At 44.6% G+C, this 71,427-nt stretch overlaps 2 protein-coding genes and 1 pseudogene across 3 annotated transcripts; all 3 read right to left on the bottom strand.

The window, feature by feature from the left end:
- Nucleotides 1–49,815: 49,815 nt before the first annotated feature.
- LOC147528152 (acrosin-like) lies at nt 49,816–51,988 on the bottom strand (annotated as a pseudogene). Its single transcript, XR_015222370.1, has 4 exons — nt 51,607–51,988; nt 51,002–51,267; nt 50,587–50,732; nt 49,816–50,124 (listed from the first exon to the last, which is right to left on the bottom strand). The product of XR_015222370.1 is annotated as an acrosin-like (transcript).
- Nucleotides 51,989–58,654: 6,666 nt separating this feature from the next.
- Nucleotides 58,655–60,657, bottom strand: LOC147528151 (acrosin-like). The gene is made up of 4 exons (XM_086617689.1): nt 60,446–60,657; nt 59,841–60,106; nt 59,426–59,571; nt 58,655–58,963 (listed from the first exon to the last, which is right to left on the bottom strand). The coding sequence occupies exons 1-4, from the start codon at nt 60,643–60,645 to the stop codon at nt 58,655–58,657; spliced, it is 921 nt and encodes a 306-aa protein (XP_086473815.1). The 5' UTR covers nt 60,646–60,657.
- Nucleotides 60,658–68,591: 7,934 nt separating this feature from the next.
- On the bottom strand, nt 68,592–70,714 carry LOC147528150 (acrosin-like). The gene is made up of 4 exons (XM_086617688.1): nt 70,383–70,714; nt 69,778–70,043; nt 69,363–69,508; nt 68,592–68,900 (listed from the first exon to the last, which is right to left on the bottom strand). The coding sequence occupies exons 1-4, from the start codon at nt 70,580–70,582 to the stop codon at nt 68,592–68,594; spliced, it is 921 nt and encodes a 306-aa protein (XP_086473814.1). The 5' UTR covers nt 70,583–70,714.
- Between the last annotated feature and the right edge of the window lie 713 nt (nt 70,715–71,427).

Genomic DNA, 71,427 nt, shown 5'->3' with positions numbered 1-71,427 from the left:
CGAGTGTTTTGTATAATGAAGTATGTTTCTCAGTTTACCTATATGATACTTCCTGATACATCAAAATGATATATCAGATTGCCTGAAATTAAATCAAAGGATATGTAAGAAGGCAAATATAGGTGGCAGATACAAATTCCCTGATGGAATGAATACCAAAAGGTCATTAGAAATGCTTTTGGCTTGAGACCTGGTAGGTTGGAAACACTTATGATGAATCAGACTAAAGATCTGGGATTTGATGATCAAAGGGCATAAGAAAGCCTTAAAGATACTAGTCAAAGCTTGACAGTGAGTAGAGGTAGAGAAGGAGTGGTTAACTGAGATGTCAAAAATGCCACTGACTTTGAGACAAGGAACATGCTTCAACAGTGCAGGCTGTCCCTCCCAACCCAGAGACTGAGGTCACCAGGCTAACAGCAGCTTAGTAAACCTTGTAGAAAAGATGAAGGTTTAGGAGAAACATACAGGGTTTTTTTTTTTTCTTTTTTTTTTTTTTTCCTTTTCAGTAAATTTCCTCAGCTTGTCTTGTACCTTTTTAGATGATAATCTGGTTTTAGAAAATGTCTGTTAATCACTTTAAACAGCTTGCTGTATACTCTCTCTGAAAAGAGAATTGATTTAGTGCTAAGATCCACGGAGCCTGTTGCACTGTCATGATTGGAGACAAAGGTAGCTTGTACCTGGGAAAGTCTCGGAGTGGTTGTAAGTCTGGATTGGCTCTTGAGAAAGGTGGTCTACCTGCTGCTCTACCTGTCACCTGAGTAGCTCATTGAGACAAAGAAGAATTTTATCCTGTAATAACAAGTCAAGTCATGCATGTCAGCTAGATGAGTGATTACTGAACCACTGCTTTAAAGCTGTAGCTATTCCAGTATTACAGCTTACTGAGAACCAAAGTGTATTCACAGGTCCTTGGGCAAGTTGGTATAAGCCTCACAAGTAGCTGAGGAGAGAGATTGAACATGATGAAGTTGACATGATCTCCAAATGCCTAAGCTATAATGTGCTGACTCATTTTGGGCAATGCTTCCCTTAGAATTGAAAAACATCCTTGTAGTGCTTCACCAGGACAAAAAACAACCTATCATTTATGGAAGTACTTCTGTAGTCCAGCTGAACATTTGCAGGATTTTTTGGGGGGAGGAGGGCAAAACCCACAAGGAATCAGGTTAAATGCACGAAAAACTGCTGTTTCTGTTCTGCGCTTGTGCAACTGTCTTACATTTGAAATGGTGTTGCAGCTATCCTGAAAAGGAGTTCCTGCCATTAGGAAATCATACTGACAATTCATTTTCCTTGCCAAAGTATGCTGAACTTCAAAGAGTAAAAAACACTCCCTTTTACCTGTTTTCCCAGGGGTGGATTGCCTGGGACCACCACAGCTGTGTCAGGGGTTGATCAGAAGAACTGGGAAAAAGATTTTTTAAATTTTAGCATGGTGGATTTTTACACTGGGAGAGGAACTAAAGAAGAGATCGAAAGATTTTGCTTCTCCTGTTGCTGATGGAGGTGTCACTTGTTGCTGTTCTCTTGTACATCCTTATGCCTCATAGCCTAACAGATTGTTCAGGCCAGGGTAGCTGCCTAGATCCGAGGAAGACTCTGCCTGGAACTCTGCGGAGAAGGAGCACGACTGCACGACATACTGGAGTCCTTTCCAGACCTGTTAAAAAAGACTTTTCATACTGAAGGGAGATTGAGCATTCAGCTCTTTTGAACAGTATAAAGCTTGACTAGAGGTGAGCAAGGAACTATGTAATCATTTTCCTCCCAAAAAGAAAACAGTTGTATTTAGTGCAGAATTTCAGGGTTCTGTTTCCTTTTTTAAAAAGACGTAAATTCCTTAGCTCCGCTGTGGAATTGACCTGGGAAAAAATGTTAAGAAACCAGAAGACCTTCATAATATTGGGATGATTCCTCTGAAATCTTTATTGTCTAAAATCAGGACTTGTTCTTTGTCACCCCGTGTGTCGTGATCACCAGATGATCTTCTGATCAGTGTCAGACTGGGCGGCAGATGCAGTTTTGAATGTGTCAGAAAATTTACTTTGAGACTCCACATGTGCAATAGGTGTCTGTAGAATGAAGGTGATCCTACCTCTACAATTTTGCATGTATTTAGATCCTAAAATTGTTAGCGTTGCATTTTCAGATGTCTGCATAGCTGCTGGAATACTGAAACCCTGGCCTGTGTGAGGTCTAAACAAATAAGTGTAAAATAATGACTCATTTTAGTGTGAAGTAATAATAATTTGTAGGCCTTCCTAAAAAAAAAAAAAAAAAAAAAAGGATATTTTTTCTGTGATGGAATTCGAATGTTAAGTTCTTTTGCACAAAATAATCTGCTTTTAAAAATAGTTGACACATAAGGCGGAAGAACTATTATTGTTGTTTCAAATCAGTAAAGTACAAATATTTTTGTACAACATGAAACCAGCTTTTGAGCAGTTTCCCATAGTTTTCTTCTCATTTTTAGAGTGAAAAAGACAAATTTTTAATTAAATAAGAAATTTGGCAGGCAATTCCTTAGTCATTAATTTGATCCGGTGCTTTCTGCTATTTAGATAAAAAATGGCTTTTTACAATTATGAAATTCATTCCTAATAAATGGCCAATACTTATGTAGGTTTAATAGACTCAAGTCTCCAGCGCACAGAAAGCAGTCAAAGGCTTTTGAATTAATTGTGTTCTTCACTGCATTACAATAAGTTCCAGTATGATAACAGATGAACATCCTAACCCTGTGATTTTTATGGTTATCCCAACAGACTTTTTTTCGTAGCCCAGTATAAATCAGCTTAGTTCTGTCACAAATAAAAATACTGTAATATGGGAAAAATAAATATCTTGTAATCTTAAATGTTACATGTCTTTACAAAAATTATTTATGAAATAGAGAGAATAAGCCAATAAAGTTTAATAGTTAACCAGCAGGATTCTGAATGAGGAAAACTGCCTTCCCAAGAAGATTTTAAGAAGCTTTATGCATATAAGGACATATCCATACTACAGCCTGCCCCCTGGGTTTTGCAAGCATTACCTCAGAGCATGAATCTCAGTGTGAACTAATTTGCTCTTTTTTCTATTGTAATACGTAACCAGTTCTTATGGACGTTTGACGAACCCATGGAGAAGAACATGCATATTAGTCTTCTGAACTCCACTCCATGCTTGACACATAAGCTGCTTCTGTTACCTGAAATAGCTCTAATAAATGCAGATCTGCATTTCTACAGCATTCAATACTGTAGTTTCATCCTAAGTAGTCCGAGCTTTACAGAACAGATTTCTTTTTCAATCATGGTGTCTGAGTCTCTCTCTCCTCAAAATTAGCTCAAAATTCTAGGGTAGCCAAAAATTAATCCTGTAGAAATGCAAAAAAACAAGGAATGAGATGTCTCCATTTCTGACTAAGATACATCTAATTCCAAATTTCTCTTCCCTGTGTCAATGTTAACAAGTGCTATTTTTCTTCATCTTCTACCCATTGTAGGATTATGGAAGCAGTTGTTGCAGAGACATTCCATTTAAAAAAATCTGGTGCAAGAAAATTGCAGTCCTAATGTAGAGCAGATTAATGCTTAGGAAAAAACAGTTATGAATTACCTAATGATGCCCTGAGAACTCAACAGTCACATATCTCACCACTATAAGAATCAAGACTTCTCCTCTCTCACTTACTGGGACACATTTATTGACTACATCCTCTCTAAGTATATGCAGTAGTTCTAGACTTTTTAGGAAGCTGGAGCTCAATGGATCCTTGCCCACGCAGTCGACACGATAGACCCATGATCTTCCACAAGTCCAGGAGGCAGATTTTTCCAACACAGGAAGTGCATGAGGATTACATAGGATGATGTATTAGACTGTTCCTCTATGTATGGCTCCTTTCAAGATGGCAAGGCCTTTCTAGAAAATTGAAGAGACAATAGCTTTTCCTTTGTGATAAAAAAAAAAAAAAAAAAAAAAAAGGGTGATAAATGAAGGGATGTTGTTGTGCATAAACCACACTGGAGTTTTCATTCAGAAATTGAACTTGATGCGTGACATAAATACAATAACATTGTCAGTCATGGCTCTCCTGACTACTTGTAGGTATTTACATTTTTATCCTTCTTAAAGTCTTGCAGGGCAAAACACACTTTCATCACCTAGGGTGATATTTTAAATATATGTGACTTTTTTCTGAGTATTGGAAATCAGTTTGTACTGTTTGAATTTTTTTTCCCCCAAGGACAAATACATATGTTTTATGAAACATTGAATGGGTACATTCACTTCATCTAAAAGTTGAAGGTTGTGTATTCATGTTTTGACTTTATGGAGCATCTCAAATAAGTAAAAGACCCCTTCAAACCTTCCAGTTAATGTCTGCCCCCAAGTCTAATTAATCCTTAACATTTCAGATGACTTTACATTAAGGTACTCAGCTGCCCGGGAAGAGAACTTCCTCTTCAGGAAACTACTTCTCTATTTTGCTGATTCTTTAAGAAAGAACCTCTAGTATGTTTCTTCTAGCCTGGGGTGCTCTGGTACATGCATGTTTTCCTCCAGTCTTCAGGCCCAGAGTTGTGTGTTCGTTAAGGGGAGGTGAAAGGAACAACAGTATGAAACAATTTCATTACATAGTTTTGTTTGCTTAACTCTAACAAACATGGTAGTTTTTCAGGGACTGTATATTTAGCTTTTTGCTATTAGTTTAATGTTATGTTCTGTTAAGTAGGATGACAGGTGGAAGGGCAACTGAGCATGAAAAGCTGCAGCAGAGACAGCATAAAATTGACATCAAGTGTCATCCAGGCAATGGCAACGAGTTCCCAAGGCCCAGCAAGGCATAGGTATCATTCATTAACACTCATGAAGTTGCTAACTATGGAAATTAAATCTGGAAAGAAGAACTCAACTGCAATTCAACCTGGAAACCACAACAGCAAGGACAGAGTTGCTTTTCCTAAGTCTTCACCAACAATTGACTGTATCTTTGCATGCTCTCTGCTGCTGTGCAATTTTCTGTTATATTGCCAAGTGGTAAAAATCTTGGGTTAATGTAGAGCTTATCATTCTAGATTATATTCTAATAAAGAATTAACTAAATAATTAAGATAAAGTAAAATTAAGTTAAATAATAAATAAAAATAAATAATTAAAGAAGCAATTCTCTGAGTCTATGATCAAGGTTTAGACAAACCTGTCATAAAGCTCATGTTGACTTGGAGACGTAGTACAATGCTACTGCTAGATTTTAAATCCTGAAATTGCAAGTATTTTAGGTAACAGAAACTACTGTTGCCCTCTAGCTTGTAGAACTTTGAGATTTCTCAAAACCATTTTAGCAATTTTTGCAGACCTAGTGTAACAATAACCTCTGCCAAGTGACAGTGTAAAGAAGTACCCCGTGCCTTTCTTTGAATATTAACATTGATTTTTGTCAGTGCCACTCTTGTGCAGGTTTCAGTAGAGGTTAAGGCACCAGTTTGTAAAGGTGAGGGACTCACCATGCTTTCCATTTTCAACTCCTGATTAATCACTCTAAAAAGTAATAGCTATTGTCTTTTCTTTCTAGCAAGGGGTTTGTCACTTCCGTCCTCCCCAGCGCTCCAGGAATGAGTGCCCTCATTTTCACAAGACTCGATGTCTTAATGTCACATAAAATATTCTGCAGTTCAAAGGGAGGGAATAATTCAGTTCACGATGTGTGAAACATAGGAATAACAACCTGCTCTTTGTCTCACAACAGTATCAGCTATAGAAGAGTTGATAGTACCATAGGATTCTTTTTGAAATGTCTGTATATTAATGCTGAGTAGACCTGACTGGGCAAGCTGGTGTGTTGAGGAAGAAGATTTTAAAAATAATACTAAATTTCTAATTTTCTTAGAATATACATAATTAAACTAAACAAAGTTTCCCATGTATGTAAGCCTCACAGAAGTGGCTTCCCCTTTTTCCCATTTTTACTAGGCATGTGGGAATGGTTGCAGCTGGAGACTTCACAGGGGTTGCTCAGGGAGACTTGGTAGTATTCTGTCTCTTGAGTAAGAAAAGGAGCCAGAGCTACAAGACCTCTGACAGTGATGATACAGGACTGTCAGTTCCTCATTCATTGTCTTCTGTTAGTTGCTCCTGAAAAAAAATGCTTTTTCATGTGAATGACTTCATCAAATAATTTCTTATGCTAACTATGCTGTAATTTCAATGAATATTAAGACTTTCATGTTCTTCCAGGGAAAAGTTGTTCAATTCATGTAGTTTACACTAAATCAAGCTTAAAGTGGTGTATCGATTTAGTAACAACTTACTATTAACCAGCAACCAAGAACTATCAGCAATACAATACATAAACAATGATTCTAGACTCTTACAAAATGTTAATGAACACGCACAGATTTCTCAAAATCCTTCTGTCACTAACACCTGAAAGACCCAGTTTCCCACCCCCCCCCCAACTCACACATATTCCACTTCCTCTTCAATGTGACCAGTTTTAGAGCAAGACCCTCTCAGGACAGCTCTGTACTTTCAATCCAGATGCTGATACTCCCACTCTTATCTTACTGGTAGTCGTTATCTATCCTTTTTGCCAAGGCTGGGTCATGGGATTGACCACCACACAGTTCTTCCTAATACTGTGTCTTCCTGAAGGGATTAATTCATCTCCATTCCCCACCCCCCCCCCTTTTTTTTTTTTCAGACTCTTTTCCTTTAATAACAGGGATATTAGTTATTTTTGCAGTTTTTTGTTGCTGTTCTCCAAATTCTGTCTGTATTTTCCTATCAGTCTATCCTTTTTTCTACTTCTAATCAGTTTTTCCAGACAATTTTCAGAGCAACAGCAGCAGTGCAGTCATGGTGTCAGTCTTTAATGAGATACCTTTAAAAAGAAAAAAAAAGAGTTTTACTCTTTATTATTATACAGACTTCTCTGGCCACCACACGGAAGATGTGAGAGACAGATGATTGAAAGGAAGAGAAAGAGACAGTAAAAGTCTCTGAGGTGCTGACTTTTCACACAGAGCTGTGGGGAAATATAGTGTTCTTGTAGACATATTGATGGATCAACAGAAGCAGTTCAGTGCAGAATTGAGCACTAAAGACAAATTCTATTGATATGTAATTAGCACTAGAATTGCACATGCAGCCTATTAGGTGATTGGACACACCTCTAATGTAAAAATAAAGCTCACATTGCTGTGCAAAGTCTGAAGTGTTTGGAGATTAGCAGTATGTGCTGAAAATTTGATCAGTATTTCCTATACAGCTCAAAGCTGAGATGTTTTTCAAAGCATGAGGTCTCTTCTGGAATAATTGTGGATGCTTTTGTCACTTCCGATGCAAAGAAAGAGACTTCTCAGGATTCATAATCCACTTTCTCCTCTAAAAGCTTTAGAATTTTTAATGTACTTTTAATTGATTCTTATTGAGGGTTAAGGCAAATTAATGAAGTTATATAAGCATTCAATTCATGCAAGGTTATGAAGTAAAGTCATTGTTACTCATCAATATGGTAGTGCAGAAAGATGATGTGACAAAATCGGTGACATTGGAAGGCACCTCTGCTGATTGATTAGTCCAATCCCCCTGCACAAGCAGGGTCAACTAGGGCTGGTTATCCAGGACTTCATCCAGTTGGGGTTTTAACATCTCCAAGAACGGAGACTCTGCAAGATGTTCCAATGTTTGATTGCTTTTACAGTAAAAATGTGTCTTCTTATGTTCAGACAGAATTTAATGGGTTTTGATCCCATCAGGTTTTTATACACATAGATAACATTTCTCTGAGTCTTTTGAAGGAAACTTTTAACGTATTTTTCACAAAATGAAAAGCTGCAGCTACAAATATATATAACTACTTGGAAAAATTTTGATAAAAATTGATTTTTTTTTTCTGACTGGGAAAAAGTTGATTTAACTTGAACTATTTGCTTCTGGTTTTATTGAAATAGACTTGCTTTCACAGAATTCTAAAAGGGAGAGAATTTTTTACCAGTTTAAAAACATTTTACATTCCATAGAATCATTACAAGCTACTACTGTATGATCTTAGTGACACCACTGTGCGGAGTGTCTCCTGATATGTCCTTATATGGGACTTGAAATATTTTATTTTAATTTCATTTGTAAAGAGCTTCCACAGTAAAGTCAATAGATTCTCCCTCCTGTTTTAAAAGTCTTATTTCTTCTCTTTTCAAAGTGTCTTTGCAGATTGTGGATTGTAATGAATAGGTTTGAAATTTTGACACTGATGGGTAAAATGTGTCAAATGGTTCATGTGTTTATACTGCTGACATGACGTGCTATAATTGAAAAATACTAAAATGACAAATAATATTTTGAATGAAGTTTTACATTCTCCAATGAAATCCTTTTAACTGTCATCTTTGTAAAATTAAAGAAGCCAGCTCAGAAACAAAACAAATGTAAAAGTATTGATTTCCTACAAAAAAAAAGGTGAGTTTCAACCTGCTATAGCTTGAATATCAATCAGTAGAGTGGGACTAAATGGTTATGTGTGTCAGTGGTTTTAGAGGTTTTATTATTATTACTATTATTAATGAATTTGTGTTTTCCTTTTTTTTTTAAAAAAACCCCAAAAAACGTGCAAGAGATGCAAATCTATTTCTTACATGTCAGTTACCTCACTGCCATAACTCGTAGGTATATATGAAAGGAATATCTTCCTATAACTCACAGTTGGAAAGAATGAGACCATCATTGGTGCAAGGGGATCTACAGAGGAATGGGAAGGGTACAGGCAGAGCACGACATAGAAGCCTAATTCCTGAGTGTGTAAAGGTGATTAAAACGTGTGGGTTAAGATCTGCTTGGGGTGACTGGTGGATTCACAGTCCTGGAGAACTAGAGCTGCATCACAAGGCAAAGCATGAGGACAGTGTGTATATTGTGGGAAGCTGTAAAGGGATGTGTTCCTTCTGCTATGTGATCTTATGCAAGGCAACTTGATCAGGATGTGGCCTCCCTGAGATGACTTGGGAGGCAATGATGGGTGTGGAGCAAAAAATGCAGCCAGAGAACATTTTTTTTCCTCCTATCTCATCTCTCTAGCCCCATTACAGGAAAATAGTAGAGTCCACAAGAAAGTAAAATGATTTTTTTTTGTAAGGCAGGAGCCAGACCTGCTGTGTCCTGATGAGGACTGTTGGGAGTGCAGAGACCTGCTGAAGTCATGTCTGCAGAGAAATCTGACATGATCATTGCACCCAAGATGAACGTGCTGCCAACCAAGGCAATTCAGCTATGTTCTCTCCACTGATTCTGCACCAGCTGCCCTGGCCCTGCATGGGAGCATGTTTGCTACTCACAGGCAAAGAGGAGCCAGTTGATGTTCTCATGCCTTTTTGTTTATGAAGCTACAGATGTCATGGTCAAAGAAAGACAGTGGTGGTGAGGGCAGATATCTCAGTGCTTTTTAGGAAAACACTCGCTGTTCCAGAAGGTGGATGGCAAAGCTCAAAAAATTGTGTGCCGAGGTCGTCCTTGATGCACACGAATTACATGAGGTGATCAGTGAGAACCTGCAGTATGGTCAGTGATACCTTCCTGATTGTTACACGCCTGGAAATAAATACTGCATAAGGTTTGGGTTAAAGCCGTGCGGCTGGTCATGGTGCGTCTGCACCTTACTACCATCCACAGCCTCATCCATCCAGCTGTCAGAAGCCCCCCCAGATTTGTTTCACAGTCACTTGGCACACACACCTTAGACAAGACACATCACTGTGATCAGCCCAGGGATCTGGTGTGTCTTGCAGGCTAAGCTGCCTGTGGGTAAGGTAGTCAGGATAAGGTTGTGCAGATCCCTGGGCTGATCACAGTGATGTGTCTTTGTGAAACAAATCTGGGGGGGCTTCTGACAGCTGGATGGATGAGGCTGCCTGCTCTTGGATCAAGGTAGGGGCTCAGAAACTGGTGTTCTGTGTATTCTAGGAAATGGCACTTTCTGGCAGAAGGAAGGAAAGACAGCTTTCAGTCTGTGCATAATGTCCCAGTAGCAAGATTTCTGTCAGCATCAGTGGATGGTAGTAAGGTGTATACAGAGCAGATGAAACGTAGTAACCTCAGAAAATTGTTCTTACTAAACAGTTTACTCATGCCTCAACTAACCACGCAAGGTAGGCCTGGAGAGAAGTCAACCGCAATTTCAGAACTAATGTAGTTGGTATTCTCAAGGATGCTCGTTCTCAAAATAGTATGGATTTACCTGAGACTACCTGAGTCTTTTTAAAGCCTGCATTGTCAATGAAAATTGGGAACTCTAGCCTGGATCCAGCTAATTAGAACAATCTCTGCAGTTCTGCCATTACTGCCTTAACTTAGAAAAATCTGCTTTATTTGCTAGTTTATTTTTTATATTTGTACGTGTACTGTAGTGACTGTCTGTACAAGAGATAAAAATGAAGCAACAAAAATATTTTAAAACCAGATGCTTTACTTGAGAACTGCTAGGAATAAACATTTCTCAGCTGGAAGTTTAATTTTTACCTGTTCGTTTATTTATAAAAAGGGAAACAAACTAGAAGCAGTATATCCAAATAAATAACTGTCCAGGATGTAAAAATGTAAAGAACTATTTAAGAAAAATAAGTGATCCGATTAGTTGCTGTAGGATATTCCTCATCATAGAACTGCAGCTCTCCAGGTGACGGAGTAGTTGAAAGAATGTTGTTGGGATTCTTCTTCTTCACATTAAACACATCAGGGGGTAGAGATCTCTCGAGTAGTCCAAGGTGCAAAATTTCCTCAAAAAGCCTGTTTGGTATGCTTTTATGCCTCATGTTTAGACCTGTTGATACAAATGGTGACAGTGTAGAGATCTGTTCAGGGAGAATATGGTTTTCATTACTGAACCTACAACAGACAAATTCTAAAATTCTTTCTCATAAAAATAGTCCTCCACATATAAAACAAATGCACTAAACCCAGCAAATGTTTCTACGTATTTTCTTCAGAAAGTTGAGGAAGTGCTTATGAGCAATGAATATTAGCCAGGATTTGGTTTCAGTTTATCCCTATATAAAAAACATGGTAATAATTTATTGATCCCATTTAGTTGTCATGACAGAAAAAATTACGTCAAGGAAATGGTGGATGTCAAAATAATGAATGAATTAATTTGCTCAAAACTTTTAGTGTTTATTACTGTTACAGTCTGTAGCACATTATTAGTTTCCAAAGAGAAAAAAAGAATTTTAGTATTCTAATGCATTTCCAGGTTTTTTGTTTCTTAGAACAGATTACCTACACACTGTTTTGAGCTTTCATAATTTATTTCCCCACAGATTTTAGGAGGGGAGCCATTTAAAATATTGTAATAATAATAATAATAAAAAAATGAAATGTTCTAAAATTTTAGACTATTTAAAAATACTTATTACAGTTCTGACAATGGACACGCTCTTGATTCACAGATACAGCAAAAGAAAATAAAAGCTACTGAACGTCTTTCATTGCTAAAAGCCTAATTTGACTTCTATAACTAGAATAAGCTGCTAAAAGTTCTTAAACTGCTTCTGCAGTTTTTTGAGCCACATCTATATTATAAAAGGTTAATCTCATGCTGAATGTAGAATTTTACATTCCATAATCAGTGTAAATTTAAGGAATGGATAATCTGATTTTGTTTTTTCTTGCAGGAGGAATCACCTTTAAGACAAAATTCAGATTCATAAGTTTCATACTTATTATTTGTAAGAAAAATAATATATTTTAAATCCACTCTTGTGCCTTTTATGGCCCATAAACTGTGGTTTCTTACTGAGTCCTGGGCTAGATATATATTGGGTTAGATCTAGAGTGGTTTATAGACTCTATTTTGCCTTTCATTCATTGTGCATATTTCAGTCCCAAACTGAAAATTTAGCTAATCCTGTAAAGTAAAAACACTGTTTAACATAAACCCTTTCCTCACCTTTCAGTTTAACCTAAAATAACACCAATAGATGAACTGAGGGACTATGTTACTGTATTTGAGTATTTTAGAACTTTATTTCCTTCATCTTCCAAATAAGCAGGTAAAATGTGTTTAGGACGAGTCGCTGGAGTACCACTGAGCACATATCACCATTGAGCCAGTTACTGTGACATGCTGATCTTTCTTTCCTGCTTGTTTGCTTTTGTCACAAAGCCTTTCACTGAGTGAATAATTCAAATTCTCTGTGATGTCTTGTCATTGTCTGTAGTGAACAAAAGTTTACTTTTTACTAGGTCATCCTGAAGTAAAATCCAGGAAGGAGGAGAAACTATCTCAATAGTACTGTGTCAGCTTGCTGCTCCTTCACTTGCATGGTAGCTACATAATTAAAGATTATCCTGAAAGGATCTCATTGCAAGGGCAGCTTACACATTGAGGACAGTAATTTCATAACTCTTGTTAAGCCTCAGAAAGACTTTATTTCCCTCTTGCAATGAGCACTGATAGCACACAGTACTATTACCAAGCTTGGCACCATTACATGTCAAGAAGAGAAGGACGCAACAAAACCCAAAATGTGCTGTGCCTTCCTGCTGTGATCCCATCAGTTAAACAGTTGGATAGCCACTTCTGTTTCACTGAAGTTCTCACCTTTATATAAACAGCATCTTATGCGGTTTCCTCTTTTATACAGATAACTGCTAAATTTTAAAATATTTTATTCTAAGAAGTTTATTATGTAGGGTTTTCTAGGGAACTTCTGGAAAACTCGAGGTTTAAGGAACATAGTTTAATGAAATACCTAACCATTCTTTCCCTGATAGTATCTTATTTTAAACAGGTAGGTATTTCTGTGAATGAAAGCAACGAAATTGCATGCTTGCTTAAGTAGCTCATTGAGCCAGATTGTAATGAATAAGCAGAGTGATGTTGTTCTGCTTTTGTTTCATGGAGAAGGGAACTGTCATTGCTCTGCTTATCTGTATTTTTATGCCCATGTTTATGATCTGCATTTGCAAATGCATCTCTTGAATCGTAGAATAGAATCATAGAATGGGTTGGAAGGGACCTCAAAGATCATCTCATTCCAACCCCCCTGCCATGGGCAGGGACACCCTCCACTACACCAGGTTGCCCAAAGCCCCATCCAACCTGTCCTTGAACACTTCCAGGGATGGGACAGCCACAGCTTCTCTGGACAACCTGTTCCAGTGCCTCACCACCCTCAATATAAAAAATTTCTTCCTTATATTTAATCTAAATCTCCCCTCTTTCAGTTTGAATCCATTGCCCCGTGTCCTATCACTACACGCCCTTGTAAAAAAATCCTTCTCCAGCTTTCCTGTAGGCCCCCTGTAGGTACTGGCAGGCTGCGATAAGATCACCCCGGAGCCTTCTCTTCTCCAGGCTGAACAGCCTCTACTCTCTTAAAGCTTCATCAGTAATTCTGTAATAAACAACTCTGGACAGAAACTAATCATTTTTTTACACTTGTTAAAGTCTTTATGTATCACTTTTCCGTTTTGAAAAACACATTTTAATTCATGTACATTTTGTGACAAGTCAAAAACTAAAAACAGGTCACAGAAACCTATAAACACATTTTTGGTGGCATAGTTCATGCAGCAATAATTTTAACAGAAAGAATGCCTTCATATAAACCACAATCATATTTTAAATTATTCATAACTAACATCAGGAGATAATTTAGCCGCTTTGAATAAATTGGCCAGCTAGGCACATATATGATGTGACATGGAGAAAATTGTCCAGAAAGATCTATTTTTGATCAAATTAGGAGTTAACATTGATTACTGTATTACAACAATGACCCGAAGAAATGTGAGTGACACTGCCAGGGGCCTTCATTAAAATGATCTATAGTTTCAGAATCCACGACAATAAAGTAGTCTTCCTACAGTATATTCAGAAAAAAAAAATTCCAAGTAAAAATACCTTTTGATGATTTACATTAATTAAACTTTATTAACAGTGCTTTAATGTCGTATGCTCTGGTTTAAATATGCACATTCAATTCTATTTTTATCAACACTACAAAATGTTGTAGTTGTTTTAATTTTCTGTATTATAATTTTAACTTCAGTAGCCTCTCAATTTTTCAATGGCATAGTGCCATCTTGGGGATGCTGCAAGCATCTGAAAAGACACAAGCTAAACAGGCTCTGAAAGACAACCAAAAGATTTTTGCTGCTGTTGGTGTAGGACTCTAAAAATAAATGTGTCTGAAATATATGACTTTCTAAAATACTGAGAGTATCACAGCTAACAACACGTCTAGAAACTACTACGAACTCTTGAACATGGCAGTTAAGCTGATATTCTAAATCTGTGAATTCTAGAGTCTGTGTCAATTGAGAATCTCAGCTTGTCCTTTTAAAAGTACAGTTCTCACTCGCCTGATTGAAGAGAAATACTGACATGGTTCTAAAAGGCGTTGGAAGCTTGAGGAAAAATTTTATGACTTTAGAGGCAGTGTCACAGTTTTGGAGAACCTTTATCCTGGTTTCCAGTAGCTGGTAGATTAATAAAGAGGACTTTCTTCTTCTCCGTGTGTAAAGGAGGAGAAAAAATTCAGCAACATTGTTTTAGTCCTTTTTTTGTCGTTTTTGCCTTGTTTATTAGTAGTTGGCAGAAGCTCAAAGCATAGTTTGAGTTTTCAGGGATCTGTCTTACTGCCTCCTTTATTTCCAAAGCAAAACCAAACCCAAAAATGACACCAACCTGTGTGGTGTGGTTGACGTGGGAGGGAAGGGATGCCATCCAGAGGGACCTTGACAGACTGGAGAGATGGGCCTGTGAGAACTTTATGAAGTTCAACAAGGCCAAGTGCAAGGTCCTGCACGTGGGTCGGGGCAATCCCAAGCACAAGTACAGGCTGGACACAGAATGGATTGAGAGCAGCCCTGAGGAAAAGGACTTGGAGGTGCTGGTTGAGGAGAAGTTCCACATGAGCCAGCAATGTGCGCTGGCAGCCCAGAAAGCCAACCGTGTCCAGGGCTGCATCCAAAGAAGCGTGGCCAGCAGATCGAGGGAGGGGATTCTGTCCCTCTACTGCGTTCAGCTCTGGAGTCCCCAACACAAGAAGGACATGGAGCTGCTGGAGCGGTCCAGAGGAGGCCACAAAGATGGAGGGCTGGAGCACCTCTGCTATGAAGACAGGCTGAGAGAGTTGAGGTTGTTCAGCCTGGAGAAGAGAAGGCTCCAGGGTGATCTTCTAGCAGCCTTCCAGTTCCTAAAGAGGGCCTACAGGAAAGCTGGAGAGGGACTTTTGACAAGGACGTGTAGGGATAGGACAAGGAGCAATGGCTTTAAACTGAAAGAGGGCAGATTTAGATTAGATATAAGGAAGATATTTTTTAAAATGAGGGTGGTGAGGCACTGGAACAGGTTGCCCAGAGAAGTTGTGGCTGCCCCATCCCTGGACTTGTTCAAGGCTAGGTTGGACAAGGCTTTGGGCAACCTGGTGTAGTGGAAGGGGGGATGGAACTAGATGATCTTTAAAGTCTGTTCCAGTCCAAAGCATTCTATGATTTTATGATTCTATGAAATCTGCTGATAGCGTGCAGTAGATGTTATGTTCCTCAAACCATTTCAGGGTTTTGTCCCCTCAGGTACAACCATAAAGAGGAAACATTGCTCCATCATCAAAGGAAAACCTAGATTTTCCTGTACATCTGTTTGTGTAACATTAAGAAGTGTTCTACTGTATAGAGACTTCATGTGTGTCCTAAGAATAGACATTTATCAGTCTGGAGCATGCCATGGAACCATATCCTGCAGCTGAAGAGATGGCCGAGAAGTTCCAGCGGAAATGGTTATTCCTTCTGCTGGTGGGTTTACTGTTGTGTGAAGGGCTGAGATGCGTACAGGAGACAGCTGTTATTTCAGAGATTAGTCCTTTAAGCAGCAGCTTTGGAGAACACCCTCTTTCTCTCTCCAGCTGAATCTGCTTCTTTTTCCTCTTAGTAGCTCAGTAATGCAGAAATTGCTATGATGGCTCTGAGATCGTATCCGGCTGGCGGACGTGGAAAAGGAGAGGTAGGAGGTCTTACACACTGAAAGCTAAAGAGAATAACAGGACCCCAGAGGAGAAGACAGGGTAGTGTTAGGGGAAAACCACTTCTGCTTCATCCTCAATGATCTCCTTATGTCATCTGTGTGCCACAGCCTCATTATTAGCTTTCCTTAGCCTTTCTTGACTCCTGAAGCTTTCTGTGCTGGTACTGTAAAAAATAGCTTTCCTGTCCTAGAAGTTTTTGGAATAGTAAAATTATATAATTTCTTGAGCTGACTCTGGAATGATATTGACTACATGGTTTATATCGACTCCTGTACTGAAATAATCTCATTACTGTGGCACGAGAAAGGGTTACTAGATACTTGATCATGTTGGGAGCTTCTGCAGCAGTAAGGAGAAGATTAAAAAGACTTGTGCTCAGATATGAGAATGGAAAGACCAGAGTGCTAACATTATGAAGCTTTATTATGAAGTTTTGGTTGGAAAGAAATGGATTCCAGTGAAAACGTGTGAGAAGAATGACTGTGATTTAGCTGCTGGTTTATGATGGGTGACTTGAGGGAGGAGTCGCAACAAAACCCATGTGCCGAAATACATAAGCTAGTGAGCAGCAACTGTGTGTTTAGAAAACAGGAGAAGATAATTGCCTTACTGCATGGCCTACATCACAAGTAAGCTACAAGAAAGCTGAATTTATTGAAAAGCTTTGTGTTGATTCATTATCAACACAAGGTTGAGGGTGAGAATACCCACCAGTTATCCAGGCATAATTTGTTCCTTAGAAATTAAACAATGATAAAGTTAAACATTGAAACTCTTACAGAAATTTTGAAATATATATCTTTTTAATCTGCATTATAGTTCTAAAAATTGTGGTCATGCATAAAAAGGGAAACTATGTTTGGGAAGAGGCAGAAGACAGACGTAGAAGAGAAAAAAGAGCAGCAGAATATTGAAGTCTGCCTACAAAACAGCTCAGAACAGCTACACTTGAATCATGTTCTAGCTATATACAATTAGCTAGTAATCATCTACTTGGTTTAAAATTATGACAGATAATTTTCCTTTTATAAATTATGAAAGCAATGCTATTTATAGATAAAGTTATGAAAAACCTTTGTATGTCAGAAACAAAAAACAGGTTTATACTACATGTGACGTAAAAGCATCTATGAAACCCTCATTAAGACTGTCGCAGATAAGTATCCAAATTGCATACATAGCTTAGAAAATGCCACTAAATATATCTGAATAAGTTAGAGATCTGAACAACTTGATGGGTGTTTCAGAATGATATTCTTTTAAGAAACAAAACAAATTAAACTCGCTTTTTATATTGAAGTAAATCTGTTTCATTTGTAATTTATAGAGTTATTCCACCCATGATGCCTCTATTTTCACAGTTCAGGGTATTATTCTGCAATATTAACAAATGTTTAATCATATTAAATTAGAGTTTTTTCTTAACAAAAAAGAGAAATTGTTAGGAGTCTCTCAGTTGCCTTTAATGTATTTTCCATACCTCCTCTTACTCATCTGGTGTGATGAAATTGGGAATGATGAAATGCACCTCTGAATGTTATTTATTTTCAGGAAATGATATTATATTCTGCACAGTACTGTTTTCCAACTGAATATACGTACATAAATATATATGTAATATGTGTGTGGTGGTTGGTTTTGTTTTGGTTTTACGTTTGAGTTTTTTTGTATTAGAGAATTAAAGATTGCAGTGATGGAGTGTTTAAAAGACTAAAAACCCTGGCCAATTTCAAACTTTACGAATCCATGTTAATTAAGCATACACATCATAAATTGTTAGTTCTTACCTGTTATAGATCATTATCACCACACCAAATAATTATCAAGCTCATTCAAAATTACCTGTGAATATACAATACCAGGGAGCTTATAAAGTTTATAAAGGAATATTCAGCTAGAAGTTACCAGGTGACAAAATATTTATATACTGTCACAATTTATGCTGGATTTGTGTGTTTATATCTGTTTCAAGGCAACCAAATATTAGTTTAACTTGCTTGGTGTGCTTCTACTTTATCAGTCCAAGAGACTCTTTCACCTACATCTTCTTGCTGAAAACTATATAGTCTGTGGTTACCTCTAAGTGCTTTGAATTTTTATGCAAGCAGACCATAGGGATTATGACTATAGGTTACTATTTTAATTCAAAGAAGATTCAGAATAAAATCAGTTCTTGATGTTGAAGACTTTTCTAGAGGAGTTTCTGCCATTTAGAAATCATGTGGTGTGACATGAATCATGATCTGATAATGTTTCTGAGATTTGAAAAGGTGACATATTTGAAAAACCCTATATGCAGTAAACTTATGAAAGTGACTTGCCAGAAAACACTCACTGTGGGTGAGAATTTCATGTTTCACTACTAATCTGTACCTCTTGACAATTATCAATGTCTAGTCTTCCTACCTGATGTGATGTATTTTATAAATATTTGTATTGACAAAGCAAATCATGTCTTGTAATAGAGAGAAGGATCTTTGAGAATGGTTGAAGGACAAAAGCCAGTAGTTTTGACATTTCCTCTCTACTGTTATTACTGGCTGATAGCTGGGACATTCCCTGCTCACAGACTTCTTCCCTGCCATGTATTTTGAATCATCCAACAGCTCCTGCAATAGCACAGCCATGCTGCTGATTAATGTGATTGTAGACAGGGCAATGGGACCTCATTTGAATATTTATTAGCTTTTTGTGTAGTCTGGGAAAGTTGGTTATCCTTGAATTAGCTTTTAGAAAAATTCAATGCCCAATGCCAGGAACATGTCAGATTGTGTATGAACTTTAGTTCTAATTAGGGGATTGCATCCTAACAAAAGGCATTTATATTTACTTTTTTTTTTTCCCCACAGAATCAGTGATAGCGTGTTATGTTTAAATCACTGCTTTGTATGAGATTGTGAACAGCTAAGAAACACAGTGAATCATCTATAAATTTTCAAGATCTATTAGATGATTCTAGAACTCATTGATAACTGTAGAGCTTGGTCCACCGCAGTAGTCATCAACCTCATTGATGGTTGCAATTTTAAGTAAAAGTAAAGCAAACAAAACACCCAAACATTAGGAGCACAACTGTGTCCTCATTATTTTCCAGTTTTCTGTTAATTTGTGAATGTTAGTGGAGATTATCTTTTCTTTAGGTCTTCAAATCTTTAACTTTCTCTCTTTGCTTTACCCAAGTGCAAGGTCCTGCACGTGGGTCAGGGCAATCCCAAGCACAAGTACAGGCTGAACAGAGAATGGATTGAGAGCAGCCCTGGGGAGAAGGACTTGGGAGTGCTGGTGGATGAGAAGATCAACATGAGCCGGCACCGTGTGCTGGCAGCCCAGAAAGCCAACCATGTCCTGGGCTGCATCAAAAGCGGGTCATCAAAATGGCCAGCAGGTCAAGGGAGGTGATTCTGCCCCTCTACTCTGCTCTCGTGAGATCCCACCTGCAATACTGCATTCAGCACTGGGGTCCCCAACATAAGAAGGACATGGAGCTGCTGGAGCGGGTCCAGAGGAGGCCACAAAGATGATCTGAGGGCTGGAGCACCTCTGCTATGGAGACAGGCTGGGAGAGTTGGGGCTGTTCAGCCTGGAGAAGAGAAGGCTCCGAGGTGATCTTACAGCAACCTTCTAGTACTTTAAAGGAGGCCTACAGGAAAGCTGGAGAGGGACTTTTGACAAGGGCATGTAGTGCTAGGACAAGGGGCAATGGCTTTAAACTGAAAGAGGGCAGAGGATATAAGGAAGAAATTTGTCACTCTGAGGGTGGTGAGGCACTGGAACAGGTTGCCCAGAGAAGCTGTGGCTGCCCCATCCCTGGAAATGTTCAAGGCCAGGTTGGATGAGGCTTTGGGCAACCTGGTGTAGTGGAGGGTTTCCCTGCCCCTGGCAGGGGGGTTGGAACGAGATGATCTTTGAGCTCCCTTCCAACTGTAACCATTCTATGATTCTATGATTCTACCCTATTTTGAAATAAAATGCAAAGAAAACAGTGAAAGACAAGTCCCTTCCTTCTCAGAGCTGTCTTTCGACCACACACTCCAGAACTAACGCAAATGAAGTTGCTCGTGGCAATTGGTTCGTTAGCTTTTCCGCTACAGTCTTAAAGGCAGCTTGGGATTTTCACTAGGACAGCCTCAGCCCCTTTTGCTTTTCGTCTGTTTGTCACAGTGCAGCCATGGATCTGGAACATAAGCACGGAGCCATGCAGAACCTTTAGTACCTTCTGCCCACAGACCACAGACCAGATTTTGTCACAATGTGCTGTGATATCTGTTGGATTAGTGTGCATGCAGTTATGCCAGGTGAATAGATGAATCTGTGCTGAATTGAAATACTTATTGTATTGACTAAATGCAAGGACACAATAGCGAAAATTAATAAAATAGTAATACTAAATAGTACTAAATACTTGAGTGACAAATAATAACACAGCACAAGCATACTTAACTCACTCCTGACTTTTGTTACTACTATGTACTCTTTGCAGCCCACATCATGGAATCCACACCAAGGAAGACACGCTCCCACTCAGGCAACCCAACAGACAATAGTTTTGACACAAATCACGGATCAAGCGGCTTGTACTGACTACTGTCCAAATGTAGGTGCAACACTTAGTTTATTCTATGCTATGTCTAGTGAAGACAGGGCTCCAAATCTTTGGTGTAACAGGTCTACGGGTGGCTGCTTCTGTGGATTTTTCAGAAGATCTTTCCCAAATTTGTTTTATCATACCGGGTTTATATCATCAGTCTCCTGGTCTGCCTGTTACATGGATCACTCAGTCAAATATTATTTCTGATGTTTTCATTCAAAAAACTGAATGAAAACTCATTTTATTTACTGTTGTTACTTACTTCCTAAAACTAGTTAGGGTGTTAATCTGCTCTCAGTCGTTTACTTTTCATCTAGAATTTGCATCACTAATCTCCAAGCAAAACACTGTATACTTCCTTCCACCAATATCCTTTGGTTCTCTTTTCTTTCAGTGGTAAGGACTACAAATGTAAAGATTACTATATACATATTTGTCTCTTGCAAGGGCATAGCAACAAGAGAAGGTCGAAGGCTCCTCCACAGGTATTTGAAGGGCAAATGTTAGGAAGATTAATACTAATTAACTTTCTTTTGTTTCCAAATGACTGAGATAATTCTTCGTGTGGTCCATTTGTGCAAGTTAATGTTGTTTCGTTGCTTTTATAATTAACAAAAACAAGGACACAGAAGATGCTGTAGCCTGGAAACAGCAATTTTGTCATTCATGCTAATTCATGACTAAAAATATTTTTCTGTTTTTAGAAGGGCACAGTTTAAAAAAAGCGATAAATAGAGTATCTTGCCAGTGAAAATAATTGATTCAATTGCTACTTAAGGAAAATTATATAATAAACACAGAGCTTGAAGTACAATGCACAGTTTGAAACTTGCTCTCACAGATCACTGAAGCTTTTCAAGCTGAAGTTTTCTTTTCTGAAATATGTTAACAGTTAGTCTTCCAGAGGCTCATACACAGCAAAAATGAAACAGTTGCAAGCACAGTCAAAGAGCATAGTTCTTCTAATTATGTCCAGATTTATCTGTGCAGCATTTTGATATGCAATATATACATTTTGGTTTGATATACACCATTATTTTTGCCTTTCCACAACTAAGGTTTGCATCATGTCCTCAGGAATCGTTCGTACTGTTTTGTGATGGAAAAAAGTTATGTTCCCCTATTAGACAGATATTTGAAAACATGATATCTTTTGCCTGCATATAGTTTGAGAAAAAGAATTGAAAGACACTCTGAAAACATTTATTAACTCCCTGAAAAGCAGAATCATGGAATCACAGAATAGTTGAGGTTGGAAGACACCTCTGGAAATCCTCTAGTCCAATCCTCTGCTCAAGCAGAGCCAGCTAGAACGGGTTGCACAGGACCACATCCAGTTGAGTTTTGATACTCTCCAAGGATGGAGACTCCACAAGCTCTCTGGGCAACCTCGTCCTGTAGTTAGTCACCATTACAGTACCAAAAAAAAAAAAAAAATCTTATGTTCAGACAGATATTAATGTCTTTCGGTTTTTGCCTATTGACCTGCTACTGGGCAACATTGACAAGACTCTGGCTTCATTTTCTTTGTTCTCTTACATCAAGTATTTCTACACAAGGATAAGATTCCCCTGAGCCTTCTCTTCTCCAGGCTCCTCCCAGACTCTCCTCATGTGACAGGTCCTCCAGTTCCTTAATTATCTTTGTGGACCCTTCACTGGATTCACACCAGTATGTTCATGTCTCCCTTACTCTGGTGAGCCCAGATATGGAGATAACACTTCAGGTGTGTTCTTACCATTGCTGAGTAGGGAAAGGACCAGTTCACCCAACCAACTGACAACTCTGCCTGATGCAGCCCAGGATGTTGTTGGTCTTTTGGAGCTGTATGGGAACTTTGCTGGCTCACGATCAACATGTCCACCCCCAGGGCTTTTTTTGCAGATCTGCTTTCCAGGCAGCCATCCCCCAGACTGTACTGGTGCATGGTGTTATTCCTCCCCAGATGCAGGACTTTCCAATAGCCTGTTCTCGGGCTACTTGAGAGTTTCACCTGCTTTTCTTACTGATGCAGCGAAAGTTTGAAGAGGTATTTTAGTGACAATATGGTTACTCTATACGTATTTTGGCAGGACAATTTCAGAAGCTATTAAGACATCAGCACATTTGTTATGATGGACAATTTTTGTATTTCCATTTCTTATTTGATGGATATTTTCTGTTGATTGCTCCCATGTCTTTGCAATTTGTCTATAGGAAAGAGGAAATTCATATCAGTTTTCCCAACTGCATTGCATACGGAATTATTTAGAGTGGTACTTGCCAGTTAAATTAGCGCAACTGAAATTTAGCTTTTTTTCACCTCCAGATAATGCACTGTGTAGGCTATTTTACATTTTGATGCAGTATCATTAGAATTTTTAAAAATAGGTTTGATTTTTTTCCAGTCAATGTGAGCAGCAAATCCCATGAACAATTCAAGGACATCCCAATAATTTAAAATTTCTGTGTTACGAGTTAATTATTTAGATAGAATGTGGATATGACCGACTAGCAGTCTCTGCATCAAGACATGATTTTGATTGAATGGGCTACTCTTGGCATTGTTCCAGTATAAATTTTCCCCTTTTCTTTTCTTTTGCCAAAAGTGTAGAAGTAAAACAAAGACCTGGAAAATTTCCAGGTCCTTTGAGACACTGTAATGAATTATACAAAATAAATAATTACCTAGTTTTCTGTAGGAAAAAAATAAGGTGGGGCATAATAGGCAAGAGCAGAAAGGGGAACATGGTCACATAACATCTGTAACTCAGGGACTGAGAAGAGTAAAACTGCACTAATGAATGTATAACATATTGCTTGATGTTTTCCAGGAGCTTTTAAAGCTGCCTTGGAAGGTAAAAGACAGCAATATCCATTTACCAGGGAGCTTGGTCTTTATTTGCAGTAAACTGTGCTTTGAAGATCAGTGGTAGTGGTGGACTTAAGCTCATATTCGTATTTAGGCTCACATTTACAATGTAAAAAATAAAATAAAAAAAATCTGCTGGAACTGAAAAAAGCACCAGACTTATTTGTTGCAATGTAACTGCTTCTTTGACAAAGACAGATACTTGGTGCTTAGTATCAGATGGACATTTGGTAATAAAGACCTATACAACAATTATCTGACCTAAAACCTACTGTTCTCAGAAGTTTTTTAAGGTTTTTTCTCTCTTTGGCCAATAGAGCTCTTTTGCACGTATATTATAGCATCAGACATTTGTTCTTAGGTATTCCAATCATTCCACAAACATCTGATTTTGATTTTGTTTTTTTTAACTGTATGTTTGTAGAACACATCATATGTAGAAGATGTCAACATGTTCCTGCTCTGGTCTTACTACAGTAATTCACTGTCAGAGATTTTTAGCTAGAATATGGATCATAGATTTCTGGAAATTTTCTGATGCTTTTTTTATTAGGAAAAGTGAATTTATTGAAACAAATAAAAATGCTGAAATTCACAGGTTTCAGTCATGTTTTGTTGTTATTACCGTTTGTGTCTTTGTGTGAGAGTGGGTTTTCTGATTTATTGTGGGAATTCTGTCTGAATTTGTAACAGCTTTTCCATACTGGAAATTTCAAGGCAATTGGTAGAGGTGAATTTCTCATTGTGTCTTAATGGACTTCTACATGTGTGTAATGAAATAGAATAGTCAATAGAAAATGAATGGCCTCATCCTTGATTGCTTGCATTTGCTGGTTAATATTCCCTTCTGAGTTGGGACATTTTGAAGTTTTGAAGTAAAGGAAAGGTTTTATTATGTGAAAAGGAAGAAGTTTTGATCCTGAATCTGGTGGAAACAGAGTACATCAAGACTAAGTCAGAGGAAGCATAAGCAAAATAGTAGAAAACCTTAAAAGCACCATTTTCCAGTGTTTCTGCTTATGCACTTGGAGCTACATCAGCACAGCTACACAGACATAATTCATAACTGAAGATTATCCTCAGAAAATCTATTTCACTTTGATTTAAAAGAGATATGCAACTTAAAAATAAAACATAAAAAAATCCTGGCCATTCTTCCACAGGTTACTTTTTTGTTGTTGTTTCGTTGGTGGGGTTTTTTTGTTGTTTTTTTTTTTTTTTTTCTTCAATTACAAGTGCTAGTATCTTGCTAAAGCAAATGCTTGGTTTGGGCTGCCTCTAAACTAGTAGTCAACATGTGTGCCATCTGCTTGTACACACATGAAAAATGGAACTTGCTATGTAGAAAAGTCACATAGTCCATCTCCTAACCAAGCTTTTGTTTGACATGAACAAAACCACGTTCCTGAGAAAGAAGTGAAAACATTAAGGTAATTAAAGTTGAGGTAACATCACTTTGCACAGGTCTCCCATCTAAAGGCAAGAGAAAGGAACAGATGATACCATGGAGTTTCTGCCTATATGGGAGTTTGTACAAATTCTTGGACTAAAAATTATGACAAACCACGTGAACAGAGGAAGAAACATCAAGGAAAACAGTGTATTTTCGAGGGAAGTTTATAAACTGAGCTAAAGTACACAGTAAAGAAAAATAAGTCTGAAATCATGAAAAGTAGAACATGAGAAAAAGGACTGAATCCGTTAAACTGTAGGAGACAGAGCAGAAAAATGTCAACCAGATCAATGATACTCTGTAAGGAAAAGCAACAATAACAACAATTACTTCAGAAAGGTTGAAAAGATTATCAGATTGAGGACAAAATAAAAAGGATCTGACAGGATACTGGCCACATTCTAAAATGAGCATACTGAATATGACAGTAGATCTGAGTAAAGGAAATAAACACATTTTTCTGTGATAACTGGAATAAAACATAATGATAGAGAGATTCCTGCTTCTACTATAGCAGACTGTAAAGACTATTCTGTAGAGTAAATGCTGAGCTAGGAAGAGGGATTAATTGCTACTCAGCTAACATCCTGGCCCAATGTCATTAAATCCAGTGTGACCCCAACAGCTAGAGATCTAGTTTGTTGTCTGCCATGGTCAGTAAGATTTTATAGCATAAAAAGACTCAGTTTTATTCAAAGTATTTTAAGGGATCAACATAGCCTAAAAAGATGGCTGTTTTTTATTGATTCTTACAATTTCCTGCTTTTGTGGATCTTTATTCCATAGGGAATATTGCCCTGGAAAGCAGATAGAACAGATCTCAAATTTGCAAATAAAAATATACTATTATGCATGATTTCCTTCATTTACACACAATCGAAGATGAAACACTTCTACAACGAATGGCAAAAAGTAGAAATCTAGCACATTGCTGGTGATGAGAAACAGACAGTTATGAACATGGTGCCTACAGGAAGAGACTTAAGTAATGGTCTGAAATATACTCGAGTTATTGACAAGATAGTCCGTTGAGATAGTGCTCTATGCATTTATGATGACATGACCATTCTAGGAATTACCAGAAATATGAAAAAATACTGTTTTAATTTAACAATATGTTATATATTTTTTTATTATTTATTTAGTAAGAAATACTTTCAGATTTAAATATTGAAAGCTCATTACATTTCCAAATAGACATTTCAATAGTGATATGAGAAGAAATCCCAGCATTTACATGAAAAACTTAGTATTTTGATAGAACAATTGGTGTGAGTTAATGACTAATGAATAATTAAACATCTCTGAGAATATTTTAACGGTCCATGACTTTGCCGTAGGCTGTTAAACTACAGTTCGGTCTTTAGATAGCAAATGATTTAGAGGTGCTGATATAATATTATTAATGTCTTCAAACTTCTTTTTAAGACACAGATGTTCTTAGGAACTGTTGCTATATAAAACATTCTACAGAAAAATTAACTGTTGTAATTCATTATGTGTATGACATTCTTGAAGTTGGAGAAAAGTGTGCCTTAGCAAACAAAGTTGGAAGTAAATTTTCCGGCTTAATATCGTCTAGATCACAAACTTTTTGAAAGCTTGTCAATGTATACATTTATTACATCATTAGGTTTTTTAACTCTGATTGTTGATATGAAATTATGATTTAAATTCTAATGTCAGGACCAGAAAGAATTCATCTATGAGTAAGCATGCCCAGGCCAATAAAACTCAAAAAACCAAAATCCATGTGGTGGTTTAAACCCAGCTGGTAACTAAGCGCCACACAGCCTCTTGCTTACTCTCTTCATAGTGGGATGCAGGAGAGAATTGGAAGAGTAAAAATGAGAAAACTCGTGGGTTGAAATGAAGACATTTTAATAGATAAAGGAAAATCCACACACCCAAGCAAATTAAAACAAGGAATTCATTCACCACTTCTCATGGGCAGGCAAGTGTTCAGCCATCTTCTGGAAAGCAGGGCTCTGTCATGCTTGATGGTGACTTAGGAAAAAAAATGCTATCACTCCAAAAATCCTCCCTTTCCTTCTTCTTCCTCCCAGCTTTATATGCTGAGTACCATGTCATATGGTATGCAATATCTCTTTGGTCAGTTGGGGTCAGCTGTCCCAGCTGTGTCCCCTCCCAACTCCTTGTGCACCCACAGCCTACTCACTGGTGAGGTGGGGTGAGAAGCAGAAAAGGCCTTGACTCTGTGTAAACACTGCTCAACAGGAACTAAAACATCCCTGTGTTACCAACACTGTCTTCAAGACAAATCCAAAACAGCCTCATACTAGCTAATATGAAGAAAATTAACTCTACCCCAATTAAAACCACCATAATGCAAAACCACTCCCCCAAAATATTAATTTCCTTCTGCCTTATTAGGTAAAGGTCACTGTCATCTGAGTACATACTTTGCTTCTACTCACTAGGCTAAACTTTTTATGGTTCAGTCACGTGTTCCCTCTAAAAGTTTTGTTTTCTGTTCTGTTGCTCTCTGTAACTGTAGTTTGGGTTGGAATCTCTCATCTTTAAGTTTTAAATAAAATGTTGGTTATTGAATATATCTTATATTCTTATTTTAATCCATTTATTCTTGATATGTTTGGGGTTACTTTGTTTTCATAAGTTAAATGTTAAAGGAGTGCTCAGGACCTTTCTAAAAATTGTTGAAAACAGAAGGCTTGGCAACAGTGAGCTGTAAATTCCACTTACTTTCCTTGCGTGTACATTGCAGAGTAGTTCTATAACATCAAGGAAGGAAGTCAAGAAAGGGCACCAAGAGACCTGCATGGTTAAATGGGGAACTGTTGGGCAAACTCAAGTGGAAAAAGAAAGTGTACAGATCATGGAAGGAGGGGCAGGCCACTTGGGAGGAATATAGGTCTGCTGTCAGAGGATGTAGGGAGGCAACTAGGAAAGCTAAGACCTCCTTGGAATTAAACCTTGCAAGAAAGGTCAAGGACAACAGAAAGGGCTTCTTCAAATACATTGCAGATCAAACTAACACTAGAGGCAATGTAGGCCCACTGGTGAATGAGGAGGGTGCCCTGGTGACAGAGGATGAGAAGAAGGCAGAGTTATTGAATGCCTTCTTTGCCTCAGTCTGTACTGCTGGAGGCTATCCTGATGAGCCCCGGAACCCTGAGGCTCTGAGGAAGTCAGGATAGAGGAGGAGTCTACCCTGGTTGATGAGGACTTGGTTAGGGACCAGTTAAGCAACCTGGCCATCCATAAGTCCATGGATCCTGATGGGATGCACTCGTGGGTGCTGAGGGAGCTGGCAGATGTCGTTGCCAGGCCACTCGCCATCATCTTTGTTAAATCGTGGGGAACGGGACAGGTGCCTGAGGACTGGAGGAAAGCAAATGTCACTCTGGTCTTCAAAAAGGGCAAGAAGGAAGACCCAGGTAACTATAGACCGGTCAGCCTCACCTCCATCCCAGGAAAGATAATGGAACAACTTATCCTTGGTGCTGTCTCTAGGCATATCAAGGATAAGAGGGTCATTAGGGGCACTCAACATGGCTGCACTAAGGGGAAGTTGTGCTTGACAAACCTGATAGCCTTTGATGAGGACATCACCCAGTGGGTGGATGATGGTAGAGCAGTGGATGTGGTCTATCTTGACTTCAGTAAAGCATTTGACACAGTCTCCCATGGCATCCTCACAGCGAAACTGAGGAAGTGTGGTCTGGATGATCGGGTGGTGAGGCGTATTGTGAACTGGTTGAAGGACAGAAGCCAGAGAGTAGTGGTCAATGGGACAGAGTCCAGTTGGAGGCCTGTATCCAGTGGAGTCCCTCAAGGGTCGGTACTGGGACCAGTATTGTTCAACATATTCATCAATGACTTGGATGAGGGAATAGAGTGCACGGTCAGCAAGTCTGCTGATGACACTGAACTGGGAGGAGTGGCTGACACACCTGAAGGCTGTGCTGCCATTCAGAGAGACCTGGGCAGGCTGGAGAGTTGGGCGGGGAGAAATTTAATTAAATACAACAAGGGCAAGTGTAGAGTCTCGAACCTGGGTAAGAACAACCCCATGTACCAGTACGAGTTGGGGACTGAACTGTTGGGGAGCAGCACAGGGGAAAGGGACCTGGGGGGCCTGGTGGACAGCAGGATGGCCATGAGCCAGCAATGTGCCCTTGTGGTCAAGAAGGCCAATGGCATCCTGGGGTGTATCAGAAGGGGTGTGGTTAGTAGGTCGAGAGAGGTTCTCCTCCCCCTCTACTCTGCCCTGGCGAGGCCGCATCTGGAATATTGTGTCCAGTTCTGGGCCCCTCAGTTCAAGGACAGGGAACTGCTTGAGAGAGTCCAGTGTAGGGCCACAAAGATGATTAAGGGTGTGGAGCATCTCTCTTATGAGGAAAGGCTGAGGGAGCTGGGTCTCTTTAGCTTGGAGAAGAGGAGACTGAGGGGGGACCTCATTAATGTTTATAAATATGGAAAGAGTGACTGTCATGAGGATGGAGCCAGGCTCTTCTCAGTGGCATCCAATGATAGGACAAGGGGAAATGGATATAAGCTGGAACATTGGAGGTTCCGCTTAAACATGAGGAAGAACTTCTTCCCAGTAAGGGTACCAGAACACTGGAACAGGCTGCCCAGAGAGGTTGTGGAGTCTCCTTCTCTGGAGATGTTCAAAACCCACCTGAATGCATTCTTGTGTGATCTGATCTAGGTGGTCCTGCTCTGGCAGGGGGATGGGACTAGATGATCCTTTGAGGTCCCTTCTAATCCCTAACATTCTGTGATTCTGTGATTCTGTGATCAAACGTTCTTGGGAAAAGCCTCACTTTGCATATCTTCTACAGTATATTTTTACTTCGGAGGAAAGATTAAAATAGATTGTGGTAAATTCTTCTGTTGCCTCTTTAATAAAAGGAAGAGTGGAGAGAAAACAAAAAAAGAAGAAAAAATAAAGGGATGACTTACTTTGTATGCTTGAAAAATAAAGTTCTGAGAGGCTGCCAAAGAAATGAAATGACCAAAATTGAAATCTTGGTTATTCTTTGTCTATTGATTTTTCATCAATGCAACTGCGCTAAGATCGATTATGTAAGAATTTAACTGCGCACTGGCAGGGGAGCTCCTCGGTGTCGAATATTTGCTGCCTAGAGGGCTGAATAATCTATAGCAGTTTTCAAGTGAAGAAATAAAGGGTGTACCTCTGAATGAGCTTCTGAAGTTCTCATGATTTAAGAGTCTGACAAAATGATTGCCTAACTTTTTGTTTAGGACAAGATATGTAGATAAAAAATGAATTCATGCAATTCTGTCAAAACTTGCTAGTCAGCCTGATACTCTAATTGCATAAATAAGAAGATGAACAAAATGGAAGAGTGTTTACATTCCAATGTATATATATCTTAAATGAATACCTGATTTTCTTTGAGGATCCTGTCAAAATAGAGGCACGGCTGTTGTAGCATGATGAGGACAACTACAGGCAAAAAATATTTCCTTCAGTAGGAGCTGAAAGTCATTATTTAGCAGAAAGAATTCAGTGCCTCACTGATTTGTTCCCCTACACTTAATGACATCTTTCTAACTTAAATCACTTCCATGCAATAAATTTACGAATTGAATCCCAATGAGTACAAACTGAGCTAGTGCTGAACTCAAAGATATTTAAGTTTATTCGAATAGAGAATCAGTCTGTGATTCATAAATTTGGTTTATACATGCAAGATGTACCTTCCTTCATAACTAATAACGAGTGTAAATCTTTTCAGTAATTCCTAAGTTTTTCAAAGTTTGCTGATCATTGAAATCACTTCTTAACCAGTACTCAGTCACAACGAGAAGGCAGACTTCTCAAATTGGTAATTGGCAGATGCGAAGTGGGAAAAGTTAAAAGACTTCAAAATCAAATGAAGTTTCACACAGATACTCTGCCTGCTGTGTCTCTCGCTAGTATTTACAGCTATCCATAGAGTCAGTGCACATACTTTAGTAACAGAAAAATGGGAAAGCAGTTTAGCTTGCCCTGAGAAAGAAAATAGAATATAAAAGATAGAGTAACCTGTAATTTTGGTATCATTGGCTCTACAGTCATACATCCATGCCACATGCTACACTTAGTGGAAAAAAACAGGTCAGCTGAAATAAGAATAATCGTACAGAAAATTGCTAGAAGGAGGTAAAATCCAATCTGAATTTCTGTGTGGCTCAAGACTTTAAGAAGAAATTGCACAGCTCGTATCAGGTTTCACACCGAATCAATTAAGAAATCAAAAAGTGAAGAAAATAAAATCCCTACTGAAAGGAAAAAAAGGATCTGCTTGTCTTTTATTTCTTTGCAGGCTTTATGTTATTCTTTAATAAAGACTTGAGGTTCAGAATTTCATATGGTTTCTGAGAGAGGAAAGCTAAACCTCAGGAAGAGAACTCTGAAGTTATAAAATTGTGATAAATTCCACTAGCTCTAAGCAATCTTTCACGAAGGCATAGGGTGACAGACAAAATAATTATGTTTTCTATCTCTGTTCTTAGTTTCCATTGACTTTCAGTGGTGTTATCCAACAGATCCTTTTTAATGAGCTCTAACTTTTGCCTCGGCACTCATAGAAATGCACCTTTGGTATTATTCTAGGCTTTAAACAAACTTTAAAAAAAAAAAAAAATCTGTTTTCCATGATGAACTCAACATTTGTTCAAAAGCCTGTTGCAACCAGAAGTTTTTCTTGCCTCTTTTTGCTAACAGTTTTAGTAGGTTTTAATTAAGCATTTTGGAGAATAGGGACGGCAATAAAAATGAGGATTTAGACTACCAGCTGCAGTTCTGTGGAATCAGCATGTCCTCTAATGCTACAGCAAGGAGAGAGGATTAGGCTAAATTTCAGCTGTAGACTTCCATCTGTATTTGCACATTGTACTTCTAGTTTTGTAAGTTTTGTTTAGTCAAAAAAAAAAAAAGGCTGAATAGCTATTGATTGAAAATAATTTTGATTTACATAAGTAAGAATATCATACCTTAAAAAATGCTAGAATTATTTATGCATGGAAAAACACCAGATCCATGGAATGGATATAATTTTATTATACCGAGTATTTCGAAGATGCAGTTTTTAGTTTCTTTAATGTGACATCTATATAATGTAATTATTACTTCTGTTTATTGGAATGACAGCATTTTCACAAACTGGAGTGTAAATTCACCATGTGTTTCTCCTGCAGGTTACTCGAATACTGATAGATCTGCCATGTTTACATTGAAATGAAGGTGAACAAATCAATTCAGAAAACAATGAACTAGTCCGCTAATTCATGCAAGACCCAAGTGAAATTCAAATCTTTACCAAGTCATTTTCTCTCTCATTTTCTAACAGCGCTTGAATACCTTTGAAATTCCAGGGAATCCACAGAGCAATAAGAGTTAGAGAAGGCATCTCTCTAATCCCACAAGGCCAGATTATTGTTATCCTGCATTAACGACAGTCCTTCAGCGCCAATAGCTATGCTGGAAACTTGTTTGCTATTTAACAAGAGTCAAAGTAGCACAAACGAAGTGTATTTAGTGAGGAATCCTGGGAGGACGGTGATGTCAGATGAATGCATGTATCACTGAAGACATTTTGGAGAGATGTAAGCTCTAAAAAGAAAGTACAGACCACACTGCATTCAACTGATATTGCAGTGATCCCTAGCAACTGAAAATACTAGCACCAGGAGATGTAAGGATCATATTCAAGCACAGTGGCTTGTTGTATACTATGTGTGAAGGGCATATGGTAAAACAATAAAAAAAGAGCCAAAAGAATTTCTTTACTTGGTAAAACTAAAATTTTGACCTCCTGTCATAGCCAGTTCTTGGACTACATTTTTACAATTATGTTTTTGCTGCTGACGTCAAGCTTTTTTCTGTCCTGCAGCTCTAATAAATCACAGGAAATGTAACTTGAAATAATAATAATAGTCGTTTTAAAATTCAGATTTTAATATAATTTATCACAATTATATTTATTACACTAAAATGCAATGTATAAAGAATTATAATTTATTATTTAGTAACTTTTTATTAAGGAAGTGAAGGGAATCATATTCTTTCTAGATATTACTTCAGTGATACAATTATATATTCTTTTTAATATGTTGTTCTGTACCTCTAAAATATTTAAAAGAATAAAAAATGGGTCACCGAACAATCTGATCATGTAGATAAGGTAATGACTTTAGCAAGGCCAAATGAGGGAAGGGTAGAGATTAATTTTGTTTGTGTGTACATAAATGAGTAAATGATCAGGACATCAGCAATTACCGTGTGTGTGGGGGCGTGTATATATATATATATATATATATGTGTGTCGTGGGTTAGGCTGATCCAGCAACTAAACCCCACGCAGCTCTCCCACCCCAGTAAAATGGAGAGGAGAAAAATGTAATAAAAGAGCTGAGGGTCGAGACAGGAACAGAGCAGCACCCACCAACCACGGTCCCGGGCAAAAGAGGCTTTTTTCTTAAAGCAAAACTATTTATTAACAGCTGCCTACAAAGAGAAAAGCAAACAAAAACGGTTACTTGAGAGGATAACAAGAAAACCAGGCCAGGTCTTAAAAACAACACCACTCCTCCCCTTTGCCTTCTCTTCCCGGCTCTACCTCCCCCCCCAGCGGCGCAGGGGGCAGGGAATGGGGGGGTGCAGGTCAGTTCATCCCGTGCTGTTACTGCCGCTTCCCTTAAAGGAGCAGGAGCCCTTACACCATTGTCCCTGGCTCCAGCGGATCCCCTACTCACGGCGAAAGCGTGAATCCTGCCCGCTGGGAGGCAAATCCTTACCCCATCGGATTTGCCCCAGTGCGGGCTTTACCAGCCCTGGGCTTTTAAGGAGCTGTGGCCACTCGCCCTGCCGTGGGCCATCACACAGACTGTAAATGCCTCCGGCGTGGGGCGGCACAGCGACCCGAAACGCGGCTCCGCACGGACTGAGATGCGCAAATGCGCCTCGCGCTGTGCCCGGGAGTCACAGCAGGCTCCGGCTCGGGCATCTCCGTTAACGAAACCCCTCCCCATCGGCGGGGGCATCCCACGGGCTCGAGATGCACCGTGCTCAGGCTCTGGCATCTCTGCTCGACGTGGGTCCTCCACGGGCTGCGAGTGGGTCTCTGCTTGCCCCACCGAGGGCTGTTACAAGGGGCTGCTGGCAAGGGGGGCTCAGCCGCGGCACACGCTGTTCCGTCCCACCTTCACTGACCTCTTATCCCTGTGGCCGTTTCTCTCAGATCTCAGCCCTGTCTGGGTGAACTCGGCCCGATGGGCGCCCCAGGAGCGGGGCTCTCCCCGACTGCCCCAAGCGCCTCTGCCATCCTCGACGGGGCGGGCACCATCACGGAGCGGGCACCGGCCCGGCCCAGGCCGCCGGCCCGGCCGGGAGCGGGGGCCGTGCCCCCCTCCAGTGTCCTTGCCCCTGGGCACAGGCACACACCTTTCCGGTTCCTTTGTCCGACGTCAATAGGGCAATTCGCAGAGGCGCCGATTGGCTCAAGCCCCGAGGGGGACGGGAGTCCGGTGTGATGGGCAGCTTCTGCCACCCGGACCTCCCCCCCCACTTCAAACCATAACAATATGTAAAGGTATATTTTCACTATTCCTTTGTAAAGATTGTGAGTTTACACTGCTGATGTTAGTAGAATTGTCACTTCTCTTTCTGTTGTCTGTTTCAAAGTGCAGTCTTCAAATTGAAGACAGTCTCTTCTTTTGGTTTTGTATAGATTCTGTGATAGACACCAGTGGAAATATCTTGCTGGTTGGCATTACGCTGGAGCTCATCCATCACGAGAGACTTGGCTTCAGTGTGTTTGATATTGTTTATTCATCCATTAAAGAATTATATGCAAACTCAAAATTTAAGAAAGCTTGCATTAGCAATTAATGAAAAAAAATCAATGAGGTTTTAGGTAGATTAAAAGTCTTTTAATGACAAGTCCATGAAATAGCAAACTGGGATTAATCATTAATAAGAGACCTACATTTGTGTTATCAGTTTGTAGTAAAGAGATCTTAATATGTGGTTAAAAGCAAATTGAAACAGTGGATATCATTAAGCTATTAGAGAATATATATCTGTTTTTACAAATGAATACTGAAAAAAATATCCAGAAAACCAACTGAATGCCATAATTATTTAAATTATGCATTTTTCCTTTGTGAAATGTATACAATAAGACTATAATTTGTGTTCTGTTTTGGAATAAGCTGAAATCTTCTGAACCTTTTTGAACACAATGATGTAAAGTTGTTGAAATTTTCTGTTTCAGGAAGAGCTGTGTAAATGGAGCTAAGGGTTCATCTTCAAAATTCAAATGTCTGTCTGATGCAAGAAGGGTTTTTTTAGTCTGAAAACTCTGAATCTCAGAATTACCAAAGGCATATTATCCTACTAAGCAGTACTATCCTGTTTGGTAGTGTCAAGTTCAGTGTTCAAAGAAGGGTATTCAGCTTTACTTAGCCCTGTATTGATTAGACTAGACTAGACCTGACTAGACTTGAATATTTCAGTTGGAAGGGACCTACAACAGTCATCTAGTCCAACTGCCTGACCACTTCAGGGCTGACCAAAAGTTAAAGTATGATATTATTATTATGACATTGTCTAAAGGCCTCTTAAACACTGACAGACATGGGGCATTGACCACCTCTCTGGGAAGCCTGTTCCAATGTTTGACCACCCTCTCAGTGAAGAAGTGCATCCTAATATCAAATCAGAAACTGCCTTTGGGAGCTTTGACCCATTCCCAGGCATTCTGTCACTGGGTCCCAGGGAGAAGAGATCAGAACCTCCCTCTCCATGTCCCCTCCTCAGGAAGCTGTAGAGAGCAATGAGGTCACCCCCTCAGCCTCCTTTTTGCCAAGCTAGACGTGTTCAAAGTCCTTAGCTGCTCCTCCTAGGACATGCCTTCCAGCTCTGTCACCAGCTTGGTTGCCCTCCTCTGGACACATTCAAGTACCTTCACATCCTTCTTAAATCTTAAATCCTTCTTACCTCCAGTAACAGATTTATACTGGGTGAGGCATGCTGAGACTGATTCTCTGTCCCTGCATACAGGAGAGTCCATTACAGTCAAAATCTCCACTCTTTCTTTGGAAGGTGAATATTATAGACACAAGGTATGGAAGAAACAAAGTATGTTCAAACATGAAGCCTAGTCTCACCAAATCTCAGAAACATAAATTTTCACTTTTGTATTATTTTGCAGTTTGAAAAGTATATTTACCAATTATTACACATAAATAAGTTAGGTATACGAAATGCCACAGTATCAAATGCTTTGGATAAATCCAGGTAGATGATGTCAGTTGCTCTTCCCCGATCCATCAATGCTGTAACCTCATCATAGAAGGCCACCAAATTAGTCAGGCAGGATTTGCCCTTAGTGAAGCCATGTTGGCTGTCACCAATCACCTCCTTATATTCCATGTGCCTTAGCATAGTCGCCAGGAGGATCTGCTCCATGATCTTGCCGGGCACAGAGGTGAGACTGACTGGCCTGTAGTTCCCCAGGTCTTCTTTTTTCCCCTTTTTAAAGATGGGGGCTATGTTTCCCCTCTTCCAGTCATTGGGAACTTCAGCAGATTGCCACGACTTCTGAAATACGCCACAATAAGACTAAAGTGTCTATTCAATTTAATTCTGAAGTCAAAACTTCTCCCCAAACAGTTTCATCTGACTTCCCAAAATTAGCGCCATTAAAGTCCAATTCTTCTTTCTTATGCACTTGATATCTAAGTTTAGCTTTTAAAAGTATATTTGAGAAGTCAGACTACCCAATTACCTGATTCACACTTATACGCACACACAAAAGAAAAATAATACTCTTTCTCCTTGGTAGTATGAAGTCAAAAAACCACTTTAAAGTTCTGAAATATACCTTTTCTTCTCCTCTGTGTCAAAAATACAGAGATTGCAGGTGCAAATAAATTCAGGTGTTTTGTACACATTGTATTCAAGGTAGTGTTTATTGGAGCTTAAAAGAGAAATGGCACAGCCCTCACTGATCATTATGAGACTTAATAGAGTTATGTAGGATCTAACCTAAATCTTTCACCTTCTTCACTTTTTGTTACTGTTCAACATCCCATATACCTACAAACTTATTTATTCCACTGTTTTAAAGGACTGATGTGCTTTACCTATGTCATAGTTGTTTCTCTTTAACCAATCTATATCTGAAGCAATTACTTTCAGACTTCTTCTAATAAGAAGACATTTTTATAGTATTTTAAAATGCAGAAGGATAAATACAATATCCAGAAATCACCCAGAGGTTAACTCTTTCAGTGTAGTTTGCCTAAAGCACTTCAGGTTTGTTTGAAGTTAACGTGCAGAAGATCTGCCTCCTACTAAAGCAAGTGCTCTCTTGGCCAAATTACTGCATCATGTTGACCTTGCTTTGGCAAGATTACTCAACATTTCCTTGGGGCTACTCTGGAATATCTATGGTTGAAGTAAATAGGTAAGCTTGGTTTTGTTTCTTACTCAGATTTTGGCCAGGTTCTATAGTATTGTTCTTTGTTGCTCAGCTACTCTGTAGTTGTGTCAAATGCATGCAAAGCCCCTAGTAACTGGCGTTTGAGTTCACAATGGAATGTAGTAGGAAGACTTTTATAATCATAGAATAATAATTTAGTTTTAGAATATTTGAGTGTTGCTTGTTTTGTTCACTGTTACTTATTTCTAACTCAAAGAGTTGTGGTCAATGGCTCAATGTCCAAGTGGAGGCCAGTGACGAGTGGTGTTCCTCAGGAGTCAGTACTCGGGCCAGTGCTATTTAACATCTTTGTCAGCAACATGGACAGTGGGATCAGCAAGTTTGCTGATGACACCAACTGTGTGGTGCTGTGGACATACTGGAGAGAAGGGATGCCTTCCAGAGGGACCTTGATAGGCTTGAGAGATGGGCCTGTGAGAATCTCATGAAGTTCAATAAGGCCAAGTGTAAGGTCCTGCACATGGGTCAGGGCAATCCCAAGTACAAGTGCGGGCTGGGTAGAGAATGGATTGAGAGCAGCTCTGAGGAAAAGGACTGGGGGGTGTTGGTGGATGAGAAGCTCACCATGAGCCGGCACCGTGCGCTGACAGCCCAGAAAGCCAGCTGTGTCCTGGGCTGCATCCAAAGAAGTGTGGCCAGGGAGCTGCTGGAGCAAGTCCAAAGGAGGGCCACCAAGATGATCCAAGGGTTGGAGCACCTCGCTTATGAAGACAAGCTGAGAGAGTTTGGGTTGTTCAGCCTGGAGAAAAGAAAGCTCCAGGGTGATCTTATAGCAGCCTTCCAGTACCTAAAGGGCCTACAAGAAAACTGGAGAGGGACTTTTTACAAGGGCATGTAGTGACAGGACAAGGGGTAGTGGATTTAAACTGAAAGAGGGCAGATTTAGATTAGACATAAGGAAGAAATTTTTTTACACTGAGGGTGGTGAAGCACTCGAACAGGTCGTGCAGAGAAATTGTGGCTGCCCCATCCCTGGAAGTGTTCAAGGCCAGGTTGGATGAGGCTTTGAGAAACCTGGTGTAGTGGAAGGTTTCCCTGCCGATGGCAGGGGGATTGGAACTAGATGATCTTTCAACCCTTCCAACCCAAACCATTCTGTGATTCTATGATTCTATGATTCTATGATTGGTTTTTCCCTCCATAAATGCATATATTTACCTCAAAACTCATAAGGAGGATTTAACACCTTAGCAATATTTTTAGGTAAATAGTCCTTTGAGAGAAATGATGGTGCAAATAATTTTCAGATTTGAATAATGTGAAATATGAAAAGCAAGCCTGCATTTGATGAACTTCTAATGGGAAAAAGTACAGACCTTTTCCACAGCACAGTGAAATGTTACAGCAATAGAGGTGAAACAATCAGCGATCTAAGGAGGAGATAATGTAATAATCCTTGCAGAGTATGTGTTCAGTTCTGTTGCACGAGAGGCTTCAAGTTATCCAGCCAGAAGAGTAAGTTCCAAGGTGATAAGATCTGAGACTGAAAGAATTAACTTGTTGAACAACAACCTGAGTGAGTGCTGGGGGTTGTAGATCAAAATCATCTAGCTCCTTAACAACGTGCTTCATTGAGCCTGCTCTAAGTATGAACTTGTAAGTATGTGAACATATAAGTTCAACTTTAACACAAGGAGAAGTAAAGAAAGCTTTTGTTACAAAGCATAACGATAAACTAATTGTGACATTAATGATATGACCAGAAAAGCTGCTCTGAAGTGTGTTCCTGGATTTTTGGAACTATTCACATGGACTAAGGGTTCTAAAAACTAATGAAAATTCAACAATACTTATTTAGATCACTGCATAAATAGATGAATGCACTTCAGAAACATATTTTCATTTAAAGTTGTCTATCTTTTCTGCTGACATTCCATTTTTGTTCTCGTTTCATGTTTTAGTAAATATTTGACAACACCAAGCAGAACTTTCTGCTCATATCTATGTCATGACCATTGTTGTTCAAAATTGTCTGAATGAAAAACATTTTACTTTTGCCCTCAGAAAATGTACTTTAACATTTTTTTTTCTTTTGTATTCTACTCTTTAAAAAAAAATCTAAGATTGGAGAAAATACTTGAAAAACTGCTTTTCCTATTGTGTCTTTGAAGCCTTAGTTATTATTTGAATACATTTTCCTCTTCAATCTATCTTCCACTTCTCAATGGATCTAATGAATAGAACATCAAAGAACATTTTTATCTCATCATTTCCAAGGTTACTAGTATTTTGATTCATGCAGGTTTGCATGTGTAAACTTTTGTATGTTGTTTATGCCAGAACTGATATGAGCACAGTTCTTTTTCAGAAACAATTTTATTTTTCTCTGAAAAGTTCTGGCCTCTGAACTGCTAGGCATTTTGAAAATACCACTCAAGCTTGAAATGATCTTGCTATATCAAACAGAAATTCACCTTCCTTTTAATATTGTGTGTCTGCTGTCTGCAGACATATGTCTCTTTAATATTTACTATATTTAATAGTCTTAACCTAGACCATCAGGGTGTTTGAGCATGCCCTTATACATCAGAAAAATGTTTTAAAGATCACCATGATATACGCAGTTACTGCTTTTTACTTTCTTTTTAATGTGAAATACTGAATGTTTCGGAGTGATGACTTCCTGTTTGAAGTGACTATTTTGTTTTATTATACTTTGGGGTAGAGTTTCCCATACAAGTCAGGAGAGCTGGAGCATTGCCTGTCCATTTCTGGGAACAGGCAGCAAGCCAAGTGTGTCATTCTTATTGAGTGCACAGATCTGTTACTGGCTGTGGGATATTTTAACCTGTCTGCTTGTTACAAGAGTTTGAGCCTGAAATAAATCATCATGGCCTTGTGCCACTGACAAAAAAGTCTTGACTTGGAGAATTTGAATTAATTTATTTTACTATGAATAAACTTAAAAAGATGACTGCCATTTCTGTCCAGTATACCTTGATGAGAAGTCATGGTAGCTGTACTTTGTTGTAGAAACAGCTAACAGTAAATCTTGATTTGATATTTGTGGCCAGAGAATGATATGAATATCTTTCTTCTTAGACCTTGGTTGTAGGTTGCTTTTTTTATACCTGGGGCCTCTTGCTGCATGGTGAGCTATGAAAAGTGAAAAGTTTTTAATTTTCTCTGTGTTCAGTGCTTTAGAACTAAATTATTATGCACATTAATAAATATGTAATGGAGAGGTATGTTGTAGGAGGCACAACGCTTTAAAAACTCACTCTCAATTTGTTTCAGTTTGCATCTTATGGCCAGACTAGAAGTTAAAATAAGGATAAACTAAGACCGCAATGCAAAAAATTGATTCCATATTCACCTGTCCGGAAGACAGCCTTTTCTGAATTAAAATTTAATTCACAGGATCATAGAATCATAGAAAGGTTAGGGTTGGAAGGGACCTCAAAGATCATGTAGTTCCAACATCCCTGCCACTGGCAGGGACACCTTTCACTAGATCAAGATTCTCAAAGCTTCATCCAACTTGGCCTTGAACACCTCCAGCGATGGGGCATCCAGAACTTCTCTGGGCAACCTGTTCCAGTGTTTCACCATCCTCATTGTAAAAATTTCTTCCTTAGATCTAATCAAAATCTGCCCTCTTTCAATTTAAGGCCATTGCCCCTTGTCCTATCGCTACACACCGTTGTAAAAAGTCCTGCTCCAGCTTTCCTGTAGGCCCCCTTTAAGTACTGGAAGGCTGCTAGGAGATCTTGCGGCAGCCTTCTCCAGGCTGAACAACCCCAACTGTCTCAGCCTGTCTTCCTAGGAGAAGTGCTCCTGTCCTCGGATCATCTTGGTGGCCCTTCTCTGGACTCACTCCAACAGCTCTGTGTCCTTGTGTTGGGACCCCAGAGCTGAACACAGACTGCTGGTGAGGGTCTCACAAGAGCAGAGTAGAGGGGCAGAATCACCTCCCTTCACCTGCTGGTTATGCTTCTTCGGTTGTATCCCAGGACACGGTTGGCTTTCTGGGCTGCCAGCGCACATTGCTGATTCTTCTTGAGCTTCTCATTAGCCAACATCGTCAAGTCCTTCTCCTCAGGGCTGCTCTCAATCCATTCTCCGCCCAGCCTGTACTTGTGCTTGGGATTGCTCCGATCCATGTGAAGGACCCTGCACTTGGCCTTGTTAAACTTCATGAGATTGTCTGTTGCTCTTCCCTTATCCACCAACGCTCTAACCCCATTGTAGAAGGCCACCAAATTTGTCACCAAATTCCTAAAACAGTGAACGTTGGAGACGTATAAAAAAAGGGAGCTTATGTATTCTGTGGTATGACTATTTACCAGCTGCCTAAGCATTTTCAAGTGGTTTTCAAATTTTAGACTTGTGCAGGGTGCCATATCTTAATCTTAATATTCATTTGTATTGACTCTAATGAAAGACTCTACCAAAAGTCAATATGATATAACAACATATCTGGAAATAATAAGAGGCTTTCGTTAATGGTTCTTTAGCCCATTTTCCTTGACAGAAATGTTCAGAATATGCAGAGTGAAAAATTAGAATTTGTGTTTATAGACAGAAAAAATCCAGAAGAAGTAAGTTTAGTACCTAAACAGGTATGCTTACAAAAACATACAGTTCTTTACTCTGGAGAATCTAACTTAAGAGTCATGCAGTGGAGATGCTTAAGAAACTGTTGGGCTCTCCTCCTATGAATCTCCTTGGAAAAATTTCAGTTGTGTCTCTAAACGCCAATATAACTAGCTTTCTTGACAGGTTTAAAAGTTTTGGAGATACGTTGTATGAATAAGTTACACATCTAAAGATTAACTATGTTTTATTTTCCAGATCTCCTTTCAGTACTGTCTCAAAACACCAACTTTAGATTTCTACCACTTGATATGACAGCAACGAAGTTATTTAAAGTGAAATCTGACTCTTCTAATTGAAGGAAATCTCAGTTAAATTTGACCCTTCCTATCAGTTGATGGTTCAATGTCCTCACACAGATTAAAATCACTTTAATATTTCAGTAAATTGTTCACTAAATGAACCATTTTAATATTAGATACATTTAACTTACTTTTTTATTACTTTAATGCATATTTTATGCCCAGCCAGGGTTATACATTATTAATTGTTTGACCCAACACTGTCCACTATATTATTATATACTGGAAGAATTTTGCTTTACTAAATTACTTCCAAGTTTTTATAATGTATGCTATGTGATTAAAATTGTTTTAAGAAAAATGTCAGTGGAAATCTTAATACATTAACAGACGGGAAAGATAACAATTCAGGTCCTGAATATGCATTATTATCAGTGTCTAAATCACGTCAGCCTAAGCAGATCTATCTTCAAGTCTCTTGCTGTAAAAGACCATAATACTTTATGATACAATAGAATGTCAAAATCATAAGGAGATGGTTTGCAAGAATGTAGTCAACATCTCATCTAGTCTTTAGAAATATTCTCACTAAATGCTAGACTCTGTTTTCATAACGTAAACTTTCAATTTTTAAGGTATGCAATATGTTTTTCTGAAAAAAACAAAACAAAACAAACCAAAATAAAATCCCCCCCAAAAAACACCCGTCTGAAGGATGTCTAAACTCCATGGATTTAGGTAGCATTCAACAAACCATTTCTTTGAAAAAAGAGAAAGTTTTGAAAAAATAATAATACTGATTTCAGTATGGGGCACAAATGTTCTGATTTCACTTTGGGATAATACGTCTAGTTTGAATGAGTTCTAAACAGCTAAAAGAAAGTCAGCGAAAAGTTAATAGAAAAATGTTATGAAGCCTTTCACTTCTGGACAAACAGTAATTTAAACAGTTCTGAAATGAATCTTTGGAGGTGTTTTTCTGCCTAAGGCATCTCCTAAAAACCACCTTCAGGTCAACCTAGAGTGAAAAAGAAGCAGGGAAAGAATAGAATGGTAGAACAACAACAACAAAAACATTACTATTCATGTTTTCAACATAATAACAGAATTACAGAATAGTTCAGGTTGGAAGGGGAATCTGGAGATCACCTACGCCAGCCTCCCTGCTCAAAACAGAGTCAACTTGATTCCAAGGTCCAGGACTTTGCCCAGTCAGGGTTTAGATATCTCCAAGAATGGAGACTTCATAATCTCTCTGAGCAATCTGTTTTAGTTGTTAGTTTTCAATCATCTTCACAGCCTTGTCCACCTGAGTTTTGAATATGTCCAAGGATAAATATTCCCCAACCTGTTTCAACAGCCTCTTCCAGTGCTTAACCACCTTCATGTTAAGATATCTTTTTTTCCAAATATCTAGTCCGATCTTACCAGTACATATCTCTGATAATAGTCTGTCTCTCTCTTTCTGTATAACCTCTCTTTTAAGGGTTGAAGGAAGCAGTATAATCTCTTTTTTTAAGCTTGCTTTCTTTTTGTGGCAGCTCTATTCCATATGTCTATTACACAGAAAGGTGCCTATGACACAGGCATATCGTGCTGGAGAAATGAGTAAATCAACTGGATTTTTGTAATAGGCGTGCATTTGGTCACATGTATTGTTGGTGCTGGTGTTCAATAGAGCAATAATGATGGTCTAAGGAATGAGAGAGGCAGAGTGGCTGACATCAACATTTTTAATGAAGTGTGGAAAAAACATTGAAGTTGTTAACACCTTCTTCATAATCAAAGACCATAAGCAAAATCTAACTTTATCTCATTTAAAGAATAAAGATTAATGAAGCAATCAGCTATGACTACCTTGTTGTCTGCTCTTCATTTTGCATGCAAGACTCTATGTTAGAGTAATGGTGAACTGAGCTCCTCATTCTTAACTAAGAGGAAGTAAAATTCTGTCTGTCTACCACCTTTCTGTGAATATGTAGACGAGATAGGCAGACTGTAAAGTTTAATACTTCAACACTGATTTTCTTGAACCTTAAGAATCCTGTGACAAAATTAAAGTTATTAGGGTTACAATCTCTACAGGAATATAGCAAGAATATGCATTCAATATACTAAGTTGAAGCAGGGTAGTGTAGCAGACAAAGCTTTTTATTTGTTCAGTTATGGATTAAATTGTGTGGGTCTGTAGCCAGTCCAACGAGTGCTGGGAATCTTGCTGCTGTGGCAATGGAATTCTTTCTGAGTTGACTTGGGGATTTTTTTTGTTTTATTTTGGATTTTCCTCCCCCTAGAATATTTCAGATTTAGATGCTAGTATCAGCATTCCCAGTAGTAGCACCGTTTGAAGAGGAAGTGTGTCTCTCCTCTTCTCTGACTGAGGTTTCAGTGACTTTTCCTCTGTTCATTGGAACCTCATAGATAATAAAACATTTGACTGGACTTCTGGATTCTTTCCGGTTGTCTCTTTAAGAGTGTAATCTTTCCTCTTAAGGCATTGCTATATTCTAATCTCCAAATGAAATAAAATAAAAAAGTAGTCTTTTTCAATATCATGTGTCCTTACTTCCATCTTGTATAGGTCTTGCACTACATGACATTATGGGAATGCCAGCAAAATGTTACGTATTATGAGAGCCAGGAAAGAGTGTTGTCAAACAGCAAACCTGAAAAAACACTGTGGAGAGAAGTGGTGAAGTTGACTAAGTATCAACTTAAAGTGCTATTCAGGCCTTATATTTAAGTTTACTTCACTCAGACTCTGATGTTGTTGCTGATTATTTACCAGACAGAATCAACGCCTCTGAAACATTTATAAAGCAAAGCCAAATGTGATGGTGACTCCACCACTTCCCTGGGCAGCCTCTTTCAATGCTTGACAACCCTTTCGGTGAAGAAGTTTTTCCTAATATCCAATCTAAACCTACCTTGGTGCAATGTGAGGCCATTTCTTCTTCTTGTCCTATCTCTTGTTACTTGGGAAAAGAGATCAATATGTACCACACTACAACCTCCTTTCAGGTAGTTGTAGACAGCAATAAGGTCCTTAGCCTCCTTTTCTACAGGCTAAACCACCCCATTTCCCTCAGCTGCTCCTCATAAAGCTTGTGCTCTGGACTCTTCACCAGTTTCATTGCTCTTCTTTGGACGTACTCCAGCAGCTCAATGTCTTTCTTATAGTGAAGGTCTCAAAACTGAACACAGTATTCGAGTGCAGCCTCACCAGCGTCAAGCACAGGGTGACGATCACTTTCCTAGTGTTACTGGCCACACTATTTCTGATCAAGCCAGGTTGCAATTGGACTTTTTGGCAACCTGGCCAAACTGCTATCTCATTATGAACCAACACAGTCAGATTCTTTTCTACCAGGCAGTTTTACAGCCATTCTTTCCCAGGCCTATAGTGTTGCATGGGGTTGTTGTGACCCAAGTGCAAGACACAGCACTTGGCCTTTTTGTGTCTCATACAAATGACCTCGACCCATTGATGCAGCCTGTCCAGATCCTTCTATAGAGTCTTTTTACCCTCAAGCAAATCAACACTCCTGCCCCACTCAGTGCTGTCTGCAAACTTACAGAGGGTGCACTCAAACCCCTCGTCCTGATAATTGATAAAGATATTAAACAGAACTGGTCCCAGAACTGAGCCCTGGGGAACATCACTTGTGATCAACTGCCAACTGGATGGAACTCCATTCGCCAACACTGTTTGGGCTCAGCTATCCAACCAGTTTTTACCCAGTGATATGTATACCTGTGCAAGCAATGAGCAGCCAGTCTCTAAAGGAGAATGCTGTGGGAAAAGGTGTCAAAAGCTTTACTAAAGTCCAGGCAGACAAGATCCACAGATTTCCCTCATCCACTAAGTGTGTAACCTTGTCATCGAAGAAGATGAGGTTAGTCGAGAAGGATCTGACTTTCATGAATCCGTGCTGATTGGGCCTGATCCCTGGTTGTCTTACACATGTTGCGTGATGGCACTCAAGATGATCTGCTCCATAACCTTCCCCAGCACCAAGGTCAGGCTGACAAGTTTGTAGCTCCCCAGATTCTCCTTGAGGCCCTTCTTGCAGATAGGTGTTACATTTGCAAATGTCCAATCAACAGAGACCTCCCTGGTTAGCCAGGACTGCTGATAGATGGTTGAAAGTGGCTTGGTGAGCACTTCCACCAGCTCCCTCAGCACCCTTGGGTGGATCGCATCTGGCCCCATAGAGTTGTGTGTGTGTGTAAGTGGTGTAGCAGATCTCTAACCATTTTTCCTTGCATTGTGCTAGTGTATGTGCTAGTGTATGTTACAAAGCACCTGTTTTCATGATAGCTAAAAGGAAAAAATGTTCGGTCTGGAAGAACCTTTATGTTTAAGTCCAGTCTCCATCAGACTGTTAGAGAAGGTTAATGATCTCATTTTTCTTGGGAAAACATAGATGAATAAGGTTTGGATCACATGATTAACATTTAGTATATATTTCCATTAAGATAACAACTAATTAAAATTTCTCAGTTAGTAGGTCCAGCATGAACCATAGCGGTCATAAAACTTAAGAGACGGGAAAGAAAATAGCAACAGTTTAAATTGTGAGCAAAACAAGCTCTGTAGGTAATATAACTCTGCTAGTAAGTAATATGCATAACTTTATCTAAAATGACCTTAATGATGACAAGCTGTATAGTTTACTTAGCATTAGCATTCTTATTTTATCGTATAAGATATGTTGGAAGTATGAAGAAATTTAGTGTCTACTGTCATTGCTTGTTCAATTTCTGAGGCTTACGCTTGTCTAATTCTAATCAACAAATTAAACAGGTCATAGTAGATAATAGGTAAATGTTTGTCTCGATTTGAAAAAAAAAAAGACAGAGGTCTGCTAAGGAAGGCAGGAGCCTCCCTCGAAATGGAAACTGTAAACCCCCTCCCTCCGAGTTACTAAAATTTTGAAATTAAGGGGCTCTCAGGCAAAGATATGGGAGTAGGAATAACAGTTCTTTACTGTTGGAAACAAAAAAAACCCGCTCCTCCAGGTGTGGGAGGAAGGCACGCAGCAAACCTCGAGTGGCTGCTCTGTCCCAGCTAGCCCAGCAGCAGCGAGCAGTGCCCGTCTGTCTCCCCCGGTGCCGGCCAGAGCCCGACCGACCACCGCCGCTTTCCCGCGCGCGGGTACCGTCGCGACGCGCCCCCTCCCCTCCCGGCTGGAGCATCTCACATGGGGCCGATGTTGTTCTGGGAGTCTGGGTGGATCCTTGATTGCCCATCAAACAGAGATGGCTCCTGGAGGGAGTGATCCACGAGTCATGGGCAAGGCATTGATGGCCCATTAACAGAAGACAGTCTGGGAGGAGGAGGCAAGGGAAACATTGCCCCACCTGGTCTCAACAGCTCATGAGAATGGTGATAGACTACATACTTTTGGGCACATCTTACATCATAATCTAGGACATAATCCACCCCTTATTCTATTACCACCTACATCATACTCAAATCAATATCCTCTTACAGAGAGATATATATATATAAAGAGAGAGATAGAGAATGAAAAAAAAAACAAACCCAAAACCAAAACACCTTACATACAGTTCTCACTTCAAATCAGGTCTCCTTGTGGTACACAACGTGTTTCCCCATCTTTCTGCATTACCCACCAAGTGTAACCAGGTCCTTGAGCAAAAACAATCCCACGGATGGGTTTGCCTTTGCCTGAGGTGGGATTAATCCAAACAGTCGTTCCTAAAATACCTCTTGTGTACCACAGGGACTTTATCTCCATCCACTGTGTGCAAGGGTTCAGATTGGGCGGGACCAGCTCGATTGACGGACCCTCGGGTATTGACCATCCAGGTGGCTTTTGCTAAGTTCATTTCCCAATTTCTGAAGGTTCTCCCACTAAGTGTCTCACAGTCACGGATAACCTGGGAGATACTGTACATGGTTAAATCCACCCCTTGGTCTCGTGCCCACTTATAGGTGGCATCTCTGCCCTGATGGCCTGAGGCATCATGGGCCCATCGAGCTAAGAACAACTCGCCTTTATGTTGCCAATCCAAGTCTATCTGGGACACCTCTATTTTCGCAGCCTGACCTACCTGCTTGTTGTTACGATGCTCTTCATTAGCCTGACTCTTAGGGACATGGGCATCTACATGGCGGACTTTCACAGGTAGCTTCACTACCTGAGTGGCAATGTCTTTCCACTCATCAGCAGCCCAGACTGGTTTTCCCTTACGCTGCCAGTTTGCCCTTTTCCACCTTTCCAGCCAGCCCCACAGAGCATTGGCTACCATCCATGAATCAGTGTAGAGGTAGAGCTTTGGCCACTTCTCTCTTTCAGCAATATCCAGGGCTCATTGGACAGCTTTGAGTTCAGCTAGTTGGCTCGATCCACTATCAGTGTCAATAATTCCTGTAACTTCTCTGTGTTCTCACATCTATGAATGCCTGACTCCCCGCCATGTTTCTAGGAAATTCTAACTATGGCCTCGAGCAACTGTTCATGACCATCCAAAAACTTTCCCATTCACTTCCAGGCTGGGATTCCTTTTACCCTTGTGTAGAAATATTTCCTTTTCCTCACATCCCATGTTCCTGTTTATTACAGCTTTTCATTCTCTGACTTTTTTCCCCGTCCTGCACCTCTGCTGTTACGCATTCCACCTGAATAAAGTCATCCCCCCTCATCTTCCCTGACTCCTTCTGATCCCTCCTTCTCCGCATTTTCCATGTTAATACATCCCCCTCACATTCCCTGACTCCTCCCTCTCTCCACCCGTCTCCTCCCAAACAAGGGACCTACCTCACTATTTTTGCCCCCTTGCTCCCAGGTTTGTCCAGCCTGGGAACAGACTGGGGGGTTCAAGTGCTGGTAGCCAAGTCACCTGGGACCTCCCTGGCGTTACTGATGCGGTTTCCTAGGCACTGCTGTCCCTGCCACATTCCTCTCCCCTAAATGACCCCAACTCTTCCTTCAACCACCTGTGAAGTGTGACCACCTCTCGCATCAATGCCCCTTAACTCTCCGTTGGATCTGGCTGTTCCTTATGGCACTGCAACTCCTGCCAGCTTCTCACTCTCTTTCCTATGCCCAGCAATTCCTCTTGTCGTGCTCGAGAGTTTCCCACGGTCTGTTCCATGAGCTCAGCCCGGCCCTAATCATCAGCTTGTCGCCCTTAGTGCGGACCCCCAAGCTTGTCTGCTTTCACATGTTTTTTTCCCATCCTCTTCCTAGTCTCAGTGTGCCAGCCTTCTCCATCCCACGGTGGCTCCGAGCACCCTCCTCTCTCACCGGGTGCTTTCAGCCCTTTGGAGTGACTCTTGCCCTTCGTGCCCCACCTGCAGCCTCATCCTGCAGGTGCTGGCCGTGGCAGTCCTTGCCTCCCCCAGGAGACTGAACTGGACAGAAGTGAGGTTTGCTGTGAGAAGCGGCAACTTTATTTCAAGAAGAAAGTCCCCTTCAGCATTTGTGTGCCTCAGAGGAGAGTGGGCAGGACAGAGCAGGGCTTTGCCACCGAGGCTGCCTTTGGATAGGCAAGAAGCACGTGGTGGTGGTACCCTGAAACCTGCGGTGGATCCTCCTATACTGCTGCTCGTTTTTCTCCCCGTATGAACTGCAGGAGCTGCTGCACTAGGTTAAAAAATTGCACGTAAAATGAGCAGGGCCTCTGCGTAGGGGTGGAGGTGAAGACTGGCTGTGGCGTTGGAGTAGCTGTTACTGCTGGGTGCAGTCTCATCTGTCCCAGGATCCAGTCATAAAAGTGCTGGGTGGAGGTGTAGACTCCGGGCCGCCTGGCTCTCGCACAGCCTCTCCCCCAGCTGGTCACGCCAACGAGCCAGAAGTGGTCGGCACTCCTGTCTTTGCAGATGAGAGGACCACCGCTGTCACCCTGCAGCAGAGGAGAGAGGAGTGAGGTGGTGTTGGTGGCCACCATCAGCACTAGGGTTGGCCGTCTTCTCTCCCCAGCACCTGCCAGTGCTGCATTCAGTGTCCAGAAAGGCTCTGCTTGGGTGCCGGAGCCTACGGAACTGGGAGGGGGTGGTGGGTCTGTAACGTAGGGCTGTCTGCCCTCCCTGCACGGCGATCCGGGATGTGTGGAAGAGGGATGTTCCAGGATTGGGTTCCGGAGCTGTGGACTGCCCCGAGCAGCACCGGGCTTTCTGGGCCTCTGGGACAAGGGGGGAGCACTGGGCAAGGACCTGCAGCTGGAGAAGGGGAGGTGAGCCCCAGAGCCGTGAGGACCCCGTGGTGGGAGGGTGACTTGCCAGGCAGAGCACATGCCGGGGTACGTGTGGGCTGGGACAGGGCTGCCGGTGCTGCTGCTGGGGCTTGGCTTGTGGCACGCTCCTACCTGGCAGGTGTCGATGCCGCCCTTCGCGTAGCCAGCGCACAGGTTGTGGCTGTGGATGGCCCCTCTGTACCACTGGCTGCTGTTACACAGCTTGGCATCGATGAGGCGGACCTTGGCTTCTTGCAGGACATCAGTTGATCCTCCAGCTGTGAGCACAGAAAGGAATTAGCACCCAGCAGCTCGTTGCCACTTCTCCCCTGTCCCGGTGAAACCTTCCCCCAGGGATTGGCTTTGCATCCTGAAGGCACTGTCCCGGGTTTTCTCTTGCTTTGGGGAATGGCTCAGGCCCATCTCTCCAGAGGCGTACGTTCCCCGAGTCTGCCTCTGGCTTTCACCTTTGTGGTGAGGAAGCCCAACCCGTCTGCCCAGCGTGTCAAGCTTGCGCTCAGTACACGAGCGTTTTTGGGGAACTCACATCTTGCAGTCGTGGCTCCCCAACCACTGACATAGCAGGTGCTCAGCTGGGAGACCCTCAGCGAGGCATCGGGTACGCAGGCGAGCTGGACGTAGTAGCCGCACTGCACGGGCTGGTCCAGCTCCAGCAGCGTGATGTCGTTGCCCTCCGTGACGTTGCTGTAGTCTTCGTGCACCAGCAGCCGCTTGATGTGGCGCACTTGGGTCTCGGGTCCCGGCTGAGTCAAGCGGGTGGCCCCGACCACCACGCGCCACATCGTGATGTGCCTGGAAGGCGGATGGAGAGAGGGGTCAGAGGGAGCGGGGCCACGTGCTGCAGCATCCCAGCAGTTCCCTGCCTTCTGCTTCCCACGGGAGAGAGGAAAGCAGCGCACGGAGGCTGCGACTGCCCTCGCACGCCTGAGGCACAAGGGCTGTGGAGCTGGAGGCATCTAGGAAGCCGTGGCAAGAGCCCAGCCTTCTCCTGAGCCGTGTCTCAGCCGGGCTCAGGAGTGCCCAGGCACTGGTTGGACCGCAAGGAAAGGGGATGGGAGGAGCACGTGGTGCTGCGGACAGGGCACCTGCTTTACTGTTGTGGGGCTACGCCTGTTCCCTGGTCCTCCTTACCTGGCCTCAATGAAGCAGTGGGCTTGCCGTGAGGACCCACTGTGAGGCGATGAGGGACCCTCCGCATATGTGCCCCGTGCCGATTTTCGAAGGGTCCTGGATGCTGACGATCCAGGGCCAAGCCCCTGCCTTGGCATCTCTGCCACCCACCACGCGCGACGTGCCGGAGCGATAGTCCATGGGCCGGAGCCCGCAGGTCATTCTGTAACAGAAGCTCGTTACTGCCCTGCTCCGCGGCTTGCTGCTGCTCAGGCTGAAGGTCAGCCGTCTCCCTCCCCACCAGGCGTTGCAGGGACAGCAGGAACCCCGTGGGACGTGCGTCCGTCCACCCCTGTTCCTGCTTTAGCCCTGCAGAGCAGCTGTGCCAGCAGCCTGGGTGCTGGCGAGGAGCTGAGGCTCCCAGGTGGGGCTCGGCAAGCCGTGGCGTGGCCACGGGGGACACGCGGGCCCCCTCCAGTGAGCCCCAGAAGGGTTTCCCAAGCTCCCTGCCAGAGCCTCGGGCCACTTACCCGCAGGTGTCCCACGCGCCATGTGCGGGCCAGCACAGGGCCAGAAGGACGAGGATGATGAGGAGTTTCATGGCTGCCAGCACCACGTGTCAGCTACAAGAACTGAGAGCGAGTCACCACCAGCACAGCAGCCGACGTAGTGCCTGCCGTGCTCACCTTGCCCAGGGTGCCCTTGGCCCGCGGGCTGTGATGTCACAGAGCCGCTGGTTCCGTCGATTCCACAGGAGCAGAGGGCTCCTGGGGGGAGGGGCAGGAGGGCAACATGAGGGTTCCAAGCAGGATGGGAGGCCGAAGGTGGGATCAGACACCCCATGAACGTGCTGTGCTCGCGACTCTCGGGAGTGACGTGTGTGTGTACATTTCACTCCTGAACATCCGTCCCGATCAGCTGGAGAGGATGACAGCCCCACAGAGCATTGGCTGCCATCCATGAATGGCCGTCTGTCTTGCCACTTTACCCCCAGGAACTGGATCTCCCGGGCACGTCCCTTGACTTTGCTCTTTTTGATGGCGAAGCCGGCTTCCAGGAGAATCTGGATGATCTTCTCTCCTTTCTCAAATACCTCCATTGCTGTGTTCCCCCACACAATGATGTCGTCAATGTACTGCAGATGTTCTGGAGCCTCACCCTTTTCCAGTGCAGTCTGGATCAGTCCATGGCAGATGGTAGGACTGTGCTTCCACCCCTGGGGCAATCGGTTCCAGGTGTACTGCACACCTCTCCAGGTGAAGGCAAACTGAGGCCTGCATTCTGCTGCCAGAGGAATGGAGAAAAAGGCATTGGCAATGGCAACAGTGGCATACCACTTCGCTGCTTTAGACTCCAGCTCGTACTGGAGCTCCAACATGTCCGGCACAGCAGCGCTTAATGGTGGAGTCACTTCATTCAAGCCACGATAGTCCGCTGTCAATCTCCATTCTCCATCAGACTTGCGCACAGGCCAGATGGGGCTGTTGAAGGGTGAGTGGGACTTGCTGACCACCCCTTGGTTCTCCAGCTCGCGGATCATCTTGTGGATGGGGATCACGGCATCTTGATTCGTCCGGTACTGCCGGCGGTGCACTGTCGAGGTGGTGATTGGCACTTGCTGCTCTTCCACCTTCAGGAGCCCAACTGCAGAAGAATTCTCTGATAGTCCATGCAGGGTGTTCAATTGTTTAATGTGCTCTGCCTCCACAGCAGCTATTCCAAAAGCCCACCTGAGTCCCTTTGGGTCTTTGTAATAGCCATTCTGGAGGAAGTCTATGCCTAGAATGCACGGGGCCTCTGGGCCGGTCACAATGGGATGTTTCTGCCACTCCTTCCCAGTCAAGCTCACCTCGGCTTCCAACAGTGTCAATTGCTGCGATCCCCCCGTCACGCCGGCAATAGAAACAGGTTCTGCCCCCATACGTCCCGATGGCATTCGGGTACACTGCGCACCAGTATCAACCAATGCTTCACATTGGGCTCTGACTCTGGGGCCTGTAACTTGCACTGGTGCCATGTGAGAACTGTTCCTCCTCATCTCCTCCCTCATCTCCCTCATCTCCTCTTTGAGGTCCTTAATCACGGCAGAGACATGAGCCTGCATCGGGCCATTGATCATACTCTCATAATTTCTAAGCTTGTTGGCTACAGAGCCCACTGTCTCTTGGTTGTTTATGGGCATTAATTGTTGCAATGAAGGTGGTGTATTGAGATGGCCCTAGATTTGCCAGACTCCACAACATTTGCCCTGTGCACCTGACCTTGTCGGGGTCATTATCATGCTGCCCATCTCTCCCAAAGAGTACCTCCAATACCACCACTTCTCTCAGCTGTTGGATCCCTTCCTCAAGGGTCTTCCAGCGCATTCTATGATGGTGCTCCTGCATTCTCTCTCTGTGAACAAACCTCTCTCTTACACTCATTAAAAGCCGCTCCCAGAGGGAAAAGGACCCTGGCTCCCTTACAAATACCTGATTCATACCTGAGTCCTGGGTCAAGGGTCCCAAATTCCTTGCCTCAGTACCATCCAGTTGCACGCCTGTACCCATAAGATCCCAGACCCTAAGTAACCAGGTTGTATAGGCCTCACGCCCCCGTCGTACAATGTCTCTGTGCAGATTACGGAGACTTTCGTACGTCAGGGACTCGGTGATGATGTCAACCGTTGGCTCCCCTGCAGGTTGTGAGGGCCCTCCTTTCTTATCCTTATCTGGGTGCTTTGATTTTATCTTAAGACTTCCTCGTTTCCACAGGGCAGCCACTGGCTGTAGCCGCCCTTGCGGTTCAGCTGGAACCTGAACAGTTGTAACATCTGTGGGTTCCACTGCTGCACCATCAGGCTCCCTCTCCTCGGGGCAGGGAGAGGGTTTCCCATCAGCTGGGGAAGTGTATTCCCTCAGCACCTGGCGTATCTTCTCCTCCATTACCCCCATCCAGTCCGAGTGGTTCATTTCTGAGGTGGGCTGTGGGACAGAGTCAGGCTCTGGGGCAGCATCTCTAGTCTCTGGGGCAGTGTCAGGCTCTGGGGCAGCTTCCCTATTCTCTGGGGTAGGTATCAGGGTAGTTATCCAAGTCAATCTTCCCTTATCTCTGAATGCTAAAAAAAAGAACAGGCATATCGGCAGCACCAACCACTGTATGATATCATTAGCGTTTAGAGAAGATTTGAATCCTTCAAAAACTGATGGGGCAGACCCAAAGACCTGGGAGAAGGGTTGGGAGAAAATTTTTCCCGGTGTCATTTCCTCACAGTAGGTACCATTAAGAAAGTAACCCCAAAAACATACAGTTAGTGTGTGATAGCTCTGAATCCATGTGCCTGCCTTCCAGAGGAAGTTAAAAATCCATGAATTCTCCACCTTATTAACCCATAAAGCGAACTGGATAACAGCCACAGTAGCCTTAGTTATAGGACCCATGTTTAGATAAGGGCCTGCAAACAGAAGAAATACAGCCACGACCACGTGCCACCCGAACCAGGGTAAGCCAGACCACATGGTGACGCTTACAACAAGGTAGGTCACTCACGAACTGTTATTCCTTTTTCTCTCGGTGCCCTCGTGCCCCACGTTGGGCGCCAAAGTCTGTCTCGGTTTGAAAAAAAACCAGGGGTCTGCTAAGGAAGGCAGGAGCCTCCCTCGAAATGGAAAATGTAAACCCCCTCCCTCCGAATTACTAAAATTTTGAAATTAAGGGGCTCTCAGGCAAAGATATGGGAGTAGGAATAACAGTTCTTTACTGGGAAGATTAAAGAGAAGGGAAAACAACAACAACAACAACAACCACCACCCAAATGCAATAGTACACCAAAAAAGAAAAAAAACGCTCCTCTGGGGTGTCAACGCCGGCCGGCCCAGGCCCCCCAGGTGTGGGAGGAAGGCACGCAGCAAACCTCGAGTGGCTGCTCTGTCCCAGCTAGCCCAGCAGCAGCGAGCAGTGCCCGTCTGTCTCCCCCGGTGCCGGCCAGAGCCCGACCGACCACCGCCGCTTTCCCGCGCGCGGGTGCCGTCGCGAGGCACCGCTTCCCTCCCGGCTGGAGCATCTCACATGGGGCCGATGTTGTTCTGGGAGTCTGGGTGGGTCCTTGATTGATTAACAGAAGACAGTCTGGGAGGAGGAGGCAAGGGAAACATTGCCCCACCTGGTCTCAACAGCTCATGAAGACAGTGATAGAAAACATACTTTTGGGCACATCTTACATCATAACCTAGGACATAATCCACCCCTTATTCTATTACCACCTACATCATACTCAAATCAATATCCTCTTACAGATAGAGAGATACAGAATGAAAAAAAAACCAAAACAAAACCAAAACACCTTACATACAGTTCTCACTTCAAATCAGGTCTCCTTGTGGTACACAACGTGTTTCCCCATCCTTCTGCATTACCAACCAAGTGTAACCAGGTCCTTGAGCAAAAACAATCCCACGGATGGGTTTGCCTTTGCCTGAGGTGGGATTAATCCAAACAGTCTTTCCTAACATACCTCTCATGTGCACCACAGGGACTTTATCTCCATCCACTGTGTGCAAGGGTTCAGATTGGGCGGGACCAGCTCGATTGACGGACCCTCGGGTATTGACCATCCAGGTGGCTTTTGCTAAGTTCATTTCCCAATTTCTGAAGGTTTGTTGAGGAAGTTCCTGGCTGCTACATGGGCTAAACAGAAAGCACCTGTGCCTCATCAAGACAGGTGCTGAGTCACGTTGGTCAGCCGGAGACCACGTGACCCATGGAGGCTTAAAGGTGGGGCACTCCCAAGAGGGAGTGGGGCAGTTCTGTCCTGAAGATTGGAGTGGTGGGAGTCTCTGGAGAGTGGTGTCCTGTTAGAAGCCTTTGATTGTGGTATAGACCTTTGGAATGAAACAAGACCTTCTGATATACGAGGGGAATCACAACAACCTTCTGGGTTGTGATTCCTGAAGTGAGAAGATACAGGCAGTCTGTGACAAAGGTTCCCCCACTAAGTGCCTTCAGGGTAGTCTTAAGCAGTCCATTACACCGTTCAACCTTCCCGGCAGCTGGTGCATGGTAAAGGATATGATATATCCATTCAATACCATGTTCTCTGGCCCAGGTGTTTATAAGACCATTTTTGAAATGGGTCCCGTTGTCTGATTCGATTCTCTCAGGGGTGCCATGTCTCCACAGGATTTGCTTTTCCAGACCCAAGATGGTGTTACGGGCAGTAGCGTGAGGCACAGGGTAGGTCTCCAACCATCCTGTGGTGGCTTCTACCATGGTGAGCACACAATGCCTGCCTTGGCAGGTTTGAGGCAGTGTGATGTAATCAATCTGCCAGGCCTCCCCATACTTGTATTTGGACCACCGCCCACCATACCGTAGGGGTTTCACTCGCTTGGCCTGCTTAATTGCAGCGCATGTCTCACAGTCATGGATAACCTGAGAGATACTGACCATGGTTAAATCCACCCCTCGGTCTCGTGCCCACTTATAGGTGGCATCTCTGCCCTGATGGCCTGAGGCATCATGGGCCCATCGAGCTAAGAACAACTCGCCTTTATGTTGCCAATCCAAGTCTATCTGGGACACCTCTATTTTCGCAGCCTGACCTACCTGCTTGTTGTTACGATGCTCTTCATTAGCCCGACTCTTAGGGACATGGGCATCTACATGGCGGACTTTCACAGGTAGCTTCACTACCCGAGTGGCAATGTCTTTCCACTCATCAGCAGCCCAGACTGGTTTTCCCTTACGCTGCCAGTTTGCCCTTTTCCACCTTTCCAGCCAGCCCCACAGAGCATTGGCTACCATCCATGAATCAGTGTAGAGGTAGAGCTTTGGCCACTTCTCTCTTTCAGCAATATCCAGGGCTCATTGGACAGCTTTGAGTTCAGCTAGTTGGCTCGATCCACTATCAGTGTCAATAATTCCTGTAACTTCTCTGTGTTCTCACATCTATGAATGCCTGAATCCCCGCCATGTTTCTAGGAAATTCTAACTATGACCTCGAGCAACAGTTCATGACCATCCAAAAACTTTCCCATTCACTTCCAGGCTGGGATTCCTTTTACCCTCGTGTAGAAATATTTCCTTTTCCTCACATCCCATGTTCCTGTTTATTACAGCTTTTCATTCTCTGACTTTTTTCCCCGTCCTGCACCTCTGCTGTTACGCATTCCACCTGAATAAAGTCATCCCCCCTCATCTTCCCTGACTCCTTCTGATCCCTCCTTCTCCGCATTTTCCATGTTAATACATCCCCCCTCACATTCCCTGACTCCTCCCTCTCTCCACCCATCTCCCCCAAACAAGGGACCTACCTCGCTTATTTTTGCCCCCTTGCTCCCAGGTTTGTCCAGCCTGGGAACAGACTGGGAGGTTCAAGTGCTGGTAGCCAAGTCACCTGGGACTTCCCTGGCATTACTGATGCGGTTTCCTAGGCATTGCTGTCCCTGCCACATTCCTCTCCCCTAAATGACCCCAACTTTTCCTTCAACCACCTGTGAAGTGTGACCACCTCTCACATCAATGCCCCTTAACTCTCCGTTGGATCTGGCTGTTCCTTATGGCACTGCAACTCCTGCCAGCTTCTCACTCTCTTTCCTATGCCCAGCAATTCCTCTTGTCGTGCTCGAGAGTTTCCCACGGTCTGTTCCGTGAGCTCAGCCCGGCCCTAATCATCAGCTTGTCGCCCTTAGTGCGGACCCCCAAGCTTGTCTGCTTTCACATGTTTTTTTCCCATCCTCTTCCTAGTCTCAGTGTGCCAGCCTTCTCCATCCCACGGTGGCTCCGAGCACCCTCCTCTCTCACCGGGCGCTTTCAGCCCTTTGGAGTGACTCTTGCCCTTCGTGCCCCACCTGCAGCCTCATCCTGCAGGTGCCGGCCGTGGCAGTCCTTGCCTCCCCCAGGAGACTGAACTGGACAGAAGTGAGGTTTGCTGTGAGAAGCGGCAACTTTATTTCAAGAAGAAAGTCCCCTTCAGCATTTGTGTGCCTCAGAGGAGAGTGGGCAGGACAGAGCAGGGCTTTGCCACCGAGGCTGCCTTTGGATAGGCAAGAAGCACGTGGTGGTGGTACCCTGAAACCTGCGGTGGATCCTCCTATACTGCTGCTCGTTTTTCTCCCCGTATGAACTGCAGGAGCTGCTGCACTAGGTTAAAAAATTGCACGTAAAATGAGCAGGGCCTCTGCGTAGGGGTGGAGGTGAAGACTGGCTGTGGCGTTGGAGTAGCTGTTACTGCTGGGTGCAGTCTCATCTGTCCCAGGATCCAGTCATAAAAGTGCTGGGTGGAGGTGTAGACTCCGGGCCGTCTGGCTCTCGCACAGCCTCTCCCCCAGCTGGTCACGCCAACGAGCCAGAAGTGGTCGGCACTCCTGTCTTTGCAGATGAGAGGACCACCGCTGTCACCCTGCAGCAGAGGAGAGAGGAGTGAGGTGGTGTTGGGGGCCACCGTCAGCACTAGGGTTGGCCGTCTTCTCTCCCCAGCACCTGCCAGTGCTGCATTCAGTGTCCAGAAAGGCTCTGCTTGGGTGCCGGAGCCTACGGAACTGGGAGGGGGTGGTGGGTCTGTAACGTAGGGCTGTCTGCCCTCCCTGCACGGCGATCCGGGATGTGTGGAAGAGGGATGTTCCAGGATTGGGTTCCGGAGCTGTGGACTGCCCCGAGCAGCACCGGGCTTTCTGGGCCTCTGGGACAAGGGGAGAGCACTGGGCAAGGACCTGCAGCTGGAGAAGGGGAGGTGAGCCCCAGAGCCGTGAGGACCCCGTGGTGGGAGGGTGACTTGCCAGGCAGAGCACATGCCGGGGTACGTGTGGGCTGGGACAGGGCTGCCGGTGCTGCTGCTGGGGCTTGGCTTGTGGCACGCTCCTACCTGGCAGGTGTCGATGCCGCCCTTCGCGTAGCCAGCGCACAGGTTGTGGCTGTGGATGGCCCCTCTGTACCACTGGCTGCTGTTACACAGCTTGGCATCGATGAGGCGGACCTTGGCTTCTTGCAGGACATCAGTTGATCCTCCAGCTGTGAGCACAGAAAGGAATTAGCACCCAGCAGCTCGTTGCCACTTCTCCCCTGTCCCGGTGAACCCTTCCCCCAGGGATTGGCTTTGCATCCTGAAGGCACTGTCCCGGGTTTTCTCTTGCTTTGGGGAATGGCTCAGGCCCATCTCTCCAGAGGCGTACGTTCCCCGAGTCTGCCTCTGGCTTTCACCTTTGTGGTGAGGAAGCCCAACCCGTCTGCCCAGCGTGTCAAGCTTGCGCTCAGTACACGAGCGTTTTTGGGGAACTCACATCTTGCAGTCGTGGCTCCCCAACCACTGACATAGCAGGTGCTCAGCTGGGAGACCCTCAGCGAGGCATCGGGTACGCAGGCGAGCTGGACGTAGTAGCCGCACTGCACGGGCTGGTCCAGCTCCAGCAGCGCGATGTCGTTGCCCTCCGTGACGTTGCTGTAGTCTTCGTGCACCAGCAGCCGCTTGATGTGGCGCACTTGGGTCTCGGGGCCCGGCTGAGTCAAGCGGGTGGCCCCGACCACCACGCGCCACATCGTGATGTGCCTGGAAGGCGGATGGAGAGAGGGGTCAGAGGGAGCGGGGCCACGTGCTGCAGCATCCCAGCAGTTCCCTGCCTTCTGCTTCCCACGGGAGAGAGGAAAGCAGCGCACGGAGGCTGCGACTGCCCTCGCACGCCTGAGGCACAAGGGCTGTGGAGCTGGAGGCATCTAGGAAGCCGTGGCAAGAGCCCAGCCTTCTCCTGAGCCGTGTCTCAGCCGGGCTCAGGAGTGCCCAGGCACTGGTTGGACCGCAAGGAAAGGGGATGGGAGGAGCACGTGGTGCTGCGGACAGGGCACCTGCTTTACTGTTGTGGGGCTACGCCTGTTCCCTGGTCCTCCTTACCTGGCCTCGATGAAGCAGTGGGCTGCCGTGAGGACCCACTGTGAGGCGATGAGGGACCCTCCGCATATGTGCCCCGTGCCGATTTTCGAAGGGTCCTGGATGCTGACGATCCAGGGCCAAGCCCCTGCCTTGGCATCTCTGCCACCCACCACGCGCGACGTGCCGGAGCGATAGTCCATGGGCCGGAGCCCGCAGGTCATTCTGTAACAGAAGCTCGTTACTGTTACTGCCCTGCTCCGCGGCTTGCTGCTGCTCAGGCTGAAGGTCAGCCGTCTCCTTCCCCACCAGGTGTTGCAGGGACAGCAGGAACCCCATGGGACGTGCGTCCGTCCGCCCCTGTTCCTGCTTTAGCCCTGCAGAGCAGCTGTGCCAGCGGCCTGGGTGCTGGCGAGGAGCTGAGGCTCCCAGGTGGGGCTCGGCAAGCCGTGGCGTGGCCACGGGGGACACGCGGGCCCCCTCCAGTGAGCCCCAGAAGGGTTGCCCAAGCTCCCTGCCAGAGCCTCGGGCCACTTACCCGCAGGTGTCCCACGCGCCATGTGCGGGCCAGCACAGGGCCAGAAGGACGAGGATGATGAGGAGTTTCATGGCTGCCAGCACCACGTGTCAGCTACAAGAACTGAGAGCGAGTCACCACCAGCGCAGCAGCCGACGTAGTGCCTGCCGTGCTCACCTTGCCCAGGGTGCCCTTGGCCCGCGGGCTGTGATGTCACAGAGCCGCTGGTTCCGTCGATTCCACAGGAGCAGAGGGCTCCTGGGGGGAGGGGCAGGAGGGCAACATGAGGGTTCCAAGCAGGATGGGAGGCCGAAGGTGGGATCAGACACCCCATGAACGTGCTGTGCTCGCGACTCTCGGGAGTGACGTGTGTGTGTACATTTCACTCCTGAACATCCGTCCCGATCAGCTGGAGAGGATGACAGCCCCACAGAGCATTGGCTGCCATCCATGAATGGCCGTCTGTCTTGCCACTTTACTCCCAGGAACTGGATCTCCCGGGCACGTCCCTTGACTTTGCTCTTTTTGATGGCGAAGCCGGCTTCCAGGAGAATCTGGATGATCTTCTCTCCTTTCTCAAATACCTCCATTGCTGTGTTCCCCCACACAATGATGTCGTCAATGTACTGCAGATGTTCTGGAGCCTCACCCTTTTCCAGTGCAGTCTGGATCAGTCCATGGCAGATGGTAGGACTGTGCTTCCACCCCTGGGGCAATCGGTTCCAGGTGTACTGCACACCTCTCCAGGTGAAGGCAAACTGAGGCCTGCATTCTGCTGCCAGAGGAATGGAGAAAAAGGCATTGGCAATGTCAACAGTGGCATACCACTTCGCTGCTTTAGACTCCAGCTCGTACTGGAGCTCCAACATGTCCGGCACAGCAGCGCTTAATGGTGGAGTCACTTCATTCAAGCCACGATAGTCCGCTGTCAATCTCCATTCTCCATCAGACTTGCGCACTGGCCAGATGGGGCTGTTGAAGGGTGAGTGGGACTTGCTGACCACCCCTTGGTTCTCCAGCTCGCGGATCATCTTGTGGATGGGGATCACGGCATCTTGATTCGTCCGGTACTGCCGGCGGTGCACTGTCGAGGTGGCGATTGGCACTTGCTGCTCTTCCACCTTCAGGAGCCCAACTGCAGAAGAATTCTCTGATAGTCCATGCAGGGTGTTCAATGGTTTAATGTGCTCTGCCTCCACAGCAGCTATTCCAAAAGCCCACCTGAGTCCCTTTGGGTCTTTGTAATAGCCATTCTGGAGGAAGTCTATGCCTAGAATGCACGGGGCCTCTGGGCCGGTCACAATGGGATGTTTCTGCCACTCCTTCCCAGTCAAGCTCACCTCGGCTTCCAACAGTGTCAATTGCTGCGATCCCCCCGTCACGCCGGCAATAGAAACAGGTTCTGCCCCCATACGTCCCGATGGCATTCGGGTACACTGCGCACCAGTATCAACCAATGCTTCACATTGGGCTCTGACTCTGGGGCCTGTAACTTGCACTGGTGCCATGTGAGAACTGTTCCTCCTCATCTCCTCCCTCATCTCCTCTTTGAGGTCCTTAATCACGGCAGAGACATGAGCCTGCATCGGGCCATTGATCATACTCTCATAATTTCTAAGCTTGTTGGCTACAGAGCCCACTGTCTCTTGGTTGTTTATGGGCATTAATTGTTGCAATGAAGGTGGTGTATTGAGATGGCCCTAGATTTGCCAGACTCCACAACATTTGCCCTGTGCACCTGACCTTGTCGGGGTCATTATCATGCTGCCCATCTCTCCCAAAGAGTACCTCCAATACCACCACTTCTCTCAGCTGTTGGATCCCTTCCTCAAGGGTCTTCCAGCGCATTCTATGATGGTGCTCCTGCATTCTCTCTCTGTGAACAAACCTCTCTCTTACACTCATTAAAAGCCGCTCCCAGAGGGAAAAGGACCCTGGCTCCCTTACAAATACCTGATTCATACCTGAGTCCTGGGTCAAGGGTCCCAAATTCCTTGCCTCAGTACCATCCAGTTGCACGCCTGTACCCATAAGATCCCAGACCCTAAGTAACCAGGTTGTATAGGCCTCACGCCCCCGTCGTACAATGTCTCTGTGCAGATTACGGAGACTTTCGTACGTCAGGGACTCGGTGATGATGTCAACCGTTGGCTCCCCTGCAGGTTGTGAGGGCCCTCCTTTCTTATCCTTATCTGGGTGCTTTGATTTTATCTTAAGACTTCCTCGTTTCCACAGGGCAGCCACTGGCTGTAGCTGCCCTTGCGGTTCAGCTGGAACCTGAACAGTTGTAACATCTGTGGGTTCCACTGCTGCACCATCAGGCTCCCTCTCCTCGGGGCAGGGAGAGGGTTTCCCATCAGCTGGGGAAGTGTATTCCCTCAGCACCTGGCGTATCTTCTCCTCCATTACCCCCATCCAGTCCGAGTGGTTCATTTCTGAGGTGGGCTGTGGGACAGAGTCAGGCTCTGGGGCAGCATCTCTAGTCTCTGGGGCAGTGTCAGGCTCTGGGGCAGCTTCCCTATTCTCTGGGGTAGGTATCAGGGTAGTTATCCAAGTCAATCTTCCCTTATCTCTGAATGCTAAAAAGAACAGGCATATCGGCAGCACCAACCACTGTATGATATCATTAGCATTTAGAGAAGATTTGAATCCTTCAAAAACTGATGGGGCAGACCCAAAGACCTGGGTGAAGGTTTGGGAGAAAATTTTTCCCGGTGTCATTTCCTCACAGTAGGTACCATTAAGAAAGTAACCCCAAAAACATACAGTTAGTGTGTGATAGCTCTGAATCCATGTGCCTGCCTTCCAGAGGAAGTTAAAAATCCATGAATTCTCCACCTTATTAACCCATAAAGCGAACTGGATAACAGCCACAGTAGCCTTAGTTATAGGACCCATGTTTAGATAAGGGCCTGCAAACAGAAGAAATACAGCCACGACCACGTGCCACCCGAACCAGGGTAAGCCAGACCACATGGTGACGCTTACAACAAGGTAGGTCACTCACGAACTGTTATTCCTTTTTCTCTCGGTGCCCTCGTGCCCCACGTTGGGCGCCAAAGTCTGTCTCGGTTTGAAAAAAAACCAGAGGTCTGCTAAGGAAGGCAGGAGCCTCCCTCGAAATGGAAAATGTAAACCCCCTCCCTCCGAATTACTAAAATTTTGAAATTAAGGGGCTCTCAGGCAAAGATATGGGAGTAGGAATAACAGTTCTTTACTGGGAAGATTAAAGAGAAGGGAAAACAACAACAACAACAACAACAACAACCACCCAAATGCAATAGTACACCAAAAAAGAAAAAAACCAAACAAACCCACTGACAGAGTCAGAATACGCCCTGCCCCCCTGCTGGTCAGGGTGCTGGCAGCAGTCCGATCAAACGGTGGCTGCAGCCCTCCTGCAACGGCAGCCGTGGCTCCGCAGACGCATCGATCCTGCCGAAGGGCGCGGGCCCCTCCGAAGGGCCGGCGGTGCCGCAGATGGCCCGGTCTTCCTTCGGGAACCTGGCGGGGAAGAAGGAAAAAGCCGCTCCTCTGGGGTGTCAACGCCGGCCGGCCCAGGCCCCCCCGGTGTGGGAGGAAGGCACGCAGCAAACCTCGAGTGGCTGCTCTGTCCCAGCTAGCCCAGCAGCAGCGAGCAGTGCCCGTCTGTCTCCCCCGGTGCCGGCCAGAGCCCGACCGACCATCGCCGCTTTCCCGCGCGCGGGTGCCGTCGCGAGGCACCGCTTCCCTCCCGGCTGGAGCATCTCACATGGGGCCGATGTTGTTCTGGGAGTCTGGGTGGGTCCTTGATTGATTAACAGAAGACAGTCTGGGAGGAGGAGGCAAGGGAAACATTGCCCCACCTGGTCTCAACAGCTCATGAAGACAGTGATAGAAAACATATGTCATGGTTTGATGTGGAGGGGGAGGTGGTTCTGGTGGCAGGAGAGGGGTTTTGGTCCCTGTGACCTCCCCGGTTTTGGAACCGGGTTAGGCTTAGTTCTGGCCACCAGATCGGACTGCCATCCCCCTTGGGATTGAGCCAATAGGGCGCCTCTGCGAATTGCCCTATTTAAGTCAGGACAAAGGGACCGGAAAAGGTGCTTCGCCCAGGATCGAGCAGGGAAGGGAGGAGGGCACTGCCCCCGCTCCCTGGCTCCCGGCCAGGCGGCTGCCTGCGTCGGGCCGGCGCCGCCCACGGAGAATGGCGGCGGCGGAGCCAGCTGGGGAACTCGGGGGCACCCCACTCCCGGGGTGCCCACTGGGCTGAGTTCACCTGGAGAGGACTGAGATCTGAGAGAAACAGCCGCATCGACAGCAGGTCAGTGAGGATGGAGCGGGAGGAGGTGTGCCGGAGCCGAGTTTCCCCTGCGGCTGATGGTGAGATGGCAGGCGGCCCCCCTGCAACCAGGACGGCCTCGGTGGAGCAGAGACCCACTCGCAGCCCGTGGGGAGAAGATGCCTGAGCCTGAGGATGGTCATGTTGGGACACACGACAAGGCAGAGAGGCATCTGGAGTCTGCGTGACGACCCACGCCGGAGCGAGTGGCTACAGCTCCCTAAGTACCCGAGACTGTGGTAAAGCCCACACCGGAGCAATCTGTGGGGAAGGATTGTTTCCAGTGGGTTGGACTCACGCTGGAGAAGTTTGTGGATTTTTCCTCGTGGGTAGGGGATCCATTGGAGCAGGGGAAAAGGGTGTAAGGACTCCTTCTCCTTTAAGAAAGAAGCAGCAGTAACAGCACGGAATGAACTGACCTGCACTCCCCCAGTCCCTGCCCCCTGTGCTGCTGGGGGGAGGAGGTAGAGCCGGGAGGAAAAGGAAAGGGAGGGGGAAGGTGTCGGTTTTAAGATCTGGTTTTGTTTCTTTCTGTCCTCTCGAGTAATCGGTTTTTGTTTCCCTTTGTCCTTCTAAGTAATCATTAATAAACTCTTTTGCTTTGAGAAAAGCTCTGCCTGTTTTGCCCAGGACCATGGTTGGCGGGTGCTTCCTCTGTTCTTGTCTCAACCCTCAGTCCCTTTGGTTTTTTTTTCTCTCCTCTCTACTTTACTGGAGAAGGAGGGACTGTGTGAGTTTTAGTTGCTGGATCAGCCTAAAACCATGACAACATACTTTTGGGCACATCTTACATCATAACCTAGGACATAATCCACCCCTTATTCTATTACCACCTACCTCATACTCAAATCAATATCCTCTTACAGATAGAGAGAGAGATACAGAATGAAAAACCAAAACAAAACCAAAACACCTTACATACAGTTCTCACTTCAAATCAGGTCTCCTTGTGGTACACAACGTATTTCCCCATCCTTCTGCATTACCCACCAAGTGTAACCAGGTTCTTGAGCAAAAACAATCCCACGGATGGGTTTGCCTTTGCCTGAGGTGGGATTAATCCAAACAGTCTTTCCTAACATACCTCTCATGTGCACCACAGGGACTTTATCTCCATCCACTGTGTGCAAGGGTTCAGATTGGGCGGGACCAGCTCGATTGACGGACCCTCGGGTATTGACCATCCAGGTGGCTTTCGCTAAGTTCATTTCCCAATTTCTGAAGGTTCCCCCACTAAGTGCCTTCAGGGTAGTCTTAAGCAGTCCATTACACTGTTCAACCTTCCCGGCAGCTGGTGCATGGTAAGGGATATGATATATCCATTCAATATCATGTTCTCTGGCCCAGGTGTTTATAAGACCATTTTTGAAATGGGTCCCGTTGTCTGATTCGATTCTCTCAGGGGTGCAATGTCTCCACAGGATTTGCTTTTCCAGACCCAAGATGGTGTTACGGGCAGTAGCGTGAGGCACAGGGTAGGTCTCCAACCATCCTGTGGTGGCTTCTACCATGGTGAGCACACAATGCCTGCCTTGGCAGGTTTGAGGCAGTGTGATGTAATCAATCTGCCAGGCCTCCCCATACTTGTATTTGGACCACCGCCCACCATACCATAGGGGTTTCACTCGCTTGGCCTGCTTAATTGCAGCGCATGTCTCACAGTCATGGATAACCTGAGATACTGTCCATGGTTAAATCCACCCCTCGGTCTCGTGCCCACTTATAGGTGGCATCTCTGCCCTGATGGCCTGAGGCATCATGGGCCCATCGAGCTAAGAACAACTCGCCTTTATGTTGCCAATCCAAGTCTATCTGGGACACCTCTATTTTCGCAGCCTGACCTACCTGCTTGTTGTTACGATGCTCTTCATTAGCCCGACTCTTAGGGACATGGGCATCTACATGGCGGACTTTCACAGGTAGCTTCACTACCCGAGTGGCAATGTCTTTCCACTCATCAGCAGCCCAGACTGGTTTTCCCTTACGCTGCCAGTTTGCCCTTTTCCACCTTTCCAGCCAGCTCCACAGAGCATTGGCTACCATCCATGAATCAGTGTAGAGGTAGAGCTTTGGCCACTTCTCTCTTTCAGCAATATCCAGGGCTCATTGGATGGCTTTGAGTTCAGCTAGTTGGCTCGATCCACTATCAGTGTCAATAATTCCTGTAACTTCTCTGTGTTCTCACATCTATGAATGCCTGACTCCCCGCCATGTTTCTAGGAAATTCTAACTATGGCCTCGAGCAACTGTTCATGACCATCCAAAAACTTTCCCATTCACTTCCAGGCTGGGATTCCTTTTACCCTTGTGTAGAAATATTTCCTCTTCCTCACATCCCATGTTCCTGTTTATTACAGCTTTGCATTCTGTGACTTTTTTCCCCGTCCTGCACCTCTGCTGTTACGCATTCCACCTGAATAAAGTCATCCCCCCTCATCTTTCCTGACTCCTTCTGATCCCTCCTTCTCCGCATTTTCCATGTTAATACATCCCCCCTCACATTCCCTGACTCCTCCCTCTCTCCATCCGTCTCCTCCCAAACAAGGGACCTACCTCGCTTATTTTTGCCCCCTTGCTCCCAGGTTTGTCCAGCCTGGGAACAGACTGGGGGGTTCAAGTGCTGGTAGCCAAGTCACCTGGGACTTCCCTGGCATTACTGATGCGGTTTCCTAGGCACTGCTGTCCCTGCCACATTCCTCTCCCCTAAATGACCCCAACTTTTCCTTCAACCACCTGTGAAGTGTGACCACCTCTCGCATCAATGCCCCTTAACTCTCCGTTGGATCTGGCTGTTCCTTATGGCACTGCAACTCCTGCCAGCTTCTCACTCTCTTTCCTATGCCCAGCAATTTCTCTTGTCGTGCTCGAGAGTTTCCCACGGTCTGTTCCGTGAGCTCAGCCCGGCCCTAATCATCAGCTTGTCGCCCTTAGTGCGGACCCCCAAGCTTGTCTGCTTTCACATGTTTTTTTCCCATCCTCTTCCTAGTCTCAGTGTGCCAGCCTTCTCCATCCCACGGTGGCTCCGAGCACCCTCCTCTCTCACCGGGTGCTTTCAGCCCTTTGGAGTGACTCTTGTCCTTCGTGCCCCACCTGCAGCCTCATCCTGCAGGTGCCGGCCGTGGCAGTCCTTGCCTCCCCCAGGAGACTGAACTGGACAGAAATGAGGTTTGCTGTGAGAAGCGGCAACTTTATTTCAAGAAGAAAGTCCCCTTCAGCATTTGTGTGCCTCAGAGGAGAGTGGGCAGGACAGAGCAGGGCTTTGCCACCGAGGCTGCCTTTGGATAGGCAAGAAGCACGTGGTGGTGGTACCCTGAAACCTGCGGTGGATCCTCCTATACTGCTGCTCGTTTTTCTCCCCGTATGAACTGCAGGAGCTGCTGCACTAGGTTAAAAATTTGCACGTAAAATGAGCAGGGCCTCTGCATAGGGGTGGAGGTGAAGACTGGCTGTGGCGTTGGAGTAGCTGTTACTGCTGGGTGCAGTCCCATCTGTCCCAGGATCCAGTCATAAAAGTGCTGGGTGGAGGTGTAGACTCCGGGCCGCCTGGCTCTCGCACAGCCTCTCCCCCAGCTGGTCACGCCAACGAGCCAGAAGTGGTCGGCACTCCTGTCTTTGCAGATGAGAGGACCACCGCTGTCACCCTGCAGCAGAGGAGAGAGGAGTGAGGTGGTGTTGGTGGCCACCGTCAGCACTAGGGTTGGCCGTCTTCTCTCCCCAGCACCTGCCAGTGCTGCATTCAGTGTCCAGAAAGGCTCTGCTTGGGTGCCGGAGCCTACGGAACTGGGAGGGGGTGGTGGGTCTGTAACGTAGGGCTGTCTGCCCTCCCTGCACGGCGATCCGGGATGTGTGGAAGAGGGATGTTCCAGGATTGGGTTCCGGAGCTGTGGACTGCCCCGAGCAGCACCGGGCTTTCTGGGCCTCTGGGACAAGGGGGGAGCACTGGGCAAGGACCTGCAGCTGGAGAAGGGGAGGTGAGCCCCAGAGCCGTGAGGACCCCGTGGTGGGAGGGTGACTTGCCAGGCAGAGCACATGCCGGGGTACGTGTGGGCTGGGACAGGGCTGCCGGTGCTGCTGCTGGGGCTTGGCTTGTGGCACGCTCCTACCTGGCAGGTGTCGATGCCGCCCTTCGCGTAGCCAGCGCACAGGTTGTGGCTGTGGATGGCCCCTCTGTACCACTGGCTGCTGTTACACAGCTTGGCATCGATGAGGCGGACCTTGGCTTCTTGCAGGACATCAGTTGATCCTCCAGCTGTGAGCACAGAAAGGAATTAGCACCCAGCAGCTCGTTGCCACTTCTCCCCTGTCCCGGTGAACCCTTCCCCCAGGGATTGGCTTTGCATCCTGAAGGCACTGTCCCGGGTTTTCTCTTGCTTTGGGGAATGGCTCAGGCCCATCTCTCCAGAGGCGTACGTTCCCCGAGTCTGCCTCTGGCTTTCACCTTTGTGGTGAGGAAGCCCAACCCGTCTGCCCAGCGTGTCAAGCTTGCGCTCAGTACACGAGTGTTTTTGGGGAACTCACATCTTGCAGTCGTGGCTCCCCAACCACTGACATAGCAGGTGCTCAGCTGGGAGACCCTCAGCGAGGCATCGGGTACGCAGGCGAGCTGGACGTAGTAGCCGCACTGCACGGGCTGGTCCAGCTCCAGCAGCGCGATGTCGTTGCCCTCCGTGACGTTGCTGTAGTCTTCGTGCACCAGCAGCCGCTTGATGTGGCGCACTTGGGTCTCGGGTCCCGGCTGAGTCAAGCGGGTGGCCCCGACCACCACGCGCCACATCGTGATGTGCCTGGAAGGCGGATGGAGAGGGGGGTCAGAGGGAGCGGGGCCACGTGCTGCAGCATCCCAGCAGTTCCCTGCCTTCTGCTTCCCACGGGAGAGAGGAAAGCAGCGCACGGAGGCTGCGACTGCCCTCGCACGCCTGAGGCACAAGGGCTGTGGAGCTGGAGGCATCTAGGAAGCCGTGGCAAGAGCCCAGCCTTCTCCTGAGCCGTGTCTCAGCCGGGCTCAGGAGTGCCCAGGCACTGGTTGGACCGCAAGGAAAGGGGATGGGAGGAGCACGTGGTGCTGCGGACAGGGCACCTGCTTTACTGTTGTGGGGCTACGCCTGTTCCCTGGTCCTCCTTACCTGGCCTCGATGAAGCAGTGGGCTGCCGTGAGGACCCACTGTGAGGCGATGAGGGACCCTCCGCATATGTGCCCCGTGCCGATTTTCGAAGTGTCCTGGATGCTGACGATCCAGGGCCAAGCCCCTGCCTTGGCATCTCTGCCACCCACCACGCGCGACGTGCCGGAGCGATAGTCCATGGGCCGGAGCCCGCAGGTCATTCTGTAACAGAAGCTCGTTACTGCCCTGCTCCGCGGCTTGCTGCTGCTCAGGCTGAAGGTCAGCCGTCTCCCTCCCCACCAGGCGTTGCAGGGACAGCAGGAACCCCATGGGACGTGCGTCCGTCCGCCCCTGTTCCTGCTTTAGCCCTGCAGAGCAGCTGTGCCAGCAGCCTGGGTGCTGGCGAGGAGCTGAGGCTCCCAGGTGGGGCTCGGCAAGCCGTGGCGTGGCCACGGGGGACACGCGGGCCCCCTCCAGTGAGCCCCAGAAGGGTTTCCCAAGCTCCCTGCCAGAGCCTCGGGCCACTTACCCGCAGGTGTCCCACGCGCCATGTGCGGGCCAGCACAGGGCCAGAAGGACGAGGATGATGAGGAGTTTCATGGCTGCCAGCACCACGTGTCAGCTACAAGAACTGAGAGCGAGTCACCACCAGCGCAGCAGCCGACGTAGTGCCTGCCGTGCTCGCCTTGCCCAGGGTGCCCTTGGCTCACGGGCTGTGATGTCACAGAGCCGCTGGTTCCGTCGATTCCACAGGAGCAGAGGGCTCTTGGGGGGAGGGGCAGGAGGGCAACATGAGGGTTCCAAGCAGGATGGGAGGCCGAAGGTGGGATCAGACACCCCATGAACGTGCTGTGCTCGCGACTCTCGGGAGTGACGTGTGTGTGTACATTTCACTCCTGAACATCCGTCCCGATCAGCTGGAGAGGATGACAGCCCCACAGAGCATTGGCTGCCATCCATGAATCAGTGTAGAGCTAGAGCTTTGGCCACTTCTCTCTTTCAGCAATATCCAGGGCTAATTGGACGGCTTTGAGTTCAGCTAGTTGGCTCGATCCACCTTCTCCCT

This window comes from Tauraco erythrolophus, chromosome 10 (genome assembly GCF_009769465.1).
Source record: "Tauraco erythrolophus isolate bTauEry1 chromosome 10, bTauEry1.pri, whole genome shotgun sequence".
NCBI classification, from domain to species: Eukaryota; Metazoa; Chordata; class Aves; order Musophagiformes; family Musophagidae; genus Tauraco; species Tauraco erythrolophus.
The sequence above is the reverse complement of the archived record's forward strand: the minus strand, read 5'-3'. Positions and strand labels throughout refer to the sequence as shown.

Bases quoted from the DNA above. Each gene is read 5' to 3' on its own strand.
- LOC147528151 (XM_086617689.1), bottom strand. From the start codon at position 60,645: ATGACCTGCGGGCTCCGGCCCATGGACTATCGCTCCGGCACGTCGCGC. The intron at 60,107-60,445 runs GTAAGGAGGACC...TCCGCCTTCCAG, and splicing joins CACTGCTTCATCGAGGCCAG to GCACATCACGATGTGGCGCG. The intron at 58,964-59,425 runs GTAGGAGCGTGC...CCTCTGCTGCAG, and splicing joins GCGGCATCGACACCTGCCAG to GGTGACAGCGGTGGTCCTCT.
- LOC147528150 (XM_086617688.1), bottom strand. From the start codon at position 70,582: ATGACCTGCGGGCTCCGGCCCATGGACTATCGCTCCGGCACGTCGCGC. The intron at 69,509-69,777 runs GTGAGTTCCCCA...CTGTGCTCACAG, and splicing joins GGGAGCCACGACTGCAAGAT to CTGGAGGATCAACTGATGTC. The intron at 68,901-69,362 runs GTAGGAGCGTGC...CCTCTGCTGCAG, and splicing joins GCGGCATCGACACCTGCCAG to GGTGACAGCGGTGGTCCTCT.